This window comes from Arachis stenosperma, chromosome 8, assembly GCF_014773155.1.
Source record: "Arachis stenosperma cultivar V10309 chromosome 8, arast.V10309.gnm1.PFL2, whole genome shotgun sequence".
Lineage (NCBI taxonomy): Eukaryota > Viridiplantae > Streptophyta > Magnoliopsida > Fabales > Fabaceae > Arachis > Arachis stenosperma.
In genome coordinates this window covers 36,692,704-36,759,787 of record NC_080384.1, presented here as the reverse complement: position 1 = coordinate 36,759,787, position 67,084 = coordinate 36,692,704, and the positions used below count along the sequence as shown (strand labels likewise).

At 32.4% G+C, this 67,084-nt stretch overlaps 5 protein-coding genes and 3 pseudogenes across 5 annotated transcripts; 4 read left to right on the top strand and 4 right to left on the bottom strand.

Moving 5' to 3' along the window:
- The first annotated feature begins 21,063 nt into the window (after nucleotides 1-21,063).
- On the top strand, nucleotides 21,064-25,237 carry LOC130945910 (homeobox-leucine zipper protein ROC2-like). The gene is made up of 7 exons (XM_057874599.1): nucleotides 21,064-21,882; nucleotides 21,973-22,074; nucleotides 22,516-22,716; nucleotides 23,768-23,945; nucleotides 24,204-24,481; nucleotides 24,624-24,719; nucleotides 24,860-25,237. Exons 1-7 carry the CDS (start codon nucleotides 21,064-21,066, stop codon nucleotides 25,235-25,237), a joined length of 2,052 nt encoding a protein of 683 aa, XP_057730582.1.
- Nucleotides 25,238-25,809: 572 nt separating this feature from the next.
- LOC130945909 (UDP-glycosyltransferase 79B30-like) lies at nucleotides 25,810-26,452 on the bottom strand (annotated as a pseudogene).
- Nucleotides 26,453-31,301: 4,849 nt separating this feature from the next.
- Nucleotides 31,302-32,672, bottom strand: LOC130943436 (cyanidin 3-O-galactoside 2''-O-xylosyltransferase FGGT1-like). Its single transcript, XM_057871312.1, has one exon. It carries the CDS (start codon nucleotides 32,670-32,672, stop codon nucleotides 31,302-31,304), a length of 1,371 nt encoding a protein of 456 aa, XP_057727295.1.
- Nucleotides 32,673-34,140: 1,468 nt separating this feature from the next.
- On the top strand, nucleotides 34,141-34,857 carry LOC130945908 (protein C2-DOMAIN ABA-RELATED 7-like). Its single transcript, XM_057874598.1, has 3 exons — nucleotides 34,141-34,251; nucleotides 34,334-34,429; nucleotides 34,549-34,857. The coding sequence occupies exons 1-3, from the start codon at nucleotides 34,141-34,143 to the stop codon at nucleotides 34,855-34,857; spliced, it is 516 nt and encodes a 171-aa protein (XP_057730581.1).
- Nucleotides 34,858-48,047: 13,190 nt separating this feature from the next.
- Nucleotides 48,048-50,934, top strand: LOC130945200 (mannosyltransferase APTG1-like; annotated as a pseudogene).
- Nucleotides 50,935-51,656: 722 nt separating this feature from the next.
- On the bottom strand, nucleotides 51,657-53,197 carry LOC130945003 (cyanidin 3-O-galactoside 2''-O-xylosyltransferase FGGT1-like). Its single transcript, XM_057873638.1, has one exon. It carries the CDS (start codon nucleotides 53,140-53,142, stop codon nucleotides 51,769-51,771), a length of 1,374 nt encoding a protein of 457 aa, XP_057729621.1. The 5' UTR covers nucleotides 53,143-53,197; the 3' UTR covers nucleotides 51,657-51,768.
- A 3,050-nt stretch (nucleotides 53,198-56,247) lies between these two features.
- Nucleotides 56,248-57,709, bottom strand: LOC130946450 (cyanidin 3-O-galactoside 2''-O-xylosyltransferase FGGT1-like; annotated as a pseudogene).
- Nucleotides 57,710-62,435: 4,726 nt separating this feature from the next.
- Nucleotides 62,436-63,150, top strand: LOC130945906 (protein C2-DOMAIN ABA-RELATED 7-like). Its single transcript, XM_057874597.1, has 3 exons — nucleotides 62,436-62,552; nucleotides 62,655-62,750; nucleotides 62,845-63,150. Exons 1-3 carry the CDS (start codon nucleotides 62,436-62,438, stop codon nucleotides 63,148-63,150), a joined length of 519 nt encoding a protein of 172 aa, XP_057730580.1.
- Nucleotides 63,151-67,084: the final 3,934 nt, after the last annotated feature.

Sequence of the window (67,084 nt, the reverse complement as noted above, 5' to 3'; positions counted from 1 at the left end):
TCGTGTTCTTCTTTCTTCTTCTTCTTTACATTTCTCATTTTTCTTCGTCCTGTTCCTTCTTCTTTTTCTTCTTCGCGTGTGCTGAATTTTGAATTATGCAGAACACCGAAATTTCTTAACAAATACACATAAATTTTTTAGTTTTTACACCGAAATTACTTAATAATAATTGCGACACATACGCCAACTCAGTTCAAAAGTAAGTACACAAACAAGACTAATCATGAACAAAAATACATCCAATTAATTTTAGATCAGACGTCATTAATATGATAAAAATTCAACGATAACGATAATAATAACGACAATAACAATAAAAACTGACGATGATGAAGATGATGATATAATGATAACGATAATGATGATGGAAAAGGAAAAAAATAAAAACGAATAAAAATAATTGAAGAAATCAAATAAAAAAGGAAAGAAGAGAAGGAGAAGATAATAATAATGACCGTAACGACAATAATAAAAAAAAAAAAACAGCAATTGAGATATTAGTAAATTATAACAACTTAATTAAATTTATTTAAATATTTTACTTAAATATAGAGCTTTATTTATAATTATCAAGCAATAATGACTGCATACACAAATAATCGGATTCACTGTTAAGAAGTGGATTTCATGTCTTGTTAGGAGAGTCTTTAGCTATGATTAATACCTTGAGGATAGATTTAGCTTCTGGATCAGATAACCAAACACAATATATATATATATATATATATATATGTATAATGGTTTCAGTGGCTAAGAGAAGGGGGATTAAATCTTAGTCCTCTTTTTTTTATTACATTTTCTGGTATTTGAAGAGACTTTTCTGTTTTTGTCTCGTCTCTAGCCACGAGACTTCTTACTTTTGTCTCATCACTTGGCACGAGATATTTTTTATTTTAGCTCCTGTGCAGCAGAAACAGAAATGAAGAAGTAGAGAGAGAAAATTACACCCAAATATATCCTGGTTCAGCTGCTAAGTGCAATGCAGCCTACATCCAATCTCCATCACAACAATGATGGAATTTCACTATAATCATCCAGATTACAAATTGTAAAGTGCTAACCCAACTTACAAGAGAATTCCCACAGAATCATGAAACACAACATAGATAAACAAAGGAATTCTAAGACATCTATGGCTTTTTCTTTTAATTTTGCACTCTCTGTCTTTTTCCACTCTATGGCTTTTTCATACAAACTTCACTGTTTGCCTTTTTCCATGAGACTCAAGACATGACAAAATTAAACAGAAAATTACAAAACAGAATACATTGAAGGAGAAGAAAATCTGTAAGTTTAGGTAGCTATGAGACTTATGTGCCTTGCACTCTCACTTTCTTTCCTTGAATCACACCGTGACTGTTCACCCCTTTTATAGAGAAGTGAAGTCTTCACCGTTGAAACAAAACAAACCAAGCTTAACTTCTTCTCCATGCAAAACAGAACCGGTTCGACCAGAGAGAGAAGAGGTAACCCTTGTAAAAACCAACATGCAAATACCTCTAGTCCTTCCTTGGTCATCACTCTTCATCAATCCGAACACTCCATCCTTGACTTGCTCTCCAAGATGGATTTCTGGCCCTTGATGCTTCATGATGATGATGACTTCATCTGCTCAAATCTCTGTCTCTTCCATCACTTCGCCACTCTAGCTACTTCCTGTGGTGGTTGAGCAGAATCAGAGACAAGCCATGCCTCCAAGAATCTCCTCCTTGCTGGCCGAATCTCCTTATTTCTTTTTGAGTATGAAGGATCCGAGATTACCTCACCAAATATTACCACTTTTGGTGATAATCTCAGTCACAACATACTTTTATTTTGTTATGTTTTCTTGCCATCATCATGATGGTCTTGTAGAGTGTTCTTCATTCACTTCGGTAGCTCCATTTTGCTTTCATGGCTTCTTGGGCAATAACCGAAGTAAAAAAAGAAATGAGAGAGAAGAAAGTATGAAGAAAAGCAATCAAGTGTATCTGAGTAAATTAATTAAAGTGAATTGCTTTTACTTCCCTTAGGTGGAGTAGCGTGTAGCATTGCTAATCCCCATCAAATCAACTTGTCAAATTCTCTTTCATAGTTCACATGTAATAAATGGTAATTGAATGAATTTAAAATCCATCACATGGTTGGAATTGAGATCCGTTGGAAGGCATAGGCAAATATCAACATTTGCTTTCCTGGTGAAGTATATTTCGGATCATGCATCAGGAACAATTTTTGGGCTTGGAGCATTTAAACTCATTCTGGCCCAAGTAATTTATTTTCCATTCAGCCACAAGAAGCTAACTTCATATTTAATGCTGAATATTTTAATCATTGGGCTAGCAGCATTTTTATTTCGGCCCAATGGTTTCAGCCTATTATGATCATAATATTTTAATACCAAGGCTGAATTGGGTTTGCACCAGAATTTTATTTTTGGCCCAAATAAACCTGCATTGCAAATAATTAATTTAATCATTCAATCTAATATTAATAATTTTTGCAATTAATCATAGTAATAATGTTTGATAATCACTTAATTAGAAATAGAGTTTCCAAACTCATCAATATATATTTAATTTATTTTAATTTTAATTATAAATTCACTCATTCTTAAATTAATTATATTTTTATTTAATAATAATGATAAACTCACTTATTTTTTTATAATTATATAATATCTATTAATATTATTTTTTAATAAATACTTGTAGTATATAATAGTATAAAAGATATAAATTAATTAATAAATTATTAAAATTTAAAAATAATAGTTATTTTAATATAAAAATAAAATAAAAATATTTATGATAGAGTAAAAATAATAAAATATTTATTGTTCATGTTCTATATTGTTTTAAAATAACTTGATATTTTAAAATGTTAGTAAAAATATGTATTTTAAATTTTAATTTTAAACTTTTGACTATTCTTTATTTTTTATTTATATAGGACCGAGTCAATCGGTTTAACCAGTAACCCAGTGACCCAGTAATTTGACCGGTTCAATCACCGGTTCGGTTCTAACAACTATGATATATATATATATATATATATATATATATATATATATATATCAAGTCTTTTTGTTAATCAAATCTAATAAAGTTGGCCTAATTTAATAAAAATTAATAGTTTATTTAATTGTTCTTAATTCCCGAAATTCTAAATTTATTTAATTGTTCTTAATAGTTTATTTCTCATATATATTTTTTAGTCATTTCACATGCCATATATATATAGAGAGAGACTCAAAATTCTTAATCCTCATTTGTATAACCCTTCTTTAGTTCACAGATCTCTAAGGTCATCCATACTCTATCCAACCTCTCTATAGCTACCCCCTCGCAACTTTCCCGTCTCACCGCATTGTCACCCCTCACCGTTCCATCACCCTCATTATGTTGTTCTCTATATTCGTGACGTTCCTTTTCACAATTCTATCTTCGTATCTATTCTCTTCTCTGATGTCGTGACCTCACTTCTTCCACTGCTCTGTGCTCTGGCTCACCATGACGTCTTCTACTACGTTATTTTGAAAGTCACTATTTTGACATTTGAACTTTTTGTATAAAATTTTGCTATTTTGTATAGGAGGAATACTTTTAACTCTATTCCTATAAAAATTAATAATTAGTCAAAACTATTAGAGAGATAGGGAATGAGGTCTTCGCGGAGAATGAGGCCCTGTAAGAAATAGAGATGGAGAACAATATTTCTCATAACAGAAAATAGAGACGAAGATGAAAAGTAAATTTGGGGGTGGAAATAGAGAGTAGGAAGACATCTTCTGTTCCCGCTTGTGCTGTTGACATCAAACTCAATATGCATTTCAAATTTTCAATGTAATTTTGTTTGTGGGTCACAGGTCATGAGCAAGTAGTCAAGTTTTTATTTTTTGGGTAATGAAGTAATCAAGTTTTTGTTGCAACGAATAACCTTTAAATTAGTTAATTGGGCCAATCTAATATGGGCCTTATATACGTGCAGGCGGAAATAAATTAGTTTGTTATTGTGCATTACAGTTATTGAACATTATCTCAAGACAAGAAAAAAAAAAGAACATTATTATATAAATTTTAAAACATTTCAAATTAGTTTACCAAAAAAATTACAAATTAAAAGGTCTCGTCAAACTACATTTATTATCATGATAATAATTAGTTTTCATCTAAATTTCTTATTTATTAAATAAAATTTAAGTTATTATATTTTATATAATACTTTGAATTTGACTAAGAAAAAAGATGTTAAAGAATAAACAGGTTGTATTTAAAAAAAAAAAAGTAAATGATGTTTATTGAATGGAAAAGTCAAAACTCAAAAAGAAAATAAATGGTAACAGCTATGACCTTTCCATGTTATTTGTACTTAGTTTTCAATTATTTTAAACAGATGAAAATGAAAATGAAATGATAACTGCTAAGTGTATATTATTATTTTCTTTGGTCTAAAATAATTAAGTTTTGGAATAAATATTATATTGGTTCTTAAGATTTGAAGTTAAAATCGAAATCATATTTAACAATTTTTTGTTTAAAATAATCTCCAACGTTATATTTAGTATTAAAATAATTTTTTTAACAAATTTATTCTTTATAAAATTTGATAATTAAAATAAAATGACTCCCTATCTTCTTTCTTGCTATCACCACTGGCGACTTTCTTCGTATTCTTAGAATCACCTCCCGCACTTCCCTTTCTCTTTCTGTGTCTTTGTGTTGTTTCTTGCTGCCACCTCTATGAGACTCTATCGTAATTTTTTTATACATTACCGTCACTGTCTATCTTTATTGCCATCGTCATCATTGTCCACATTCACTGTCACACACCGTCACTATGCAGTTTCACTTTTGCTGTCATTAAAAGAAAATTAAGATTTAAGTTTCTAATTTTTTAAAAATAGAATTTAAAAATTTTAAATTAGGATCTTAAATATTTTTAAACGAAGAGTCAATGATTTCTGAAATTAAACTCTCTTTGTCTTTTATTGTTGATTGTTGATGTTGAATTTGAAAAAACAATTATGAGTTGTTAAATTTGAAGAATTTAAAATGTGGTATTGTTAGTAGTGGTGACTAATAACCATGGAGAGGAAAACAATGGTGTGGTGGTAATAAAAGGGTATTTATATCATTTGAAAAATTATTATGTTAAAAATAATAATTTTAATACTAAATGTAATGTTAGGACTATTTTAAATTAAAAAAAAATTAAGGACAATTTTAATTTTTAAAGACTAAAACAGTATTTATTCTTTAAATTTTTATTTTTAAAATTTGATTAAATCCAAAATAAGCAAATCGTATAGAAAAATTAGGCAAAAAATATTTCTAATCATTTTTCTTAATTTTTGTTTGTAATTAACTTTGGACACTTTTTGAAATCGGGTTGTATTTTTTAACACCCATGGGTTATGCCTCTCTCTTAAATTATATAGTAAATATTTTTACAATTCCTGATCATTTGTTAAAAAACAAAACAATTTTTTATAACTTAAAATTTTTTAATTTAACTCCAACCATTTAAATAATTAATCTAAAGTAGTTGAATGTTAAGAAAAAGGGATTAAGTACGATTTTGATTCTTAAGGTATATGTTAAAATTTTTTTTATCCTAAGTCTTTCTTACATATAAAATCGTTTCTAAAGTTTAATTTGATTTTAAAATCGTCCTTACCTTAGAGACCAAAATCGTACGGAAGTGGTGACAAAAGTTGAGGCATAGGTGGATCGTGTACAATTGCTTCTTCTTTTTTCCTTTCCCTTCTTCTTCTTCCCTTTCTCATTCGCAGAAGTAGAAACACTTTATTTCTCTTAATTTTTTAATTTTTATTTGATAATTTTTTTTGTTATGGATAATTTGGTCCCAATTTTAATATTTAAGTAAAAAAGACTATTTTAAAATTTTGTTTTAAACCTTAGAAACAATTTTTTATGCAAAAAAAAAATTGGAGACAAAAATTTTTTTGACCTATATTTTAGAGACCAAAATCGTATTTAACCCTTAAAAAAATATATAAATCTCAGTATATATCTCAAAATGGTATACAATGTCCTCTAACATAAACTAAATAGAATTCATCCCAAGTTAAATAATAATGATACTTAATAAATTTACATTTTAGGTTTTAAAGGATAAAATACTAATATGTGAACTATTTATTTATTTTTTTTGAAATAAGGAGCTCATACAAAAAGTGATGGAGCATAAAGACTAATAAAAAAACCTAAAAACACAAACAGAACTATATTAATAACCTTAATATGTAGTTATGTACGATATTACTATCAACAACCATAAAAGTGGCACCATACCAATTTTAGTAGGTTTTTACCAACCTAACTAGTGGCAGAGTTTAAATTTTTTTTTTGAAGAGATAAAAAATTTAACATAAAAATTACATAATAATATTTATATTAAAATAAAATTTATAAATATAATTATTTTTTAAATTTATTATTAATATGATAATAAATAAAAAATATAAAATAATTAACAATAGTACTCTTTAAATTTTGAGTGATTTAAATTTTTTAATAATTGAATTAGAACTAAATTTTTAACTATTTTATTTTTAATGTAAATACAATTTATTCTTCAATAATTGGAACTTTCAATAACTTTACAAAGATGGTGCAAAAAATATAATCACTTGGATTTAGAATTTAGCTTGAAAATAAATTAAAATTTTTAAATTATAATTTATAAATTCTTCTATCAATCTATAAAAATATAATGTTATTAATACTTATTAAATATTTTAATATTTTTATATAACATAAAAAATTAAATTAAATAAACAATAACATATAAAATAATATTAAACTAAATAAAGAAAAATATCTAATTCTAGCGTTTTTTATTTTTCAGTTGAGAAGTAATTTTTTTGAAAAGTCAAAAAAGTTATTTTCTAGTAACCGAATCTATTTAGGAGATTTGGTTTTATTTTTATTTTCTTATAGAACGTTAGAAGTTTGAGAAATCAAAGAAGTTAATGACTATTGAACACAGTAACTCTAATGACAAAGGAAAAAAATTATGCTATTTGAACTAATTTTTTTAATGAATAATTATTACTCATTTTTTATAAAAGATCTAGAGAACCATCGACAGAAGAGTTAGACTAAATTTTAGAAAAAAACAAAATTAATTTTATAATATAAAAGAGATTAAATTTAAATTAAAATTTTTATATAATTTATGAAAAAAATTGAGTTTTAGGGGGCTATTGGCCCCTCTTAACTCTTAAGTGAGGCTTCACCTCAGGGGCTATGATTCTCTTAAATATCTCTCATTTTTTTTTATCAAAATATTTTAGATGACAAAAAAAAATCAACTATCTCGTTTGCTCTTCCTTCTTTTCATGTACTTTCGTCCAATTACGTAATGTTGCTTAAGAATATCTACAACAGTGTATAAATTATTAGAGGCAAACACTTAGATATATCACACTGCTGAATAAACTCATAACTAAAAAATAAATAAAAAACATTCTCAACATCGTTTTTATTAACCTCTCCAAATAAAGTTAATCAAACTATAGCTTGTTATATTTTTTCAGTGTTTCTGCCGACAAAATTTATACACAAAAAAATTAGTAGTATAAATATTTTTTTAATTAAATTTTTATATAATTTGATCCTCTCTTTTCTATTAGAGTTAGTAAATTAATTCCAACTCTCTCATCCATTAAAAATTTTGTATCCACTTTAATTCATTTCAAATTCCACAATTATTTATAACAGATTTTTTTTCGTTTGAATCCTAAAAAAAATTAAAATGTATTTTTCAGAACATTACTTTACAATCAGATATTCTCCGATAATTCAATACTTCTTTCATCTCTTATTTTTATAGATAAATTTCTGATCATCTTCTCTCTCACATGTGTCTCTTTGTAAGGTATTAGTAGCTAAAAAAATCTAAGATCAATAGTGATGAGTTTGGAAAACTCTAATTTAATTTTTGATGATGAACAAACATTATTGAAATAATTAATTACAAAATTATTAATTTGATTTTTATTTAACATACGTTAATTAATAATTTTGTGATGCAGGATTGTTATTGGGCCGAAAAGAAAAGAAAAATATATCAAGCTCAATTGTATCAAAAATATTCAGCCTTGGTATTAAGACTTTGTGATAATGTTGGCTGAAATCATATTTGGGCTAGAAATTGTTACTTAAGCCCAATTGGTTAAATCAATTCAGCATTGATTCAAAAATATTCAATGATGTATGGCTGAATTGATCATTATAATGTTAGGCCAAATTTAAATGTGCAAGCCCAAATTTATTGTTGGTAAATGACCAACTTGCTTGGACCGAAATCAAAAGGAGATGGGGCACACAATATTGCTTTATCCTTTTAACAAATAAAACCCATTTCTTTAATTATGCTGCACATTCCCAACGGACTCCACTCATACCATGTGATGGAATTCAAATCTCTTTGAAGTGGAGTTAATAAATGCATGGGAACTATGAGAGAGAAAGTGTGATTGACATGATGGTGATCATCAATGCTACACGCTACTCAATCAAAGGGAAGTAAAAGCAATCCATTTTAATTAATTTATTCAAACACACTTTATTGCTTTTCTTCATCCTCTCTCTTCTCTCTCATCCCTTTCTCTCTTCTCTTCGGTCATGTCACAGCAACCATGGAAGCTACACTAAGCTACCAAAAAGAAAAAGAAGAAGTTGCATGCATCAAGGCCATCAAGTTAATGATGGCAAGAAAAAGAAAACTAAAAGTATGTTGTGGCTGAGATAATCACCAAATGTGGTAAGATTTGGTGAGGTAATCTCGGATCCTTCATACTCAAAAAGAAGGAAGGAGATTCGGCTAGCAAGGGAGATTCTTGAAGCATGGCTTGTCTTTGATTCTGCTCAACCACCACAGGAAATAGCTAGAGTGGCGAAGTGATGGAAGAGGCAGAGATTGAAGCAGATGAAGTCATCATCATCATGAAGCATCAAGGGCCAGAAATCCATCTTGGAGAGGAAGCCAAGGATGGAGCGCTCGGATTGATGAAGAGTGATGATCAAGAAAGGACTAGAGGTAATTGCATGTTGGGTTTTGCATGGTTATCTCTTCTCTCTCTATGTGGTCGAACCGGTTCTGTTTCATGAAGGAGGAAGAAGTTGGTTTGGGTGTTAGCTTCAAGTGTGGATGCTTCCCTCTTCTTTAAAAAGAGAGAACAGCCACTGTTTGGAGCAAGGAGACAGTGTGAGAGTGCAAGGCACAGGGTTCTCAGAGCTACCTGAGCTAACATATGTTCTTCTCCTTCAAATTTTCTGTTTTGTAAGTTTTCTGTTTAATTTTGTCATGTCTTGAGTCTCATGGAAAAAGACAAACAGTGAGGTTTGTATGAAAAAGTCATAGAGCGAAAAAAGGCAGAGAGTGCAAAATTAAAAGAAAAAGCCATAGATGTCTTAGAGTTCCTTTGTACATCTATGTTGTGTTTCATGATTCTGTGGGAATCCCCTTGTAAGTTGGGTTAGCACTTTACAATTTGTAATCTGGATGATTATAGTGAAATTCCATCATTGTTGTGATGGAGACTGGATGTAGGCTGCACTGCACTTAGCAGCTGAACCAGGATATATCTGGGTGTAATCTTCTCTCTCTTCCTACTTCAATTCTGTTTTTACTGTTCAAATGAAAAATAAAAAATGTCTCGTGTCAAGTGACGAGACAAAATGAAAATGTCTCGTGGCTAGGGACGAGCTAAAAACAGAAAAGTTTCCTCTAAGTCCAGCAAGTGTTAGCAAGCAAAAAAAGGGATAAGATTCAACCCCCCCTTCTCTTAGCCACTGAAACCATCAATTGGTATCAGAGCTTGGTCTCAAAGAGATCAAGCTTTGCAGCTTGGAGTAAAGATCCTCATGGCGGAAAACAGTGGCGCAAATGTGGTGTCCTATAATCTGACCGAAGGACAATCAAGCAACAGACCTCCTCTTTTCAATGGGAAAAATTATACCTATTGGAAGGAGAGGATGAAGATATTTCTACAAGCAGTAGATTACAGACTTTGGAAGATTATCCTGGAAGGACCTCAATTTCCAACTACCACAAATGCTGAAGGAGTGGTCACCCTCAAACCAGAAGCAAGATGGACCGAGGAAGATAGGAAGAAGGTAGAGTTAAATGCCAAGGCAGTAAACCTGCTCAACTGTGCTGTCAGCTTTGAGGAGTACCGACGGGTATCACGATGCACAACGACAAAGAAAATCTGGGACAAGCTACAAATCACTCATGAAGGAACCACCATTGTAAAGAAGACTCGGACAGACATGTTGAACAGAGAATATAAAATGTTTACAATGAAGGAAGGAGAGTCCATTGATGAACTGTTCGAACGGTTCAACACTATCATTGTTGGCTTAGAGGTTCTGGGAATTTCACATTCAGAATCTGTGCTAGTGAGAAGAGTGTTGAGGTGTCTTACAAAAGAGTGGGAAACAAAAGCTTTAATTATTTCTGAGAGTAGTAGCTTAGATTCCATGACACTTGATGATTTGAGAGGAAATCTTCTTGCTTTTGAAAACTCCTATTTGAAAAAGGATTCAAAAAAGAAAGGAATTGCCTTTTCTTCTGTGACTAACCCTCTGGATGATGAATCCAGTGATAACTCTTTTGAAAATGAGTTTGTGTTGTTTGCAAAAAAATTCAGGAAAATGATGAAACTCAAAGGCAAAGGCAGCAGTTCAAGGAGGATGAAGAAAGATCTTAGCAAAGTAATCTGTTACAATTGCAAGGAAATGGGGCATTTTAAATCTGATTGTCACAAGTTAAAGAAGGAAGAAAAGCCGAAAAAAGGAAAGAAGAAGGGACTGATGGCTTCATGGGAAGATTTGGAAAATGACTCAGATGATGATGATGAAGAATCTGAGACTAAGTCACAGCCTTGTCTCATGGCAAATGAGGTAGATCAGGTATTCTTTCAAAACCCTGAAACTGAAGACCTTCATCTCATGATAGATCACCTCTCTGAAAAAATAAGATGTTTTCTAACTGAGAATCAAGATCTTGAACAACAAAATTTCATTCTTAAAGGTGAAAATGATTTTCTCAAAGAAAAACTAAGAGAGGCCGAAACTGCTTGTGATCTTGTGGAAGAGAATAAGCAGTTAAAAGCCCAAGTTAGAAGCTGTGAAAGTGACTATTCTGTCCTTGCATATGTGAATTGTTTTAAGCAAAATGAAGAGTTGTTCAAAGAGGTTAAAAGACTTAAGGAAGACTTAGCCAAGTTCACCCAAAGTTCTGAAAATTTGAATCAAATCTTGGCTAGTCAAAAACTTCTTTATGATAAAGCTGGGTTGGAATTTTATAAATCTGAAAAATCACATTTTGAAAACATTGCTTCATCTTCAATGATACAAAGTATCAAGACCCAACCTACTTTAACAAAACAGCAACTCCAAGATTTTGTAGGCTATGCAATCGAAGTGGACACTTTCCTATTCAATGTTTCTTTGGTGAAAAAATGATTGGTGATAAAGTTTGTAAAGTTGTTTTTTATTACAATGATTTGAGACATAAGAGATGGTTTAACGTGAAAGGATCCAAGAAAATTTGGATACCTAAGGTCACTTGAGCTTATTGTGTAGGTATGCCTAGCATCCAAGAAGAAAGAAAATATGTGGTACATGGATAGCGGATGCTCTAGGCATATGACCGGAAAGACAACTTTCTTCATAAAGCTTGATGAATATGATGGAGGATTTGTCACTTTCGGTGATGATGCAAAAGGAAAAATAGTGGCTGTTGGAAAAGTGGGTAAAAATATCTCATCTTGTATAAATGATGTCCTTCTTGTACATGGCTTGAAACATAACTTACTTAGTGTTAGTCAATTGTATGATTTGGGTTTTGAAGTTATTTTTAAGAAGCTTGTTTGCTTAGTTGTTTGTGAGAAAATTGGGGATGTTCTATTTGAAGCTAAAAGATGCAATAATGTGTATGGATTAACTCTTGAGGATTTAAAGGAACAAAATGTAACATGCTTTACCTCTCTTGAATCTGAAAAATGGCTTTGGCATAGAAAGTTGGGTCATGCTAGCATGTACCAAATTTCTAAGCTAGTCAAAAAGAATTTGGTTAGAGGAATTTCAAACATCAAGTTTGATAAGGATCTTACTTGTGATGCTTGCCAATTGGGCAAATAAGTAAAATCCTTTTTTAAATTAAAAGATGGGATCTCAACCAAAAGGCCATTGGAGATGTTACATATTGATCTTTTTGGTCCTACTAGAACTCAAAGTTTGGGAGGTAAATATTATGGTCTTGTGGTGGTTGATGATTACTCTAGATTTGGTTGGGTACTTTTTCTTGCTCATAAGAATGATGCATTTTATGCCTTCTCTACCCTTTGCAAGAAAATTCAAAATGAAAAGGATTTGAAAATTGCCCATTTGAGAAGTGATCATAGAAGAGAATTTGAAAATCAAGACTTTGAAAATTTCTGTGATGACTTAGGGATTTCTCATAATTTTTCATGCCCTAGAACCCCCCAACAAAATGGGGTGGTTGAAAGAAGGAATCGAAGCCTTCAAGAAATGACTAGGGCCATGTTATGTGAGAATGAAATTCCCAAATTTTTATAGGCTGAAGCTGTGAACACAGCATGTTATATTTTAAATAGAACAATCATTAGAAAAGGGTTAAAGAAAACTCCTTATGAGCTATGGAAAGGAACCCCTCCAAATCTTAAGTACTTCCATATTTTTGGATGCAAATGCTTTGTTCTTAACAATAAGGAAAACCTTGGAAAATTTGATCCAAAATCATATGAAGGAATGTTTGTTGGATATTCCACCACAAGCAAGGCCTATAGAGTTTATCTCAAAGAATATAGAACCATAGAGGAATCCATACATGTTACTTTTTGTGATTCTAACTTAATTCCCAGTACTGTAAAGGATAATGATTCAGATTGTGAAGATGATGGAACATGTAAAGAAAATCCCAAATCTGTGCAAAATGAAGAATCTGTCAGCCCGGTTTTATCTCGTCAGATTGGAGGAGACATTTCCATTTTGTCTCCTGAGCAGGCACGAGCAACTGAAACAGTGAGACCACCAGAAGTTCATCAAAGTTCTACACCTGTCCGAAAGCCTAGAGAATGGAAGTCTATGAGGGGTTATCCTCATGACTTCATCATTGGTGATCCCTCTCAAGGTGTAACAACAAGATCCTCCACCAAAAGGCAAACCGAACCTAGCAACTTTGCTCTCTTGTCACAAATGGAGCCCAACAATGTCAAACAAGCTATTGAAGATCCATCATGGGTCAAGGCCATGCAAGAGGAGCTTGCTCAATTTGACAAGAATAAGGTTTGGACATTAGTACCTCATCCGGATGGTAAGAAGGTAACAGGTACTAAGTGGGTATTCAAAAATAAACTTGGTGAGGATGGACAAGTTGTTCGTAACAAGGCTAGATTAGTGGCCCAAGGTTACGATCAAGAAAAGGGAATAGATTTTGATGAGTCTTTTGCTCCGGTAGCTAGAATGGAAGCAATTAGGTTGCTTCTTGCCTATGCTGCCCATAAAGGTTTCAAAATGTTTCAAATGGATGTTAAATGTGTTTTCCTTAATGGCTTTATTGATAGAGAAGTGTATGTGGCTCAACCCCCCGGTTTTAAACATAAAGATTTTCCTAATCATGTCTTTAAACTTTCAAAGGCTCTTTATGGCCTTAGACAAGCTCCAAGAGCTTGGTATGAAAGGCTTAGTGCCTTCCTATTAGAAAATCATTTTCAAAGGGGAACCACCGACACTACTTTGTTCATTAAAGTTTCTAATGATGACATCCTTCTTGTTCAAGTTTATGTGGATGATATTGTGTTTGGATCAGCCAATGAATCCTTGTGTGAAGAGTTTGGAAAACTCATGACTAGTGAGTTTGAAATGAGTTTAATGGGATAGCTAACTTTCTTTCTTGGCCTCCAAATTAAACAAACTCCTAGTGGTACCTTTATTCACCAAGGCAAGTATGCAAAAGAATTGATAAAGAAATTTGGCTTAGAGAATTCCAAACCAATGAGAACACCAATGCATCCTAACACTAAACTTAAAAAGGATGATGATGGCCTAGATGTGGATGAGACACGGTATAGAGGAATGATTGGTTCACTAATGTATCTTACATCCTCTAGACCGGATATTGTTCAAAGTGTGGGTGTATGTTCAAGATTTCAATCTCACCCAAAAAAATCCCATTTATCGGCTGTTAAACGCATCATTAGGTACATTAAGGGAACATGTGATTATGGCTTGTGGTATCCAAAATCTGATGATTTTTGTGCAGTAGGGTTTTGTGATGCAGATTATGCGGGAGATCGAGTGGATAGAAGGAGCACCTCGGGCATGTGTTGCTTCCTTGGAAGCTCACTCAACATGTGGTCAAGCAAGAAACAAGCCACAATGGCTCTATCCACAGCTGAAGCTGAATATATATCCGCATCTGCTTGTTGTTCTCAATTAATTTGGTTAAAAACTCAATTGGAAGATTACAAATTAAAAATCAATAGCATACCCATATTTTGTGACAACATGAGTGCAATAAATATTTTCAAAAATCCTGTTTTGCACTCAAGAACAAAGCACATTGAAATCAAATATCATTTTATTAGAGAACATGTGCAAAAGGGTACTATTGATATTCAATTTGTAAAATCTGAAGAACAACTTGCTGATATTTTTACAAAACCCCTCTGTGAAGATAGATTCTGTTTGTTAAGGAAAAGCTTGGGAATGTTTGATTTAAATCATGTTGAAAATTTGTGAATTTCTGATTCTGTCCAGTTTTATCTCGTAGGAATGGACGAGATAAAAACAAGGCATGCTGGAGGAGCTATGATTAAGGGAGAGGCTGCGCAGACTTTGCTTCTAATGGGCCCCACAAAATCAAATTTGACCCATCATTGAGTTTTCATTGATTCCTTATTTTATGATGATCAAATCTTTTGATTGTCATTTCAAATCTCATTGGAAGTGGTTATTGTCAAATCAAATCCCTCTCTCCATCTAATCCCTTGATTCTAGGAACTATTTTCACTTGTCTTGAATTATTATGGACTGCATTATTTTTTCCTCACTTTTTTGCAGGGTCGCTCTTTTAAAAAAAAAGGAAGGCTGAATTGAAACTGTTATGTTGCACTGTTTTGCAGACCTGTTTTGCTCTATTTTATGCTCTGATCTGGCTCTGTTTTGAGCACTTTGTGTTAGTGGATTAATTTCGAGTTGAGCTTTGATTGTCATTTGCTCAAATGCATGTGTGCTTACTGGACCATTGTATTTTGGTGAAAAACAAATATTCTGCCTCTTGTATGTTGTTTTTATTTATTTTGCAGTGCCCCTTGATGCCAAAAGGGGAAAAAATGGTGCTGAAAATTGAAATTGAGAAATAGTGCTGAAAATTGAAATCATGAAAACAGGAACAGAAAATGAAATCCGTGTGAATTTATGATTATCCATGTTATAAATTATGATTTGCTGATTGCTGATTTTATTGATATAATGCTTGTGATACATTTATTTTTCCAATATGGCTGCTAGTTGTTAATATGCATGTTTGGAAGCAATTGATTTATATTGATGAATAAGTTTTTGATTAGGAACATACTTCTGATTCATCTTGGTAAACATGCTTACTGAATACATTATTTTTTTTGGCAGTTCTTTTAAGCATTAATATGGAAATAAAATCTTTGAAAGTTGCTGTGATTAAAATGATCATGCCATGTTTTTCTACCATAACTGTGTTGCTCTGATTTGTTGATTGGAAAATGTTTTTAAAACAGATTGAACAGCAACTTATTTTTCAAAGATATTTTGGTTGACTATTTTGTGAGATTGAGCAGAAAATCAGATTACTGATAACAAATGAGTTTTGTATATCATTCAAATCTGCTCATAAATCAAGCATTCAACATTTCAAAATTAATATGTTGAATAACATTGTTACTTCAAGCTTGATTTCAAAATTGTTACAGGTTAATGCTTCCCTTGGTAAAATAAGCATACATCAAGGGGGAGCCATGTGACAATTAGAAAGGGGGAGAAATTCAAAATTCAAAGGGAGTATTCTTTACTCAATCTTTAAATTTCTTTTCATTTCAATTTTAATAATGTTTGTCATCAAGGGGGAGATCGATGAGTTTGGAAAACTCTAATTTAATTTTTGATGATGAACAAACATTATTGAAATAATTAATTACAAAATTATTAATTTAATTTTTATTTAACATATGTTAATTAATAATTTTGTGATGCAGGATTGTTACTGGGCCGAAAAGAAAAGAAAAATATATCAAGCTCAATTGTATCAAAAATATTCAGCCTTGGTTTTAAGACTTTGTGATAATGTTGGCTGAAATCATATTTGGTCTAGAAATTGTTACTTAAGCCCAATTGGTTAAATCAATTCAGCATTGATTCAAAAATATTCAATGATGTATGGCTGAATTGATCATTATAATGTTGGACCAAATTTAAATGTGCAAGCCCAAATTTATTGTTGGTAAATGACCAACTTGCTTGGACCGAAATCAAAAGGAGATGGGGCACACAATATTGCTTTATCCTTTTAACAAATAAAACCCATTTCTTTAATTATGTTGCACATTCCCAACGGACTCCACTCATACCATGTGATGGAATTCAAATCTCTTTGAAGTGGAGTTAATAAATGCATGGAAACTATGAGAGAGAAAGTGTGATTGACATGATGATGATCATCAATGCTACACGCTACTCAATCAAAGGGAAGTAAAAGCAACAGATTTTAATTAATTTATTCAAACACACTTTATTGCTTTTCTTCATCCTCTCTCTTCTCTCTCATCTCTTTCTCTCTTCTCTTCGGTCATGTCACAGCAACCATGGAAGCTACACTAAGTTACCAAAAAGAAAAAGAAGAAGTTGCATGCATCAAGGCCATCAAGTTAATGATGGCAAGAAAAAGAAAACTAAAAGTATGTTGTGGCTGAGATAATCACCAAATGTGGTAAGATTTGGTGAGGTAATCTCGGATCCTTCATACTCAAAAAGAAGGAAGAAGATTCGGCCAGCAAGGGAGATTCTTGAAGCATGGCTTGTCTTTGATTCTGCTCAACCACCACAGGAAGTAGCTAGAGTGGCGAAGTGATGAAAGAGGCAGAGATTGAAGCAGATGAAGTCATCATCATCATGAAGCATCAAGGGCCAGAAATCCATCTTGGAGAGGAAGCCAAGGATAGAGCGCTCAGATTGATGAAGAGTGATGATCAAGAAAGAACTAGAGGTAATTGCATGTTGGATTTTGCATGGTTATCTCTTCTCTCTCTATGTGGCAGAAACGATTCTGTTTCTTGAAGGAGGAAGAAGTTGGTTTGGGTGTTAGCTTCAAGTGTGGAGGCTTCCCTCTTCTTTAAAAAGAGAGAACAACCACTGTTTGGAGCAAGGAGACAGTGTGAGAGTGCAAGGCACAGGGTTCTCAGAGCTACCTGAGCTAACATATGTTCTTCTCCTTCAAAGTTTTCTGTTTTGTAATTTTTCTGTTTAATTTTGTCATGTCTTGAGTCTCATGAAAAAATACAAACAGTGAGGTTTGTATGAAAAAGCCATAGAGCGGAAAAAGGCAGAGAGTGCAAAATTAAAAGAAAAAACCATAGATGTCTTAGAGTTCCTTTGTACATCTGTGTTGTGTTTCATGATTCTGTGGGAATCCCCTTGTAAGTTGGGTTAGCACTTTACAATTTGTAATCTGGATGATTATAGTGAAATTCCATCATTGTTGTGATGGAGACTGGATGTAGGCTGCACTGCACTTAGCAGCTGAACTAGGATATATCTGGGTGTAATCTTCTCTCTCTTCCTACTTCAATTCTGTTTTTACTGTTCAGATAAAAAATAAAAAATGTCTCGTGTCAAGTGACGAGACAAAATGAAAATGTCTCGTGGCTAGGGACGAGCTAAAAACAGAAAAGTTTCCTCTAAGTCCAGCAAGTGTTAGCAAGCAAAAAGGGGGCTAAGATTCAACCCCCCTTCTCTTAGCCACTGAAACCATCAAATAGAATTAGCTAGAAGAACAAAGAAAACAGAAGAAGCAGTGAAGTAGAGAGAACAATGTAAATTGATGAGTTAGAGAAAAAAATTAGATTATAGATAAATAGTTACAGAGTGCGGCATCAATGTACATATATACTGGGTGAGAGTGTGTGTATAAAATGTGATAATCAGAACTGTACAAGTTAGTTAGCAGTTTAACTAATTAGAGGTGAGCTGGCACAACTGACTGAGGGCATAACTACTTTCACTTATAGTAAGCTTCTAGAGATGAGTTTTTCACTAACACTTTTTAATATCTAATTGACAAATATCTTTTCACAAACTTCTCTTATAAATATATGACAGACTAAAAAATATTATATAACATATAATTTTTTTCATAACGTATTTTATTTTTCATATTCTCCTTATTCTACAAAAATCTCCTCTACAAAAATACTAATATTTGAACTATTTATCTTATATTACAAAACTCATAAATTTAATATTTTTATGTGATAGTTAAACTGTTAATGTATATATTTTATCACGAATGTTTTCTTTCAAAATCATGTACTCCATCTAGAATGAGATGTTCTATGTTTGGATGCTATGCCTAATGACAAGCCAACATCAACTTAACATTATTATTAGCCGCATCAATATATAACAGTCAGTTGAATTATTGTTGCCCACTTTTCCTAAGATACTCTAACTCTTAATTTAATTATTAAACATACCCTCTTTCTTCTTTCACAGACTCCTTTCACTCACTCACTCCATTTTTGGGATTTCTCTTTAAAAAAGAAAAAAAAAACATAAAATTGCTTATTTAGTCGTTCTCCTTAATTTTCCATCATCACCGTCCATATGTAATTATATACTCTAACTTGGTTTGTAAGAAGCTTAGGTTTTGAGATGAATAGGTATCATCCTATTTCAGATTAATTCTTACTATATTTGTTATATTTTTATTTGTTTAATTTTTTGTTCTTGTATATATAGTTTTGTCTTTGTAGGACATAGAAGTGTTGTGTAGCAATGGCTATGAATTATTAGACACGTTAAAATATATATACATAGTCTTCTTCACATTTGTTACTTTAAATTTTTTTGGTGACTATTTATTACTCTAAATTTAATCACAAATAGACTTGGATATATATAAAAAATGAAATGCAAATTAAAATTTCTTTAACAAATTGTAGTAGTAACATGAAAACTTTTTGATAAAGTATCATATTCAAAGTAAAAAAACATTATACAAAGTTCATACGAATAACATCAAAATGTGCAATTACAGGCTAATACACAGTGACACTATTATACAAGTTCACTCGGATTGTTGCACTAAAATACTCAATTCTTATTTAATTATTAAATAAACTTTTTTTTTTTCTTCGCGGACATATGGCTCACTTCCTTCGTTCTTTTGATTAATATTTTTCTTAAAAAAAGTAGCATAAAATTGTTCATTCACTCGTTTTCAGCTTAATTTTTATTGTATATGATATTTTTATTTTATTAGTGTTTGTTATAATTTTACCTTGCTAGGACCTAAAAGTGTTGTGAAGAAATGTTTATGAATTATTAGATACTAGGTAGGTTGAAATATATAATTTGTTGATTAATATAAATAATGCTAACTATATAATAACAGCGGAAAAAATTGCAGTTATAATATTATGATGATCATAAGAGGACGTGGAAGAATATTTCATTTAAATTATATTATTATAGAACACATCTTATTATGGTGATCAATCTTATTGTATATCTACCTGCAAAAATAGTATTAGAATTTAACGTGAAAATAGAGTCTTCATTTGCAATCACATATATCCACAAATGACCATGAATGATGACGAAATGATGTGGTAATTGAATAGAAATTTATTATCCATAGGAATTGTGCTAGATAATTAAATGGTAATTATTTTTCTTTTAATTTTTGAATTATTCACACAACAAACTCATTCAATGAGCTATGTTTTTTGATATAAATTTATATTGTGTTGTTGTAACAGAATCCTAAAATCAAGTTTGTTAGTTAAAAATTTTAATTTGAATTATAATTTTTCTTTTTTAATGATAGTTTAAAATTAGTCTGCATTATTATACTTTTGAGAATTATAGAGTACACCTTGTACCGTCTAAACTTTAATTTGAACCGAATCATATTTTACTTCAAATAAATATTTTAAATGTGGTTAATCCAACTTTACAACTATATATAGATTGAATTATAATTAGATAAGCTAAATTCATTTATCTATAAATTAAACTTCCAATAAAGGGTTTGATATTAGCAACTAGCAAGTAATTAATTTAAAATTTAGACTTATAATATAGACTATATATTAATATTAACCAATAAAAAATTAACTAGTTAGAGCATTTTATATTGTATCTCTCTTTAAACTTAGAATTTTTTAATTAAGGCAGGAGAGCATTATCTTAAATTTGATGTAATTTTTTAATAAAATATTTATTATAAATATTTAATTAAAATTATCATAAAATATAAATACTAAATATTATGTAATTATATTATGTCTATACACAAAATTAATTTTGTAAAAATTTTTGGTGAATGAGAATAATTGGCAGAGTTACAACAATACATGAGTAGAGAGTATATAGGTATTAATAAGTAATAAGTAGAGTATGTGTTTGAGTACTTTAATTTGCATTTTTATTTTGTTACTTTTTCTTTTTATTTTTATTTCTCTAGTTTATAATAGAAAAAAATTTAGGTGCAGTAGACTTCATATGAAATTAATAGTTAATAGTTGAAAGTTATTAGATAAAAATTTAGTCAAATTAGTTAAATAAAATCATCTAACATTCTTAATTATCAAATCAAATTGATTACACCTGAGTTTTCACTTTTATAATAAGATGTATTTTGACTGTGTTAGTTAAGTTTTTTCTAAAATAAAAAATTTCATTTTGAATATTCAAATTTCAAAATAAGTTACAGCGAGATTCAAGACTTTAAGGCTCTATGCACTTTTGCCAATTTTTTTTTTTTGTCATCATGGATTGTGAGAATGATTGTTCACGGAACATCAATGTAACTGAACTTCCAACAATAACACCGTGGAATCATTCTTCAGCAAATGCTCCTCCTCGTGATCAAGAATCATCACATCCAATCTTTTCGAATAGAGGCATGGATAACAGCAAAATTTCCTCCGGCGGCTGTGGCAGATTTAATGGAGACCTTTATTGTTCTTCAATAAATCCTCTTCCCATTCATGAATCAGATCCAAGTTTCCCAAACAGAGGCACGAACAACATGGATGGATTCAATGGAGCAAGTTATGACCTTCATTCTTTTTCTGCAAATGCTCCTCTTCCTCGTCAAGAATCAGATCCAATTTTCCCAACGGGAGGCATGATGAACAGCAACATGTGTGGCGGCGGCGGATTCAACAGAGCAAGTGACCTTCTCTTGGTGGTGTCAATGTACGCAGAGCCAACAAAGTCAGAAATCATAGCCCTTGCTGAGTCCGCGATGGATGAATTGTCGAAAATAGCCATGGAAGGGCAGCCTTTGTGGGTGCCGCAGAAGGACAAGAAGTTCGAAACGCTTAACGATATCGAGTACTTGAGGCAGTTCGGTGAGGTTCAAGAAATTGAATCGATGAAGGAGATTATGAAGCTTGTTGAGGTTGGACAAGAAGAGTCTTCTTCTTCCCAGTACTTGTTGCCAACCGTTGACTCGTTTGGAAGGGAGCTTGTTCCGTTATCTCTCAGTGGAGTTCCCAAGGAAGCTCTTCAAACTGAAGCTTCACGTGATATGGGGTACCTCGATATCAGTTCCACCAAACTTCTTCACTTGCTTATGGACGTGGTAACGTTATTATTTCTTCATTTTCCCCTACAAAAAACAATGAATTGACACACATACACTCACTCGTGTTATCTAATTTTATTTCATCAGAATCAATGGTCCAAAGCATTCGACAATATTGTCACCAGGGCAGCGGTGCTAGGAACCTTATCAAATGGAGCGGAAGAAAGTTATGATGGAAAAGTGCAAGTGGTAAGTTAAGCGTGTTAGTCTATTCTTAATTGTTAGTTCTCTAAGTATGTAATATCTTGTTAGTTTATTAATTCATTACCCCATGAACCTTTGAGTTAGTTACTATGTGAATTTTGCATGCCATAAAGTTTGCATGAAAAGGTTAAACATTTATATAACGAGATTCACTATTCTCAAATCTATTTGAATTTGCAAAAGATTTCTTCATTTTTTGGAGTAAACTATATAAATCTCCTTTGAACGAAATCTTTAATATATGAATTGCATTAATGTTAAAAGAGCAAGTATCTATTCTCCATTAAATTAAAATGACAATTATTGTGAACCAAAAAGAGTAGGTGTCAATGAATTATAGATCTAGTCCAGGAAATTTCCAAAATCAACAATGTAGTAAAGCTTGTTATATTCTAATTTTTTGTGTCCCATGTTTTGTTGTGGTAGATGTTCGCAGAATATCATTTGCCTACACCATTTGTGCCATCAAGGGAGTGCTATTTTGCAAGGTACTGCAAGCAGTTACCTTATGAAATGTGGGGTGTTGTTGATGTGTCCCTTGAGAAGCATTTTCCATCTCTAGCAACCAATTTCAGAAGAAGACCATCAGGCTGCTTGATTAGGCCAATGCCAGATGGATTCTCTAAGGTTTTCATTTTATTTTATTTCTTGTCCTCACTTTTGTTTCATATATTAAATTAAAACTTGTTTTTCATAATTAGATGGAATAGGAAATTGACATGGTACAAATTTCTTATTCTATCCAATGACAAGCTTAGTAGTGTATGCATTCTGATCATTTATTACTTTATTTATTACCATAAATGGTTGCATTGTATAGGAACTTAAAAAAGTTATTATGGACATATACTATTCATAAAACACTTCATTTATTCTAAAATATACTAATTTCATTATATTTAACATCTTATTCTATAATATAATTATTTATCTCTATTCATAATAGTGCGTTAGCTTAATTAAGTAATTCAGTATATAAAGTAAAATAAAGATATTATACGTCTTTCATTTAATATGAAAATTCATGATGTGTTGGAAATGTTGAAAATAAATTTATTTCAATGATTTTTTTGTATAATTGTTTTCTAAAATAATCAATTATGTGCAATTGATTTATGTTTGGATATTTTAGCTAAAATGTCATTTTAAGATAATTTATTGAGCTTGAAATATATAAAGAAAGCTTCTTTTTAAGGGTACAATTACAAAAATAGATATAAAATCCTTTTTAGATTTTTTAATATTTAAGATCAATTTGATAAAATCATTATAATTATAAAAGAATAAACTTTTGTTTAAAATTATAAGCTTCAAAATATGGCCTTTTCTTATAAACTCATTTTTAGCTTATAATTATTAGTTTTGATTATAAATCGAGTTCTAGTTTTAACGGAAACTTGTTAGCGGAATTTATTATTTTTGAAGAGTAATTAGCCAATAATATTTAAAAGTGTAAACTAAAAATATGTTATTAAGTTAATAGACTAAAAAATTGAACTGATGGTTAAAATTATCAAAAAAAAAAATCTAATCTGTTGGCCTTTAAACTTTACAAGATTTGGAAACATGGCCTTAGTCATGACTCATGAAATTAATTTTTCTTCTTCATAGTTGATTATGTAAAGCAAAAGGTTTGTGCAATTTTGATTTGTTTTAAACTATAATTTGATGATGTTAGGTTATATGGGTGGAGCATGTGGAAGCAGACCATAGCCAACTGAGCAACCATTTCCGGCCACTAGTAACAACGGGTTTGGGTTTTGGTGCAACTCGTTGGATTAATTCTATAATTAAGCACACTGAATCATCTAAAATTATGGAGGCTAAATCAGCTCCAATTTATGTGGATTATGGAGGTAAACATCTACTGCACTTAACTTTTTTTTCCAAATCATTCTTAATTAAGATACAAGTATATATAGATAAATTATTTAATATATTTGACTAAATTTTTATTTAATAATTTTTAGTTATCAATTTTATATGAAAATAACTGTATTGATAGTGTATATATATATGTGATTTTAATTAATAGTTTAAACTTTAGATACTGTTTTTACTTAAACTATGTATGTTTATCTTTTGTTTTTTTGATGAAATAAACATATACACAGTTATAATACCACAAGCTGGAAGGACAAGTTTCCTTAACCTGGCAGACAGACTTGTGAGAACCTTTTGTGGTGATATCAATGCTTCAATGACGAATCAATGGATGCCATTAATATCTTCAGAATCTGATTCTTCAGATGTGAGGGTGATGATCAGGAATAACATTGAGGATCCTGGGAAACCTATTGCTACAACTGTGGTGTTTAGCACTTGTCTTTGGCTTAAAGTCTCACCATCACGGTTGTTCAATTTCTTGCGTCACGAGGATTCAAGAAACAAGGTATAGATCCTCAACTATATATATTAACCAAAATTCTAATTGCAATCATTTCAGAAGCCAAAAAATTTATATAAATCTTGATATAGTAAAATATAATTTCTAACATCTTTCACATTTCCTGCTTTTGTTGAACAATTATTAGTGGGATATACTTTCACGTAATCTTACAATTCGGGAATTTGCATATATGAACAAAGGCACAAATCCAGGGAATCGTGTTTCTTTAATGCGAGCAATGGTAATAACCAATTCTTTTTTCTTTTTGTTGTTCAAATTAATTTTACATTAACATCTAATCAAGTGTTGCCACTTGTAGTAAAGTAAATGTGAGTTTAGTTGTTATTATTAATTTTAATTGCACTTGTTATTATGAATCAGAAATCTGAAGACAAGATTGAGATCTTTTACATTCAAGAGAGCTACATAGACACAACAGGGTCCTATATTGTTTATGCTCCACTAGACGAATTTGCTTTGTCATCTCTTGCAAATGGAGCAAACCCTAACAAGGTAATGGTCCTTCCATCAGGATTTTCTATCCTTCCTTGTGGGTTCCCTAGTGATTATATTGATGAAAAGGGTGAAGGTGGAAGCATTTTAACTATTGCGTTTCATACAATTGAGAGTCACAACATTAAACAATTTTTTTCTCTTGAATCAGTTATTGTCATGAAAAATATTATTTCAGACACTGTCACCAGTATAAAAGATGCCGTGTTGTATAATAATTACACTAACAATTGGCAGTATAATTGATGATTCAGGTAGACTGTGTTTGCATTAAATAACCGTTGGGATCATTGTTTGTATTGTACTATTTAGTTTAATATTTAATGGAATTGTTGTGGTTTTTTAGGCATATATTTTCATTTTTAAGATGAATATTGATATGTATGATTGCAAAGGAAGCCTTGAAACAATAATCGACTTGTTTTTTTTATAACTTTAAAATTACGAGTTCAAACACTAAAAATTAGATGGAAATACATTAAATTGTAAATACATTTCATATGTGCCAAAAAAAATTAATATGATCAATATTCAATTAGATGGAATAAAATATATGACGTGTATATTTGTCTGATCAAGCTCCAATGAAATTACATGCAATGGTTGTTCTGAACGAGCTACAAAAGATAAAGCTGGCAGTGGACTTTTCTTTTTGTTGTATTATTTATTGGGACTCACATTTGACAGTGGCATCTCATGCATGCAAGTGTGTCACTTAATGCTACATATTAAAATTTGATATATACCGTTGCGTTTACTTAATGTTTTGGGGAAATTTAATAGACTTAATACACTATTCATAAACAACTACTCCAATTTCAAAGCAAACACTGAAGCCCACAAAAAAAACCATCAACACAAGAAGACTCAACCATTGCTTAAAAAGAGATTCTTTATTTTGCTATGATTTTCTCTCACCTGTCTTCCAACTTGATTCTGATCATTCATTACAATCTCAACAGTTTTGCACACACTCTCTTTGCTAAACAAACCATCCTCTTCACCCTTCTCAACTTCAATTCCAACCTTCAACCTACTCTTCCAATTCCTCGCAGAAATTGCATGATCACTATAAGGCCCAGGCAATAACACGAGCTGCCACGGGTTCACGAGCGCTTCGGTTACAGAAGCTGCTCCACAATGTGTTATGAAGCACCCAATAGAAGGGTTCCCCAAAAGCAATTGATTGCTGCTGCACCCAACCACCATACACAAATCCTCTTCCTTCAACTCTTTCTTTAAATCCTTCCGATAATGCTTGCGCGCAGCAAGAAACGGAAAACCTGTTAGTTCAAGACCGAGAACTAATTCTTGCAATTGAGATTTGTTTAAAGGACATTCACTTCCCAATGCACAGTAAATTACATGTTTAGCATTGAAGCCTGAGAGCCATGATTCCCATTTTTTCTCCAAAGTAGAGTTGGTTGGTTCTCGTAAAAGAGGACCCGAAAGCAGAGTTGACCATTAACCCATTAAGCCCGTATTTCTTCTTCTCCGCAACACCCCTCCTCTTTGTTAAGAAACCTTTTCTTAGCGTTGTTCACTGTGTAAATCAGACGGTAACATACATCACCATCAGTATATTAATTTAAATTAAAACTATTAAAAAAAACGATGAATTACAACTTAATTTAACAAAGTTAGCATTTAATTAATAATTTTTTTTCAAATAAAACACTACATCTTAGATAGTGTTCTTTGTATTTATGATAAATTAAACATACACTACATCCAGTGTGTTGATTTCGTTGATTAAATTTAAAAAATGAGAAAAGTACATGTCCTATGTGTGTTTTGTAGTTGATGTTAGAAACAAGACACTAAACTGGAGAAAGAATTTGTGTATTATTGAGTGTATTCAAGTCGTCTATTTAAATTGTGTAGAAGGATATAATATAAAAGAATATTTATAGGTACTAAGAGAATCGTAATAATAAATATTCAAATATACTAAATAATACTAATTGATCCTAATTATATTCTATCATCCCCTCAAACTCAAGTTCACTTGAGTTTGAAACTTATTTAAAAATTAATACAAGGAAATAAAAAAAATATATAAACTAATAGGACGGATGCAGACGAAACTGTTGGAAGAAAGCGCAGACGGAACTGCCCCTATTGGAAGGAAGCGCAGATGGAACTGTGGGTAAAGGAAGCGCAGATTAAACTGTCGCTGTCTGAAGGAACGAGGAAGCGCAGACAGACAGAACTGCCGCTTGTCGGAAGGAAGCACAGATGGAACTGCCACGAGAGAACACAAACGGAACTGCTACGAGAGAACACAGACGAAACTGCCACAAGAGAAAGCAGACGGAACTATCGAAAGAGAGCGAAAACTATATGATTTTTTTCATGAGAATAGATAAGTAGCGGATGACAATGGTGTTTGGTCGTACGACTCAAAAAAAACACAAGACAGAGAAAAATAGGCTAGTCTGTGATGTGAAAAAGCATCAAAGGAGTGACAAAAGAGAAAGAAGATTGACATAGAAAAAAATGCAAAAACTACGATGATTTCACCGCAAGAAAAACAACCTATCCTCTTCAAAGAGGATACCATAGTTCTGATACCATATTAAAAACAAGACACTTAACTGGAGAAAGGATGTTATATTATTGAGTGTATTCAAGTCGTCTATTTAAATTGTGTAGAATGATACAATATAAAAGGATATTTATAGGTACCAAGAGAATCGTAATAATAAAGCCGTAATCTCCTATTATAAATATTTAGATATACTAAATAATACTAATTGATCATAATTATATTCTAACATCTGGCAAAGTTACAAATTTCAAATTTCACGTTTTTATAATACTTTTTAAAATTGTTCATTTTTGTAGTAAAATTTTTCTTTTCGTTTACATATATGAATTGGCAATCATGGAAGATTTTTAATTTGTTACAACTAAATAGAGTATATATATATATATCAGCAATGTACACAAAATAAAAATTATTATAGAGTCAAACTCAAAAATCGAAAACAAAGTTATTTTCATGTTATAATCATGTGATAATCAAATATGTTCCAAAATCATATTACATAATCTAGTTAAAATTAAACGTGTTCAAATTAGTAATCAAATTCCAAATTGTGACGAGGGCATAACTATATATTATGATGACTTTGTTGTTAAATTTGTACATATTAAAATTATTAGTCTTAAAAATTATCATGCTATACTAAGTTTAATTATTATGTTGAGTAAATTTGATTATACTCAGATTTTAAAGAAGAGTGTTAGGGGGTTAGTAACTTTTGTAATTTATAGTAATTAAGTAGTCATTAATAATATTTTTAATAGTGTGAAATTTTATCCAATCGTGTGAGATTATTTATTTTTCTTTTGCTAGTTACATACTGGCCAGAATTTAATAAAATTGCTGGACCCGACGCCTAAATTTTTCCTTATCAATATATAATCTTCTATCTCCTAAAGTCTATTTCCTATAGAAAAGGTCCAATGGCAACAACTTCCAATACTAGCCTCTTGAGACTTGAGAATGAAGTCAAAATAATATCATCACCCTCAATCAAACTAGATTCTCATTACTGTTAAAAACAAGTTGAAAGGTGTTTGATTATTTACAGTAGTTTCAGGATGAAAAATCAAAAACCTTATAATTAACAAATTAAAAACACTTAAAATCAAATTAGGAATCATTCGAACTTGTAGATTTTATTGAATTCTAAATTTGAATTCAAATTTTATTTCAATAAATAGCAACTTTTTTAATTTGGTCAACAAAAATAGAATCAAAACCTTAAGATAAGAAGAACCAAAATAAATCAATATAATGCATTCAAAATAATTTATTGACAAAAAGAGAAAAGTAAACGGCATGGCACTCAAAAGAGAAGAGTGAAGTGTTGCACGGAGAAGAAAAAAAAGTGAGGAATGAAGAGTAGTGGCATGATCGAAGAAGAAGAGAGTGAAGCGTTGCACGGAGAAGAGAAGAAAATGAGGAGTGAGGAGCATGTTGGAAAATAAAAGAACAATGCATACACACATACTCACGAAGAATATAAAATAAAGAGGAATGTATTGAATATATTTGTGTGTTGTTTTTTATGAAATAATTACATATGTATTTATACTTTTCTTTAACGTCTAAACTTAATACATCCTAATAAACAAATGGTTTAAATTAAAACTAAATATAGACAACTTATTCAAAATGTGGTTTCTATTCATTCTTCTTCTTCCACAACCTCGAGAAAAATTTTGATTTCTTTTCTCTTGAGAATAATTTTTCTCATCTCTTCCTCTTCGGTAACCACGTCCTCGTCCTCGTCCACGGCCTCGACCACGGCCTCGACCTCGTCCTTGTCTTCCACTTTCGTTGGTTTCTCCTCTAACATTCCACGAAAGTTTTGCCTGCAAGACATGCTCCACATGTTCTTCCTTGCCTTTATCCATTCCTTCTTTATGGGCCCGTAAGGAACCATTCAATTGATTAATGGATATCGTATCTAAATCTTTGGACTTCTCAATGGCTACCACCACATGGTAAAATTTTGAGTTGAGAGAACAAAGGATTTTCTCAACAATACGAACATCTTCTAATTTTTCTCCAAGCCTTTTCATTTGGTGCACTACCGTCAAAACTTTGGTAAAATAATCTGAAATGGATTCAGTCTCCTTCATCATTAGAGACTCAAACTCAGCCCTTAGAGTTTGAAGACGAACCTTCTTCAATTCACATTTTCAACTCCTATAACGAAATTTTGAAGAGTATCCCAAACTTTCTTTGCATTGGTTATATCAGCAATTTTCTCAAACATATCATCATCCAAGCCTTGATGAATGATAGTAAGGCACATTGATCTTTCTTTTTTTTATTTTCTAATTCTTCCTTCTGAGCTTCTGTTAGCTTGTCCACATTCTCTGGTTCTACATAGCCTTTCTTAATCATCTTTCACACTCATTGAGCACCGAGAATTGCTTTCATTTGGGCAGTCCAATATCATAGTTGAGCTTAAATAATTGGAAAATAAAAGAATAAGACACACACACTCACGAAGAATATAAAATAAAGAGGAATGTATTAAATGTATTTATGTGTTGTTTTTTATGAAATAATTACATATGTATTTATATTTTTCTTTGACGTCTAAACTTAATACGTCCTAATAAACAAATGATTTAAATTAAAACTAAATATAGATAATTTATTCAAGATGTGGTTACTATTAATTTTTAAATTCTATCCATCAAGTTTATTTTTAACAGATCAGTAACGCAATTGGAGAAGAGGATAGGAAAAGGTTGCGCAAAAGAATAAATCGTGCAATAAAAAAAAGGAGAACAGTGGCGCAATAAAAAAAATGGGTGGATTCTATTTTGGCGTTTCATCTATTTACCATATCCGTATATACTATTTTATCGTATTTATATATAGCAACCGGAATTAGTCACTAAAATTATGTATAAATAGTGTTTTTGTACAAAAATATTATATATACCTAAAAAATTAACTATTAAATCAACTATTATATATATAGTTTAATTTATTTTTAATATGTATATATTTTATATTTTAATGTATATTTTATATCTATGTGAAATTTTAGGTAAAGTCGACTTGACGTGAAGTTGATAGTTGAGAGCCGTTAGATGAAAATTTAGTCAAATCAGTCAAATCATTTAACAACTCTCAATTATCAACTTCACTTAAAATTGACTGCACCTGAGTTTTCATCTAGTTAATTTTAGTAGCTAAATTTTTGGCGTAAACTTAGCATGCTCGGAAATAATATGACGTGTAAATTCGTCTGACCAAGCTCCAACGAAATTACATGCAGTTAGCAAGAGGAAACAACGTGGTGTATGCTTGTTCTGAACGATTCCAATGAAATTACATGCATGGACCGTGTTTGTTTTGTTTTATTATATATTGAGACTCAGTTGACAGTGGCATCTCCTATGTATACCTGTCACTTGATGATAGTGCTACTGAAATTTGATATATAAAGTTGCATCCACTTAATATTTTGGCGAAATTTCAATTGAATTTGAAAACTATCATATCCTCTTTTTCCATGGCTTCGTTCCCCTCTCTAGATAGCTAGATAAAATAATTCATTGAATGAGTTGAAATAAAAGTATCTCACAAATAAAAGCTAGTAGTGTTCAGTTAAATAGTATATAATAATCAAGATGTTTTAATTTATTTGATTTTCATATATGATATAAACTATATAGAATGAAAGAGAGTTGGCCAAAGTTAATCAATACACTATCAGTTCAGGAGATCAAGAAATTAAACATGATATATTATTCATAAACAACGATTTCAAATTCAAAGCAAAGACTGAAGCTCACCAACAAAACCATCAATACAAGACGACTCAAAATCATTGCTTAACAAAAGATTCCTAATTTTGCTATGATTTTCTCTTATTTCTTTTCCAACTTGATTCTCATCATCCATCGCAGTCTTAACAGCTATGCACACATTCTCTTTGCTGAACAAACCATCCTCTTCACCTTTTTCAACTTCAATCCCAACCTTCAACCTACTCCCCAAATTCCTCGCAGCAATTGCATGATCACTATAAGGCCCAGGCAGCAACACGAGCTGACACGAACTCACAAGCGCTTCGGTTATGGAAGCCGCTCCACAATGTGTTATGAAGCACCCAACAGAAGGGTGCTCCAAAATCAATTGTTGCTGAACCCATCCATCATACACAACTCCGCTTCCTTCAACTCTTTCTTTAAACCCTTCCGGTAACACCTGTTCAATCGAATCAAACTCAACCGGTGGCTTAAGCGCCGCAAGAAACGGAAAACCGGTTAGTTCAAGACCGAGCACTAATTCTTGTAATTGAGACTTGTTTAAAGAACATTCACTTCCCAATGCGCAGTAAATTACATGTTTAGTATTGAAGCCTGAGAGCCATGAATCCCATTTTTCGTCCAAGGTTGAGTTGGTTGGTTCTGGTAAAAGAGGACCCGAAAGCATAATTGGTTTCCTCTCGAGCTGGGATTTCATGTAGTTTATATAATCACCGTCGATTTCTTTGCAACCTTTGTACGCCATTGCGTCCGCGAATTTTGTACCAGTGTTGAAACGATCATAGAGAGTGATACCACTACCAAATTCAAACTTGCTGGCGGTTACAACGCGTTGAGCTTCATGTGCACGAAGCCTGATAGATGAATCTGGAAACCCCTGAGGCGGTTTCATAAGGTTTTCTGCACTAAAATGAATTCCTCTTGTGTGGCCTGAAAGGTATGCAAAAGTGGCTGGGTTACCGATTTGGTATTGGACACTCTTAATGCCGAGGCTTCGCGCCAAGTTTGGAAGCCAATGTTGGAAATCGAAGAGAACAATTTGCGGCTTTAGATTCTGGAGGAGAAGCTCTATGTCTTTCTCAGTATGGTCCATGGCGGTGGCGATGTGTTTGTAGGAAGAGAAAGGAACGTCTGAAGTGGTCTCTGCATGGAGGGGAAGGGTGTCCACGTGAGGAACAGTGATGGGGATGAAGGTGATGAGGTGGGGGTGAAGGTTTAGGTGTTGAAGCTTTGACTGTGTTCTTTTGGGGGTGAAGAAGGAGATTCTGTGGCCTCTCTTTGCAAGCTTGTTGGAGAGGTGAAGATATGGGATTAGGTGCCCCATTGCAAACCATGGAAACATTGCTATGTGCAGAGGAGAAGAAGCATCCATGGCGGAGTTTTGTGATATTAGTTGTGCTGTGCTTTCTGGTTATGAAATATGAGCTATGATCTTTTAACGTTATTTCTCCCTCCTCTCTCATTTATCTATGATTTGTATACGGAGCTTACACTAAAAAATGTCAACACGTTATGACATTAGGTGGCGCTGCTGGTGGAGGACGCTTGTTCCCTCTGTTTTTGTCCTTCATGAAATTAGGCCAGAGCCCCTTATTTTCTCTGGACTTCATTATTGGATCTACGGGGAAGCTTTTTGTTGCAGAGTGTTTTATTTTTAGCATTGAAACTTGAAAGTCCGTTCTTCTTTGTTTGAGTTTCATGGTAATTTCCAAAAAGGCTTGTTTTTTGAATCATGCTAATCCGCATTTAAATGTGGAGAAAAACATAACAAATTGAAAAGAAAAAAAAAAAAAAGTCAAGCGAAACACATTTAAAGGAAAATAAATATGTGACCATGTTAATTACCCAAAAAATATATATATATGTGACCATGTTTAAGTAGTTATCAAATACTGAGCTGTTAAAAGGTTATTCTAAATTTATTGGTGAGAAAGTCTACACAAAAGAAAAGTAAGTAATCCTATATCATTAGATGTAATTTTATATCATTAAAAATATTAATAATAGTTGATTGATGACTACAAATCACAAAATTTGCTGACTTTTTAGTACTCTTTTTTTATTCATAGACAGAAGGTAAATGATTCATTTCGATAAATGAAGAAGAATAGGTTAAAAATAAAAAGGATATATTTTAGTAGGATATATATTAAAATAGACAGTAACAAATGATGATTTTAGTAGAATATATTTCAGGGATACTAATTTATTAAAATATATGTTAAGAAAATTCTTGACTCACTCATTACTAAAAAAGAATATTCAAAAATACTATATAGTACAAATACCAAACTGCAATGCACATTGTTGGGGAAAAAAAAAAAAACTAACTATGAGCAGTATTCCATTGTGTGTGAAGCCGCACGGTGACCAGAATAACCATTTGTGGATAACGATGGACCCATCTTAACTCATCTCTAGAACGAAGCTTTTAAGTTAAATGACAAAGGATATATATCAATTTTACATCGGTAAAAAAAGTGGGACAAGCAACAACATTGTATATACTTGACACTAATTACATATTCTTTTAGTTCGGTCCAGTTGTTATTTTGTATTTTGATATTCTTTTGCTGAATTGTCATTTCTGTTTTATATAGATAGGAAGTTATAACTGTACAACATATTTTTGTTGAGTAGTTTTTGGTTATCTTATCTAATTATCACATTTATCTTCAGTTTAATTTTAATATATATTAGAGATAGATATACGTCAAATTCAAATTATCTCTTGCTAGACAACAAGAGTATCATCAACATCAACATCATCATCAAGATCTTAATCATTGTCCCTCTGTTGATTTTAAGTATCAGTGTCAACAACAAGAAGGAATATTTTAATGGAAACTATACTTGGTTTTATCAAACTTAGGATTAATAGAGGCATTAATCTTGCAAAACGCGATGCTTATTCAAGCGACCCTTATGTTGTTGTCAAAATGGGTGAACAGGTTAGACATCATCAATTATATTTGCAATTGTTTATTTTCTTCGCATTGGATATACATTAATTGAAAATATTTGATAACTCAGAAGCTGAAAACTGCGTTCATACGTAAAAATATTAATCCGGTGTGGAATGAAGAATTGACGCTATACGTTAAGGATGTTGCAACTCCAATATATCTGGTATGTGTTACATTCCATAAAATTAGTGTAGAAGCTTTTATTTTTGTGGTTTATATATATGATGAAGAAGAATAGTATAATGATGAATGATCCTTGTTTATATATGTTTGGGCATGCAGCAAGTTTTTGACAAAGACACATTCACTAAGGACGATGAAATGGGTGATGCAGTTATAGATTTAAGGCCGTATATTGAGTGTCATTTGATTGGAATGGAGAGTATGCCAGATGGATGTGTGGTGAAGAGAATTCAACCAAATAGAACTAACTGTCTTGCTGAAGAGAGCACATGCTTTTGGCGCAATGGGAGTATAGTCCAACGTATGATGCTAAGATTGAAAAATGTTGAGTGTGGCGAAATAGAGTGTGAAATTGAGTGGCGTGATATTCCTGGCTGTAATGGTTTAGCAGAGCTAACAAAATCTTGAATCAATTCATTGTTAGGAAAGGTGTATTGTTTTATGAAATCAAGATTGTATATATACATGTAAATATGTGTCATGTGCGTGTAGTGTACATTTTGTAATTGAGGAAATTGTATAAATTGTCAAATAAATCTAATGTAAAATTTATTAAAAATGAATTTTTATTAAATTTTAATTCAATTTTTTTTAGTTCTATCATAATCAATTAACCTTTAATTAAATGTTTTAATTTTTTAATTTTTAATTATATATATTAAGATTTATTTGGGTGTTTTTAATATTATAAATAAAAAATATTTTTATATTATTATATTAAACATAATTATTAAATAAAAAATATTTTAACATTAAATATTTAAATATAAAATTATTTTTATATTTTAAATTTCTTTTTAAAAAAATTACTTAAAAATATTTTCATAGAAGTTAACGTAAATAATACATCCAATATTTTTTTTGGTTCATGAAAATGAGTCTAGTTTTCAAAACATTAAGTATAGCACATGTGGAAATGGATCCAGATATCCATGTGAAATTGGAGTTTGTAGCGCACCATAACATGCACGCATGAGATGGTAAAAACTAATAGCTGCTTCACTACCAAGCATTAGCATAGCATAGGATTTTCAACTTTCTCTCTCTTTTTTTTGTTGGCTCTCCTATCCCTAATTTTAGGAGCTTTATTTAAAAATGAGTCCGACTAGAAAGATAATAAAGTATCTATACAATATATACAATGAACTGTTTATTTGATCCAATATGTATTAATAATATAAATTAAACATCATTATCCCTAATTTTTAGTTACTTTTTGTGATATCTACCTTAATTTACGCCAAATGCTTTCACATTAACCTTCATCACCCATCATTACCTACCTTTCAAAAAATCTCATTGTTTGTTCTGCAAAAAAATCTCTCTTTCTCCGCCATCCCGCCGTGTGCGCAGCAACCTGCGTTCTACTGCTCTGTTTCTATGCGACGTGTAGCCTTCGTTCTTGCCGACTGAATTGTGGCGCTTCACCTCCTCGCGCCAACGCCCTCGTCGGAAGAACGTCCGTCACTCCTCACGCGGCCGAGCATTCGTGACCTGCAACTGTCAGTGTTCCCGACGTGAGTTGCAGCCCCGAATCCCGCGCTCGCATCATCCCAGCGCTGCTGTCTGGGTCTTGTTGAATTATTCAAAGAATAAACATCTAAAATCATACAAAAACAAACATCCAATGTGAACGTGTATAGATCATAACCAGCAATCATCGTCTACAACTAAACACCCAATAATAACCATCCATGCAGTGGCAGAGCCACGTTATGAGCAAGGGGGGCAATGGCCCCCCCCAAACTAATAAGATGTATGTATAAGTTTTTAATTTTTTAGTTTAACCCCTTTTTAATTTTTAATTTTTCTTTCTTCTTAACTTATATTTTTCATGTTAGCCCCTCCCAAAATAATTTCTAGCTCCGCCCCTGCATCCATGTTCACAGAGAAAGTGAACATCCAACGACAGGAAGAAGGTACAAACCGGTTGCGATGGAGACGCTGGACGTATAGGTCGCTACCGTGCTGCGAGCTCGACTCACACAATAATATGCGCAACCTCCCTACGTACGGTGGCCTGTGCGGATGACGGCGCCAGTTGGAAGAGTGTCGGCACGATATCCGATGGCGACTGATAACTCTGGCAGCATTGTACTGGCTTTTGCTTCGAGGAGAGGGTGAGAGAAGAATTTACACCGTATTAAGAGAGGGAGATAATCCTAATTTGATTCTGACGGGAATCATAATTTGATTCAAATTTTAAATGGAAACTACTCAAAATTAATTAATTGCCATCACTAACGGAATCATGATTTAATTCAAATTTTAAATTGAAAACTATTTAAAATTAATTAATTATCTCTAATTTAATTCTAATTTCAATTTAACCCCATTATACACATTGTATAAAACATACATTGACTCCTCATACTTTTCCTTTAAAAATTTAACATTAACTAATAAGTTATATATATATATATATATAAGGTAAAATTTGAATTCTTCAGTGCTTACTTAAAAAAATAATAAATTAATTATTAGTCCAATTTAATTTGATTATTTTTATTTTTCTTTTTAATATCTCATGTGATGTTTTTTATTTTGTGCTATTTTATTATCCTTTTATAAATGATGTGCGTATTTTAATTTTGAAGAATACACTAAAGTTCAGTTTTTTTATAGAAATATCTTTAGATTAGAAGAAGATTTAATATTAAACAATTTTTTTTTTAATATTACATCATTTTTTGTGTTAATTTAAAATTTATAGAAATTTAGATCCGTCTATATTTTTATATTTTAAAATTCTTTGAAATCGATGTTTGGACTTTTAGTTTATAATTTAAAATAGAATATATCTAATTATTTTCTCTAGATTTAGATATAATCTATTTCTATTATCTGTAAGTAGTGCCGTATGACTTTTTCTATCAATAAAATATTTTTTCCGTAAAAAAGGCATACAAAAGATGGGCAGGTGTCCAAAAATATATAAGTTCAGTTTGAAAGATAAAGAAAAAAAGGGGTCTTATCTATTGTCCATTCACCAATTTTATGGGGGTATGGTTCTCTGTCTCAGCACTCTTGTGAGTGTTTTTGTGGAGAATTTTAATTGTTGGATTTTACTAACGGTTTTGGTTTGCTTCATGTAACTCTGACTAATTTTTTTTAGGTATATTCTATAGTGTCTATATATATTTATCTAATTTATTAAAAAAAATAAAAATTAATATTTAAATTAAAAAATATAAAAATAAATAATTTTTTTAATATTTAAATCTTACTATAAAAAATAAGTTTAACAAATTCAACACTAAAATTATAGATACCACAGAATTCGCTATTTTTCTATTCGCGTATCAAATTTTCTTTCTACAGATTATTCACGTGGAAAAAAGATTGAGTTTGACGCTATATTCTTAAGATGCGATTATGTTGAGAAAAAAGATTTAAATTTATTGATGTTAAGATTTTTTTTTAGTGTCTTGAGAAAAAAAAGAAAAAAAACAGAAAAAAAAGAGAAAAAAAAGAAAGAAAGAACTAAAGCCTAAAGATAGCTAGTAGTAGCAAGCTTTCTAATAATGAATTCTTTAAATTTCTTTTAAGGTGTTGTGAGAACATGATTCTGATTTATTGTTAGCCTTCTCTTTGTTATAATGTTTGTTATTTTATTTATTTATTTTTTTTGAATTAGTATTAAATTTGCCTTTCAACTCTAATGTATGATATCATAAATTTTTTGAATCAAGAAGTGTTTAACTCCACATTTTTTCTCTATTTTGCTTAAGAGTGTAAATTTTCACACAATTAGTTTTACATATGATATCTCTATGATCAACATACTAAGTAAGAGCAAAACTTTTTCAAATGGCAAATAATTTTTTATAAAAAATACTATTACTAGTTAAAATTCTCATGCAGTCTCATCGTTGTCAATTACCACTCTAATTCCTGTTCACACAAGTAAAATTAATTTTGTCTCCACTACTATAAAAATTAGCATCATAATTAATCTTATACATACAATGAGAATGCAATATCTAACTATAATAGAAGGGAACAAAGAAATATGATTCATCTAAAAAAAGACCTAAGTTTCTGTGCTGAAATTAGAGCCAAACCTATAATTTTATTCGGTGACCATGGTATATCCAGATTGAAAATATTATTATTCTTTACTCGTCAAATCCACCAAAAACCCACAAAAAATTTAAAAGCTTGCTTCTTATTATTTTCCAAGAACCTAAAATACATATCTTGAGGCTGAAGATCAATTTGTAAATTTTGCCAAATAATCTGAACTTTCACACAATCTTTAACACAATGTAAGACAGTTTTTGGGAAGGCAAGACACCCATGGACAAAGATTAGAATTTTTCATACCTCTCTTGTACCTATATGTAGTAGTGAGAAGAGCATCTCTGAAATAGAGGCAAGCCAATAACTTATGCTTTTCAGGAACCTGCTGACGTCAAAGCCACAACCAAATTTTCCTAATCTTGCCGATCAAACCTCCTTTTAATCAACCACAAATAACCATTACTAGCACTGTACACCTTAAATTCTACCTTAAACTGAAATCAACCTGCCTCTAAACCAGATTGAGTCGTTGGATTATAAGAGAGGATGTTAGAATACCATCAAAATTTTAATTTTCATTAAACTATAAATCTGAAATGCAAAGGTTCGAGTAAGCGATATGGCCATAATCCATCTCTGTAGATAAGCTTCATTCCCTCCTCTAATGATCAAACTAGAAATTCTGATCAAGCAACCCAATACACTAATCAAAACCCTCTTTTAAATAGTCAAAGACTTTGCATAAATCCTTCCAAATATGGGAGCCTTTAACGTAATTAAAACTACACTGATTTCTGTAAGAAGAGATGTACTTCACTATCAACATTCTGACCCAGACTTTATCAGGTTATTTAATAAATTGCCACACTAATTTTTTCGTTAAGGAGATGTTAGCACAAGATGCATCTCTTGTGTCAAGTCCTCCATATTTTTTTAGAGTAACCAAAATCTTTCGGCTAGTAAGATTTAAACCCTTGCTATCTGCTTGACTTTTTCAGAAAAAATTCTTCATCATAGAAGAAATTTTATCAGTTATTTCTTTGGAAAAAAGAGAGATCTGCATACAGTAAGAGAGAATAGACACAACCACCGAATTAATAAGACAGAGTCTTCCCGTCCTGTTAAGCATCTTACCCTTTCAATTGGCTAATCTTTCACGAATTTTGTTAAAGACGTCATGAAAAAATGCTTGAGTCACCCGTGAATGACTGAGATTAACTCCCGAATACTTGTCTAAGTCATGAACAAACATAATGGAAGAAACTCCCATGAAAATATATTCCATCTAGCAGAAATATTTTTTGAGCAAAGCACTTTAAATTTAATAACATTAATTTTCATACATGAAACTTTGCAAAACTTAGTCATAACCTCCATTATCATTTGCACCCGACTCTTCCTAATTTTGCAAAAAAATAATAAGTCATCAGCGAACATTAAGTGAGAAATTTTAATAACTTTTTTGGAGACAGCAACCGGCTCCCAACTATCCTTATCTACTTGGTAATTGATATAACATACTAGTCAGCGATGAATCCAAAAAATTATAATAGTGGAGACAAAAATAATATATAAAAATGATAAAAAAATAATATATGATATTTAAACTTTGGAGTATGTTAGTTAGTCAAATTTTTAATAAATATAATTAATACATTAAAAAATATATTAATTTATATTAGAAGTATTTTTTTATTTCAATGTTTTGGCATTATTTCGTGATATATTTATTATTAATACTAATGTCTTGTTAAATATTTTATATCTGTTAAATTATATTGTTATTAATTATTTTTTATATAATACAACAAAAAATTATAATTCAATAATTAAAGAATATAACTCGAATTAACTAATTTTGAATTTTTATGAAAATTGTGTGAGAGACAAAAAATTATAAGAAAAATAAAACTTTATATTATGCAAATATTCAAATAGTATGTTAGCATTTAATTGCAAAATTTATATTTTTTAATATTTATGGTAAAAAATTTTCAAAAAAATAATTATATGTAAGATTAAAACTAAATTAAATAAAATAATAAAATATAAATAAGTAATTAATATATATTATATTAAAAAAACTACTAAATACTAATAATCTTATTTATATTTAAAAAACTATATTTAATTTTAGGTAACTAGCTAATTGAATTATTATTAATTTTGTTATTATTTGTTTTAAATATATATGATATAACAATTTTTATTGTTATATTGATATTTAATAACAATTTTTTTACACACATTCTGGGACGGATGTACGTGTATAAGTGTGGGGCAAACGCCCCCACTACAATTTGAAATTTTTTTGAGTAGTATATGATAATAAAACTTATTTGCCCCCACTAAATTATTAAATTTGATCTCATAATAAATTTTTATTAAATTTTTGGTACTTCATAGTCAATTTAAGAATTTTATATTAGATATTATTAGAATGATCAATTCTCAATTTAAATAAAATTTATATATTTTTTTTAGAAATCGACTCGAAAGACTATTATTTATCCTTTTTATATTAATTTTAATTTTTTTGTAATAACGGCATTAATTGAAAAACTTTTTCAACTATGAATTTTAGTAAAAATTTGCTTCTAATTATACTACACATTTAAAAGTAATACTACACATTTAAGTCTTTTTATAAACTAAGTATAATCAAGCTAAACAATAAGACTTTGAATAATGTTAGTCATAACTGATTTTTGTTATCTTAGACTAATTTGGTTGGACTTAATTAACAAAAAACTTGAATATATAGTATTATTCTACATACAAAGAGAGATATTTCGATTGTATTATTAAGAAAAAGATTATTCAATTTTTTTTAAAATATAAAACCTAAAAATAAAATTCTAAAGGGTAAAGTATATTTTTTGTCCCTGAAATTTGACAAAAATTTCAAAAATATCTTTAAGTTTTATTTTGTTTCAATTTTGTTCCAAAAATTTTCCATTTACATCAAATATATACCCCCTAATAGCTCATTTTTCAAAAAATTTAAGACTAATTCAACAACAATTTTATAAGAATAACTCTCAACACAAGCAAATCAAGCATAATTTTCATGCATTATTGTTAGATTAATCTTATTTTTTTTGAAAATTTAGCCGTCAAATGTATATTTCATGCAAATAAAAATTTTTTGGGTCAAAATTGAAACAAAATAAAATTTAAGGTTATTTTTAAAACTTTTGCCAAACTTCAAAAATAAAAAATATACTTTACCCAATTTTAAATTATATGTTATCATTTAAATTATTATTTTAGTGTTTTAATTTGTAAATTATATATGTTAAAGACTAATCATATTATATGTACATAAAAAAAAATCATATGTATACATATTAAAATAAAAAATACAAATTAAGAATAAATTAAAAATACATATATTTATATATAAATATCTAACGATTAATGAATAATTTGATAATTGATTTTTATGCACACATAATATTTTTATTATAAAATTTTTTATTATATTATATATATTTTGCCCCATTATCAAAATTTTCTGAAACCGTCACTGCATACATCTGTTTTTTTTAGATGTGGAAGACAGATAAATTATAATTATGGAACAATTATCTATTTTCAAGATCTATTTTAAAAGTTAGAATACATTTTTTTCATTTAATATGCTTCATGAAATAAAAAATTTCTTGTGCAATAATACTATTATTGGAGATCCTCTCCCTAAAATAAAATCACCTTAAAACAAGCTAACAATATCAACAAAAAAAAATCCGTTAACAAAAACTTTTGTGATAATTTATATACCACATTATAAAAGCTGATAAACCTAAAATCATTTATCGAAGATGACACTTCTATCTTAAGAATAAGAACAATTAAGGTTTCCATCATAAAATTTTGAATCAATTCATTATTACGGAAGGTGTATTGTTTTATGAAATCAAGATTGTATATATACATGTAAAGATGTGTCATGTGCGCGTACATTTAATTGAATAAATTGTTAAATAAATCTAATGTAAAATTTATTAAAAATGAATTTTTATTAAATATTAATTCAATTTTTTTTAGTTCTATCATAATCAATTAACCTTTAATTAAATGTTTTAATTTTTTAATTTTTAATTCTATATATTAAGATTTATTTGGGTGTTATTAATATTATAAATAAAAAATATTTTTATATTATTATATTAAACATAATTATTAAGTAAAAAATTTTAATATTAAATATTTAAATATAAAATAATTTTTATATTTTAAATTTCTTTTTAAAAAAATCATTAAAAAGTATTTTCATAGAAGTTAACGTAAATAATAAATCCAATATTTTTTTTTGGTTCATGAAAATGAGTCTAGTCACATGTGAAAATGGATCCAGATATCTATGTGAAATTGAAGTTTGTAGCCCACCATAACATGCACGCATGAGATGCTAAAAACTAATAGATTTTCAACTCTCTCTTTTTTTTTTTCTTTTTTTCCTTGTTTGTTGCCTCTCTTCTCCCTAATTTTTAGAGCTTTGTTTAAAAATTTATTATTGACTAATGAATTATTACTTATTACATATATAAGACAAGATTCGAATTTTCCAATACTTACTTAAGCGTAAATTAATTACTAGACCAATTTAATTTGGTTGTTTTTATTTATTTATTTTTTTGAAAGAAGAAGCTCAACACAAAAGTGAAACAGAACTAGACAAAAAAAAAAAACAAATAACTCCTACGTCATTTCCGATATAGCCATCAACAACATGAGTTATTTATCACACTACTCTATAGCACATGAAAATGTTTGAGCCACACAATCTACAACCCTTGTTGTCTTGTTCTGAAGAATGACATCATTCCGTCGTAGCCAAATGTTCCATATAGCTGAAAAGAACCCAACAAGCCAATATTTGCGCATTTCCTTTCTCACCGGCATGAACCTCCAACTCTCAAAGTGCTCTTTCAAATTACCGGGTGCAGTCCACTTCTGTCCAAACTCCGAGATCTAGGCACATCACACCTGCCAAGAGTACTCACAAGTAACAAATAAATGTTGTATATTTTCTACCTCTTTATTACACAACATGCACAAGTTATCATTCTATTGTAAGATTTCCAGTCTGCTAAGTTGATCCTTTGTATTAATCCGGCCTACCATTACAAACCAAGTGAACAACTCTACTCGAGGAGGCACGAGCCCCTTCCAAATTTCTTTGTGAATCTGTACCTCAGAAACTCCTCATCCAAAATTTGTTATTGCAGAACCTGCACAAATGATTTAGTAGAATAAACACATTCCTTATCAAATTTCCACACTACTCTATCCTGCACTTTTGCTAACAATCTAACAGATTGCAAGACCTGGAGCATCTGGTCTAAGGTATCTATTTTTCACTGACGTAGTTCCCTCCTCTATTGGAATTGCCATACCCACTCTATCCCATCCCAAAATTCACAGTCCCCTATTGCTGATCCTTTTTGGTTTGAAATCAAGAAGAGTCTCAGAAAGGAGTCTTTCAGCTTTCCCACTTGGAGCCACGTATCCTTCCAAAATCTGGTGGATCTACCATCCCCTACTTCCATAGCAAGACTATCAATCATCTTCTGTCTTACATGTTGCTCTTTTATTTGCACTTGACATATGTCTCTCCACGGGCCACCCCTTTCTGGTAATTTCTGAGTTGACAGCAAGTGATTTGGGTTCAAATTATTACAAGAACACACTATCTTCTTCCATAGAGGACAGTCCTCTTTTGATAACCGCCACCACCATTTAAACAGTAAAACAATATTATGGACCACTGCATCACCCACCCCAGCCCTCCTAGCTTTTTTGGTGCCTGGATCATCTCCCACTTCACAAGCGCCATACCTGGTCATCCATCATCTTTCTCCCAAAAGAATCTCCTCTACAGTGAGATAATTTTTCATGCAACCCCTTTTGGCATCTTATACAAACTCAGATAATAAATTGACAGGCTATTGATTACTGACTTAATGAGTACCAACTTACCAACCTTACTAAGGACTTTCGTTTTCTACAAGATTAGTTTCTCTTCCACCTTATCTATAATCGGCTTCCAAGTTTTTACCAAACACGAATTTTCTCCTAAGCTAATGCTCAGTTACCTCACCAGAAAGGCTGCCTCCTGATAACCCAGTAGCTGACACATCCGTCCCACCCACTCTTGACTGTAGTTCATTGGTATCAAGTTGGACTTCTCAAAGTTAATGCTCAACCCAGACATCATTTCAAAGCACCTCAGCAGCTTCTTATAGTTCATGACTATCTCCTCCTCTGGCGGACAGAACAATATAGTGTCATTAGCAAATTGTAAGTGTGATAACTCTATATTATTCCAACCAACTAAGAGTAGAGATATGCGACTGTTCCTTACCGCCTCCCCTATAATCCTGTTAAGCACATCCACCACCAACATAAACAAAAACGAAGATAATGGATCTCCTTGATGAAGCCCCCTCTCCATTTGGAAAGGTTTGGATGGTGACCCATTCACTAGAACAAAGATAGTAGTCGATCTGACACACTCCCTAATCCATGACCTCTATGTTCTACCGAACCCCATCATTTCTAACACGGTATCAATAAAGCCCTATTTAACTCTATCATAGGCTTTTTGAAAGTCCAGCTTGATGATCACTGATGCCTTCTTTTTCACTTTCAACCATTGTACAGTTTCACATGCAATTAAAGCTCCATCGTGTATCTTTCTCCCCTTCACAAAAGCACTCTACGATTCTCCAACTAAACCTGGCATTACACTCCTCATCCTTCGTGTCAACAACTTAGAGATAACTTTATAAACACACCCAACCATACTGATAGGTCTGAGATCTTTTATCTCATTCGCCCCAACGAATTTCGGAGCCAACGCTACCCATGTGATATTAGAGTCCTCTAGTAATTTTGCTGTCTCAAGAAAGCTTATCACAGCTGCAGTGAATTTTGTTCCAAACTCATTCCAGCACTTTTTTATAAAATTCATGTTGTACCCGTCACTCCCTGAAGCCTTAGAAGATTCACAATCCCAGACTGCTTCTTTCACTTCCTCCACTAACGGTAACACCTCTAGGGCTTCAGCTTCTCCCCTCTCTAGCCAATTAACCAATCCATCCCTGAAGGTCACTCTTGGAGAGTCTTCCTAGTGGTACAAACGCTTATAAAAGTCCCGAACCGCAACCTTGATTCTTACTTGATTCCTCACTAGCCTCCCATGGATTACCAAAGACTCAATCCTGTTATTCCTTCTTATCACCGAGGCTATATTATGGTAGCACCTTGTGTTCCTATCCATCTCATTAGCATGCCGAGATCTGAACATTTGGTTCCAGTGAATATCTTGTCTCACATACCACTTTTCACAGCACCTGACTAATGCCCTCCTCCTTGCCTCCATTGTACCATCATACCGTCCACTACTAACCATATCATCTACCTTCTTGATTTCTTTCTCAAACCTCTTTATTCTCTCAATTATATCCCCAAAATGCTGCTTGTGCCATCTACGTAGTAGTGACAGATCTTTCATCCTTTTTAAGAAATGAACATCACTTAACTCCATCCATTCTTCCTTTACCATTCTCAAAAATCCTTATTGAGTGAACCAGGAGTCCAAGCTATGGAATAGTCTTGGGCCTTCAAATCTTCTACTGTCTTCCATAATCTAGGAATAGTGGTCTGATAAATCTCTTGGACCTCCCCTTAGACGCATTTTCGGGTATACATCAAGCCACCCCAATGTAACCAGGCTCCTATCAATACGACTGCACGAATGTCCCCTAAATAATGTATACTTACGATCATTTAGTGCCAAATTAAATAATTCCATATTATTTATCCATGCTCTAAAATCTTCTGTAGATGCTAACAACCTTGTCACTCTTTTTCTTTCTTCCAGATGCACAACTTCATTAAAGTCTCCTAAAAAATAGAACGTCACCTAACACAGCCCTGCAATATAACTCAGTTCTTCCTAAACGGAGACCTTCTCAGCTTTCTCATGCGGTCCATACATCAAACAGATAGCACAATAAAAATTATCTTTTACTACAACCCCTTTTACACACAGCCATCTATTCCCTTTATAGCAGTTAGTTAATTTAAAAACCACTTCATCCCATATTAACAACAACCCTTCAGACGCCCCGATTGAGCTTACAAACTACCAGCAAGCATTGTCACTACCCCAGATACGAGCTACATCAAATTTAGTCACAATCTCCTTCTTCGTTTCTATCAACCCCAACATTTCCAACCTAAACTTCCTTTTATAGTTATTTAGCATACTAACTTTTTCAGTACCTTCCAACCCCTAATATTCCAGGAACTTAAAATCATTTCATAATATTTTTACACACCTATTTTTGAGTTTTTGGCCGGCTTCTTTGAACTTTTTCTTTTTGCTTTGCCAGCCATCGCTTGAAAGCAATTGCTTCATTCTGCTCCTACAAAATAGCCATGATATCCTCCTCATCACTGCATTGGGCACTTGACTCTACAACTAGTTTTCAAGCCTCTTTATTCTCTGCCATTTCCTCTTCTCAACTCGGTCTTTGTTCTTCACTGTGAACTTCACTACCACCATCCTGTCAGCCCCCAGCTCTAATCTTGCTTGTGTGGAATCGTCGTGTTCATCCTCTTGTCCCCTGCCATTATCCTGAACCAAGTCATCTGTTATGTTTTCTCCCTCCTCCAGTCTCAATCCGATTGCGCGTCTTAGATTTAAGTCCTCCTCTGATTGCACCTTGTTATAATGCCGTTGACATTGCCAAGGTCCACATCGCCAACCACTCGCATTCTCTTTTTAGAGTTGCAGGAGATTAGGGGTGGCAAACGGGCCTAAATCTATTGGGCCGGCCCGCATAACCCGCCAAAAAAGGTGGGCTGGACTGGAAAATTGAAATCGCCAAATAGTAAAAGTCTGTCTAACCCGCACCACTTAAATCGCAGGTTTTGGCGGGACGGGGCGGGCTTTTTCGCTAGGCTTAGAATTTTTTTAGCAATGAGTATTTTTACAATTTTTTTACCAAAACTCAACTTACAAGAGAATGAAGATGAAAATTGAGTATTTTGGATTATATTTATTTTGTTTTAGAGACAATATTTATAATTATATTTTGGTTTATATTTATTTTGTTTTGGGAACAATATTTATAATTATGTTTTGGATGAAAACATTGTTTATAATTATATTTATTAGATATTTATAATTACAAAGATTTTAATGTTTGTGAATATAAAAATTATAATTTGTTTATATTTTTAGAAATTATAATAGTTAAACATAAAAAAATAGGAGAGATTTTTTATACCTTTATATATTATTTAATAGTTAAAAGTAAAAAAAAAAAGATTATTTGGTGGGTTTAGTCCGCCAGCTCGTCAGCCCACCGGCCCGTCAGCCCACGAAATGGATTAGGATTCTAGAACTACCTCAGTAGGCGAGACGGAGTAGACTTCTGGCGGGGCGGGGCGAAGCGGGCTTCCCCACTTGCCACCCCTACAGGAGACCATTCGTTCTTGGCTTGGTTCTCCGTTTGTGCTCCTAACCACCCCCCCCCCCCCCCCCCCCCCCCAATTTGCGTTCTTCTCCCCCGTCATTCTTGGCTTCCCCAGTGAACTTCTTCCTACCCACACACCTTGCTGTCGCCGTCTCCAGTGTGACCTCCTCTTGCATGAGCGGCTGGCCACATCTTTCCTCTATTTCCTATCGCGACCCAGTCTCCGCGCACCTCCTAGATCCAGGTTTTGCACCCTCCACATCCACGATAATTGGCTTTTCTTTTGATATAGTACCTGCATCTTAGACAGTCTAACTCAATTTCTCCTGCATCAGATCTCATGTTGCTATTGAGGAGCATGTGAAAGAAGCAACAAGGCTTTTCACCGTGTCTACAATGGATGCTGCTCGGTCTGGAATACACCAACAAATCAGTCTCACACTAGAAATAGAAAATGAAATAGAGGTTTGGCTTGTGTTTAATCCTTTTTCTCTCCCTTAATCTAGATTCATATCCTGACGGGTTGTGTCTGCACAAATGAGCAGCAAGCAGAAATTCAGATAAAGAGAAGAATTGGGATTGAAAACCACATATCAGAAAGAAGGCTTATTGATGACCTCAACAGAATTCGAATGAACGAATCCATTGTACGTAACCACTTAATTGTTAAGAGATAGTCTCATAACTTACAAATCAAATTTTGAGGTCACCATGTAATTCAAAACTTCAAAAGACGCATGTTTCTAACACTGTCATGTTATATAAACTCTTTATCAAAGGAAACATTTTAAGCTTTTTATTTATTATGTGCTTGACAGTTTTATGTTTAATTATTAGTATAATGTCTAATTATTTTGTATGCTTAACAGTTTAGTGTTTATTGATATGCAGTCATGCCAAGGGGCAAACGTATAAAAAAATCCATTGAAGTTTGTAGATGAAAGAGAAAAGTTTTATCTGATCCTAGCGCCGGTGAATTAGTTACCCGATTCCTATACTCAGATAGGACAATTTGTTTGAAACTGCTTATTGCTCTGTTGAGAAAGCAATCAGTTACAATAATTTAATCTTCCTTTTGTTTTTGCTATAAATTATGCTTGCTTACTCCAAATTTTAATTTTTCATACATAATAAGAGTTCAGTTGTGAGTTGTGACAGGATCTTATTCCAACAATATATTCCAGGGAACTTATTTTGTTGCATTGGCTGCAGTCACATTAATCTAACATTTCAGCTTTCAAATATCAATCACAAATGTCTGATTTAGGGCGAATTATTTTTATTATTTTGTATCAGGATGCTGGTGCTCGGACTTACCTGCTTATTAGATCGTATCATGTATGGCACATGGATTCTAGTACCAGTTAATTTTCTAAAATTCAATTTTCTTTCTTCGGGTGGAGACTATTATAGAACTCATAAGTGGCACTGATACTTCACTCAGGGATTTCCAGTGATGATCTTCTCTTTCTTACCATTTTGCATAGTTGGTATCATTTATTCAAAACAGTGGAGATACGCTTGTCTTCTTGCTTGGGTTCTGGGTTTACACAGTGTACTAGGTCACAAGGAGTTCATGTACTTCAATCAAAATTATTCATGCATATATAAGAGTGTATACATGGTCTGCTGGTTTTAATTAGTTTATGATAATAATTACTATGAAGTACAGGTTTGTGTTGCCCATTCTTCCCATAGCTGTGATCTTCTTTGGTTTTTGTTTGGCTATGATAGAAGATCCTGGTTTGCCCGGTTATAAAGGAAAATAATCTTTAAAGAAGCGTACCAATTGTTCTCTGAAGATGGTACTTGCTGTCATATTTTTGCTTGCTACCAATATTCCAATGTCTCTGTATATGAGTTTGGTTCATCAGGTATTGTCATTATTCTTCATTCTTACCATTGAGGGGTTTATCTTAATGATTTTTTGTGAACATCTATGAAAAATAAATTATATATTCTTTACTTTCAAAACAGAGGGGACCTGAGGATGTTATAAACCACCTTGCCAGAGAAGCTAGTCATGGGAAAGTGAAAAATATCCTATTCCTAACTCCCTGCTATGCCACCCCGTACTATTTCGTACTACATCGCGACCTGCCAATGCGATTGCTAGACTGCACACCAAGGTTTGGAATTCACAATTCTGGGGAGTGGCTTGTTGTAATCTTCATTGGGACTGAAATAAGATAATAATTCTTTTTAATTTTATTGTGTTCTGCAGCAAAGAGAGAGAAATTCTTGATGAGTCTGACCATTTTCTGATGGATCCTGTTTCATTTTTATCTCAATATGCAAAAAATATGTCCCTACCGAACCACATTGTTTTATTTGATTTGGAAGAACAAAAATTGAAGAACTTATTAAATTCATATGATTATAGAGAGGTAATAATAAGAATATTGTAAAGAAATTGCTACTTAGTTTTTTTGTTATTTATTATTATTGAGGGTAATTTTTAATCATTTGTTTATATTAGGATTTTAATAATAGGAAAGAAGATTTTTTAATGCTCACTTCAAGGTGGATCGCGAACTTCAAGTATCGATTATTGTCTACGTCTATACAAGGCAGTGAATGATTATTCGCCATGCATAGTTTTGGACTCGCTATCCACAGTTGAAGGTGTCATTTCTTCAGGTTTCTCTTGAAAATTTTGGTGATTTAAAAACTGTGTACAACTGTATTTTTTGCCTCCAAAATTTGCACTAGATAGTTTATAAATTCCTTCCTAACACAGTTAGAGATGATCGACAGTTTTGTATGAAAATGAGCCGTATCAAGAGCAAGAACTTGAACAATTATTTGATTCCAATAATGAGTATATCTAATTAGCTATCAATTTATTAGATAGCGATGCTATTGAAGATAATGTAGCTACTAACTTGGCAAGAGATATGTTTGAATAAAAATTTGTACAAAATTTTACAAAGATAACATTTTAAGCTTTTTATTTATTATGTCTTATATTGAGGAATTGTGTTATAAAAGATTTAATTTTTAAATTTTGATATTAAAAAATAAATTTTTAATTTGAAAATATGTAAATGAAATGAAATTAATGAATGATTTGAAATTAAAAATAAATAATTACATAATTTGTAGAAATTTAAAAATCTCACAAAATAATTAATTTGTTTTAAATTAAAAAATTAATTTATGAAAATTTTAAACTGCCACAAAAGTGATTTAAAACTGTCATAAAAGTTTAATATAAAACCCCCACTAAAGTAAACACACACAAAACACTCCACAACAGACCTCATGACACCTCAAATTTCAAGGTTTTAGAAACCTCCCACAAATTATTTGGTAGGGATTATAAACCTCCACAAATAAAAAAAATTGTTACAAATAAATAAAAACCTTGTAGTGTGTTGACATGCATCTTTGACAATGACAATGACGACGCAACAAAAAAAAGAGTTAACGATGATACGACAACGCAACAGAAAAAATGAGTATACATTTGGAAATTGAAAGACTGCTGTAAAAAAAAAGTTACAGTTTGATGCGAGTTAGAGTTTTTTTTTATGATTATTGAATCTGAAACGCGAGATATTGTTGTTATTTACATAAATTATGCAAACTCTAAATAATACATACACAAATTTATATAAAAAAAATAAAAATAAATATACACATAAATTTAAACACTTTTTTATAAATATCAAACTATATATACGCTAACATCAACTATTAATATAAAATAAATATTAAATTATAAAATATATATTAAAAATAAATTAAACAACAAATATATTCATAGACATGCATTTCTAATAGCTAAACATTAGCCCTGTTAAAGCACATCCTGAAGCTGACGAATGAAACCATCAACACAAGAAGATTCAAAATGTGGAGCTAACAAGAGATTCCTAATTTTGCTATGATTTTCTCTCACATCTCTTCCAACTTGATTCTCATCATCCATGACAGTGTTAACAGCTTTGCACACACTTTCTTTGCTAAAGAAGCCATCTTCTTGGCCTTTTTCGACTTCAACCCCAACCCTCAACTTCCTTCCCAGAATTCTTGCATTTATCACATGATCTCCGTACGGCCCTGGCAACAACACAAGCTGGCACTTATTCACAAGTGCCTCCGTCACAGAACCCGCCCCGCAGTGTGTTATGAAGCATCCAACATTAGAGTGCCCCAATATCAATTGTTGCGGCACCCATCCTCCGTATACAACACTTCTTTCTTTTGTCCTTTCTTTGAATCCTTCTGGTAACACTTCTTCAATGGAATCATATCCCATAGGGGGTTTAATTACCGCAAGAAACGGAAAACCTGTTAGTTCAAGTCCAAGTAACAATTCTTGCACTTGGTTTTTCTCCATAGGGCTTTCAGTTCCAAGTGCACAGTAAATAACTGAACCGGATTTGAATTTACTAAGCCATGATTCCCATTTTTCATCCAAGGCAGTGTTTGGTTGTTCAGGTAAAAGAGGACCCGATAGAATAACGGGTTTTTTGTATTGCGATTTAAGATAATCCACGTAAGGACCTTCAATTTCTCTGCAACATTTGAACGCAACCGCATCTGATAAAGCCGAACCAGTGCCGAGCCTATCGTAAAAGAGAACGCCGCTTCCGAATTCCAGTTTTCTAAATGCAGCCGATCTTCGAAGTTCGTGAGCACGAAGCTCGATTGAAGAAGTATCAGGGAAATCTGGAGATGGCGGTTTCTTGAGATCTGATTCGGTTCCTTGGCCCAATCTTGCTGGGGATGCAAAGTAAGCTACGGTAGCTGGGTTAACTATGAGGTATTGGATACACTTGATGCCATGGTTTCTTGCAATGTTTGGAAGCCAGTGCTGGAAATCAAAGAGAACGATTTGTGGTTTTAGATCCTTGAGGAGAAGGTCTATGTCATTGTGTGTGAGGTCCATGGCGGTTGCCAAGTGTGTGATTGAGGAGGGGGGAACATCTGCAGTGGTTTCAGCTTCATGTGGAAGGCCATGGACGTGAGGAACAGTGATAGGGATGAAGGTGATGAGGTGTGGGTGGAGGTTTAGGTGTTGAAGCTTTGAGATCGTTCTTTTTGGAATGAAGAAAGAGATTGTGTGTCCTCTGTTTGCAAGCTTGTTGGAGAGGTGAAGAAATGGGGTGAGGTGCCCCATGGCAAGCCATGGACACATTGCTATGTGCAGGAAAGAAGCTTCAGCCATGGCAGACGAGAAGTTATGCAATAGCGCTGGTTGATTATTTGTTTTTTTTTTTGGTGACTTGCTTGATTATTTGTTTGAGTTTGAAGTCTTGCACTCTCTATAAAAAAGAAGTATAATAATGGTTTCTAATTTTCACGCGGGACTGGTTTTAAAAAAAGAATAATGTGACTTTATTATATAGTATTACATTAGACACCGACCCCCTCCCTAATCCTTATCAAGTAGCAACCAGCAACGTCCAAATTTGCGGGCTCTTTCCCCACCAAACACTAAACATGAACAAAACTCCAGGGAAATTATTATTATTATTATTATTATTATTATAAAAGAGCCTAGTAACGGAAACGACACAAATGTCCAACACAAGAATAATATGGCAGCAACTATAACAAGCAAATATAGCAAGTAAAGTAATAACAAGGACACACCGAGATTTTAACGTGGAAAACCCTCTCGATGTGAGAGGTAAAAATCACGGGTCATCCAGACCAATAAAATAGCTCCACTATAATAAAATGAGATACAAGAGAGTCTCAAATAAAGTACAAAAACGTGCATATAACCAGCCAAAACATCAAAGTACTAAAGCTTTTAAATGAGAAACAAGAAGATGAAATATACCCCAAAAATAGAGCTGCTATCGAAGCCAATTTCTCCCTCTACATACTTTCAATTAAAATCTCCACCGTCCAAAATAAAGAACAAAATGTGAAGAATATACAGTTTAAATTTCACGTCGATCTAACGGTGAAATAATGAGAAACTGTCGTTCCAAGATTGTTGCTCTGTGTAAAAACGAAAAACCTAATTTCTCTCTTGCGAAGCCAATTTCTCCTACTGCAAACCTCCAATCAACATCTCTACCGACCAGAATGAAGAACAAGATGATAGGAACACACAGTTTAAATTTCAAACCGATCAAACAACGAACAATTGAGAAACTGTTATTTGAAATTTACTGTTTTGGACAAAAACGAGAATTTTGTTTTCTCCCTTCTTTTTTTTTTTTTAGTGGCTACTCTCTTTCTCTTAGAAAACCTCAAAAACTGAATTAAGATTGTGGCACTAGGGTGCAAGAATATACTCTAAAAAAGTTGGACTTAGACCTCACAAAAAAAGAAAAATCCAACAAATTATTATTATTATTATTATTATTATTATTATTTGGTCGACTTGTCTTTGTCGTTGTTGTTTCTCTTTAAGCAACAAGGTGAAAAAAAAAAAGAAAAGGTATTGAACAATAATAATAAAAAATAATTGAAAATTTAATTTATTTTTTAATTATTTTTTTAATTTTTAAATAAAATTTATGCAATTTTTTATTTTTAAATATTTTAAAAAAATATATATTTACACTTTTATTTAAATATTAAAAATAATTAAAAGAATAAATTAGAATTTCCAATCTTTACTAAAAAATTGTTATAGAAGTGGCAAAGTCATCAGATTATGGATATCCTTCGTGATGTAACGATGATAACAAATCTTCTAACCACCAAATAACTCGCTTCTTTTTTTTTATTCCTCGTATTATTATAAGCATAAATGCAAAACGTATGAAGGATATTCAAAATAACTTATTTTTCAGAAAACAAGGTCGTACCTACTTTTACATTTTTATTTGTCTATACATATAAAATAAAAAAAATTTAGCTACCAGCATTTTTATTAAAATTTAATTAGTATTTAATTAATAAAAAAATAATTTTATATTATTAAATATAATTTTATATCATTTAAATATTAATAATAAATAATTAATAATTATAAATCATAAAATTTATTATCCTTAACACTCCTCTATTTATAAATAAACTATTAAATAGATAGGTGTCTGATTTGATTATTTTACTTTATATTTTTCTATCTTATGTTACCCACCTATCTAGTGAGAGTGTTAGTCAGACATTATTGCTGTTATTATTCAATTTCTTATTTTAAAAATAATGCTTTTGTCATAAGTACTGTACGTGTTTATTATACTAAACTTAGTTATTATACTAAACTTAGTCAGGATTATTTTTTTTTGAAGAATGACCTTTCTTTTTCGACAATAAGCCGAGACAATAAGCAACAATAATGCAACACGATAGTACACTAACAATGTCTAACGAAGAAAACCAATTTAAATTCAGAAATATTTGATAATAAAATAAAATTAATTAAAAATAATTATAATTTATTTTTATTTAGTATTTATTAATTATTACAATAATTAATAAATGTTAAATAAGATAAGTTTTGATTATTTTTTTTATTTTTCTAGTATTACTGTTTAAATTGATATACAGATTAGAAAAAATATGAAAATAATGAGGGAGATAAACAATGTAAACAATGTAATAAAAAAGAAAAATAAAATAAAATTTTTTATTAATTAATTATTAATTATTTTAAATTTTAAAATTTAAAAAATAAAAATTTTAAATTAAACCAAATCAGATACACCCATTATCATACTAACCTCCCTACTCTATTTATAAATTTCGGTCTGCAGAATAATTCAGCCACTGTTTTACTTTTTCAATTTCCTGTCAAATGCCACCTAGATTCTAGTCGATGCCGCCCAGCCCTCAGCCGACGTCGTCCAACCTCTCCGCGAACATTCGATCGCGCCGCACAAATTTTGGACAGCCTCTTTTGTGCTGTCCAACCGCCACCGGCCGTGCAGCCTCCCCTTCAGTCCACTGCTGCCCAGACCCCAACCGCCGCCGCCCATCCTTTAACCGACAGTGTCACACCTCTCCACGAACATGCGATCGTGCCGCACAAGTCTCAGACAATTTCTTTCGCGCTGCCTACTCGCTGCCGGTCGTCCATCCTTCCCTGCAGTCCACTGTCGCCCAGATACCAGCCGCCGCCACCCATCCTTCAGCCGACAACGTCATCTTCCACAACAAATCCGAACAAAATATATTGTTATACGCGGCTGCATTTTAGTACGTTCATCACCCCTTATGTAAATATTTATATTTATATTTTTTAAAATTTATAAATATAAATTAATAAAATAATAATTTAATATTTATACTGATTTAATAACCAAAAATATTAAAAGTTGTGTCTGAAAGTTTCTTTATCTAAACATTATTGACGTAAATAAATGCTTACACCATTATGGACAAGCATACCTCCATACACAATTTTAAAGCATATCATGATTCATGAAGGCGAAGGATGAAATCATCAACACAAGAAGATTCAAAATGTGAAGCTAACAAGAGATTCCTAATTTTGCTATGATTTTCTCTCACATCTCTTCCAACTTGATTCTCATCATCCATAACAGTTTTAACAGCTTTGCACACACTTTCTTTGCTAAAGAAGCCATCTTCTTGGCCTTTTTCGACTTCAACCCCAACCCTCAACTTCCTTCCCAGAATTCTTGCATTTATCACATGATCTCCGTACGGCCCTGGCAACAACACAAGCTGGCACTCATTCACAAGTGCCTCCGTCACGAACCTGCCCCGCAGTGTGTTATGAAGCACCCAACATTAGGATGCCCCAATATCAACTGCTGAGGCACCCATCCACCGTGTACAATACTTTTTTCTTTATTCCTTTCTTCGAAACCTTTCGGTAACGCTTCTTCAATGGAATTAAACCCAGCAGGGGGTTTAATTGCTGCCAGAAACGGAAAACCTGTTAGTTCAAGTCCAAGTAACAATTCTTGGACTTGGTTTCTTTCCATAGGGCTTTCGGTTCCCAGTGCACAGTAAATAACTGAACCTGATTTGAATTTACTAAGCCATGATTCCCATTTTTCATCCAAGGCAGTGTTTGGTTGTTCAGGTAAAAGAGGACCCGCTAGAATAACGGGTTTTTTGTATTGCGATTTAAGATAATCCACGTAAGGACCTTCAATTTCTCTGCAACCTTTGAACGCAACTGCATCTGATAAAGCCGAACCAGTGCCGAGCCTATCAAAGAAGAGAACACCGCTTCCGAATTCCAGTTTTCTGAATGCAACCATGTTTCGAAGCTCGTGGGCACGAAGATCGATTATCGAAGCTTCAGGGAAATCTGGAGATGGCGGTTTCTTGAGATCCGATTCGGTTATGTTTCTTCCTTGGCGCATTCTAGCTGGGGATGCAAGGTAAGCTATAGTTGCAGGGTTAACTACGAAGTATTGGACACACTTGATGCCATGACTTCTTGCAATGTTTGGAAGCCAGTGTTGGAAATCAAAGATAACGATTTGTGGGTTTAGATCCTTGAGGAGAAGCTCTATGTCATTGTATGTGAGGTCCATGGCAGTAGCGATGTGTGTGATTGAGGAGAAGGGGACATCTGAAGTGGTTTCAGCTTCATGGGGGAGGCCAGGGACATGAGGAACAATGATGGGAATGAAGGTGATGAGGTGTGGGTGACGGTTTAGGTGCTGAAGCTTTGATATTGTTCTTTTGGGTATGAAGAAGGAGATTCTATGGCCTCTGTTTGCAAGCTTGTTGGAGAGGTGAAGAAATGGGGTGAGGTGCCCCATGGCAAGCCATGGATACATTGCTATGTGTAGAGAAGAAGCTCCATCCATGGCAGCAGAAAAATGAATTGATTATTTGTTGAGTTTGTGGTTCTAATTTGCACGAGTGATGTCAAACTTAAAACGACATTTGTTTAAAAGAAAAAGAAAAAAATCTTTTGTTCTTATTTTTATTTTAACCCTTCATTTACTGGGATAAAAGACGCTTTTTATTTTCTATATGGAGCCCTCGAATGAGTTGAACAACGTTATGGAGGAGGGGAGGAGCTTTACTTCTTTGTGGTGTCAGTGAATGTAGAAATCAGACCCAGCGAGTGGAGGAGGGGAACTCGGACCCTCCGAGTTGCATGCACTGAGGCGGACAGTCCGATTTGTGCATAGGGAGGCCACGCGTCGCTGAATGCTTGCTCCCTACAAACGGTGCCGCTTTATCCCAACCAAACCCACTGCATGCATACCAAACGAGTTCAGATTCATTTCCTCCCCCACCAACACACTTAAACTCCATCTTCTTCCTCCTTCAGCATTCTGGGCAGCAGCTTTGTGAAGAACCGAAGCAAAAAATGTCAAGAAAAATTAAAGTTAGAAATGTTCCTCCATTAGTGTAAATTAAAAAACAAAATTTCCTCAACCACAAAAGGACCCAACGATTACTTTGACAAACCAAATACATTTCACACAAAAAAATCGAACCCACCGTTTTGCTGGGGTCATATCGCACGGTTCGATTTTTCCATTGTTCAAGTGCAAAACGGACCCTCCGATTTGCTTACAAAATTTCCAAAACATAGAAATCGGAAGGTCCGATTACTTCCTTTCCATATCTGACCAAAATCTGTCCCACATTCCAGTGAAGCACCCGCTCAATCCATATTCCAGCACAACACCAATTCCTCCTCCATAACCAAAAAAATGACCCGATAAAAGAAGAATATTAGGAGGCAATTAAAATTTATTATTTTTTATTATTAGTTAATCATTAATATTTAAAAACATGATATAAAATATATTATTAGATTTATAAATTAAAAAATTAAACTAAAAAAAATTAAATTAATGTCTCAGTGATAACTAAAATAAATAAATTCTGGTTCTTAACATTTAAAAATAATGTTTTTTTTTGTTTTCAGTGTTGTATTTGTTAGAGTTAAGTTTCAAAGTGGTTTTTGAAGTTGCACTCGAGTCTCATAATAGTTCCTGAACTTAAAAATTACTCATATTCATCTCTAAAGTTGCACTCCAGGACTCAGACTCGTCCTTCCGGCACATTCCGTCCATCTGGCGCTACCGGAAAGCTGAGTTGGCCTTTTTCGTGACACGATGGCAAAGAAACGGCTAACTAACGTGGCAGAGAAATTTTTCTGATTCAATTTGGTCCCTCAATTCAAGTTAAAAACTCTAATCCCTAATTTTGAAGAACCATCTCCACAGTGCTCACATTCTTCTCTTCTCTTCGGTTTTCTTCTCATGTCTTCTCCAACTTTAAAGCCAGACGGTTATGGCCAACGCGAACAACGCAGCTGGAAGCTCGAACAACCCACGATGGACACCCCATGCTTAATAGCTGCCTCTCAAAATAACCAAACAGCACACATCTATTTCATAATCTGGAACTTTATTTTGTCTCTGTGAAAGATCATAATCATTTGATTGAGAGCATTCATTAATAAATAGAATGGCATCCAATAAATTCTCTTTTACTAACCCAAGCATGTCATAAGCTTGTGCTCTTCTCCAAAGGCTTTTGGCATGACGGTTGAGAGGTTTATGAAAGCATAGTGCACGGGTAGCATTACTGATGGTAGCAAAAGGTTGCTGCAGCAAAAGATGGCATTGAGCTCGATTACTATATAGAACAACTCTCTCCTTTTTGGATTTTATTGGACACAATGACAATACTTCTGAGTATTTTGGTGCAGCTCCATAAATATTTTCAGATGAGAACAGAGAATTTTCTTCAAGTTTGACCACCAGAGTTTCAGCCTGCTTAATATGTAGATCTTTCTTGGATTTCTTTTCCTATTTTAATCTTTGCTTTAAATTTAATAGGTCCTCAATTTGTTCACTAGTGCGTCCACTAATTGAGCTTCTTCCTAACCCCTGTGACTGGATGCATTCCTGAAGAACACCAACAATGAAATCACCAAGCTTTTTGTGGTCGCCAAGAGTTGTAATTTCGGCAAAGTCAACTAATGCAAGAACCACTTTATTAATCACTTATATAATACACGGAAAATTTTTAAATCCAATATGAAAATCCACTTCTAATACTCAAATTACATAAACAAATAAATGGTGCTTGAATAAATAAAAGCATTGTAATAGTGATAGGTTTTAGTCTGAAGGTGCACCATGGGTCAACTGTAGTATAATGATTATTAAAAACTGGAGTTTCATAGATATTACAAAGCACAGATATTTTCATTTGGTATGTTTAATCTAAAAACAGCACAAGGAGAGCAGTATAAGAAAGCATATGCAGCAATGTATCTTAAGGATACTAATCTAAACGTGAAAGATTTATTTAGGAAAATCTATGATGACAACAGAATAAAAATATGGTTATTGAAACCTATGTGACAAAACTTATATGATGCACCTACTGTATACGCAAATCGTATCATAGTGGAGGCATGTTGTATACTTCACTTGCTGGAAAAATCAGAGAGTTCAGTTGATCCAGAGCAAGAGCTCAAGATTAACATTGACAAGCTTGTGAGGGTGTACCAAGATATGCTTATCTTGGACAACTAAATTTCTTTCCAATCACTCAGGCTCTTGTGTCAGGATGAAGCCAGGCTTGAAAAATGCCTCTGCAACTTTCTTCAAGTTCATGGTATTCATATTGAGACAACACCCAAGCTTTCGAGAAAGAAAAGAGAGAATGAAGAAGTGAAGGTAGCAGTGGATGGAGATGATGATGAAGAAGAGCAAGAAGATCCTGTCCATCTTCTAGATTATCTGCGGAAGGCCCTCTTGATGAGAGACCAACCCACATTCTACACAGATATCAACAATAACAAGATCAAGAGGAGATCCTTACACCTCAGAAAGTATAGGATTGGGACCATCCAAGAACTCAATGCAGTCGGGATTCGTGTGAGAAAAAATTTCCACAACAACTTGGTGTACTCCAGCTTCAAAAATGGGATGCTGCAGCTTTTTAAACTCATTGTGGATTATTCGCGCTGGCCATAACAGTCTGGCTTTAAAGATGGAGAAAACAAGAGAAGAGAACCGAAGAGAAGAAAAGAGTATGAGCACTATGAAGATGGTTCTTCAAAATTAGGGATCAGGATTTTTAACTTGAATTGAGGGACCAAATTGAATCAGAAAAGTTTCTCTGTCACGTCAGCTAGCCGTTTTTTTACTAACGTGTTATGAAGAAGGCCAACTCAAGCTTTCCAGTAGCGCCAGATGGATGGAATGTGCCGGAAGGACGAGTCTGAGTCTCGAAGTGCAACTTTAGGGATGAATATGAGTAACTTTTAAGTTCATAGACTATTATAAGACTCGAGTGCAACTTCAGAAATTACTTTAACACTTAACTCTATTTGTTGTTATATTAAACTTAATTATTCAAAGGCCAAAACAATAAACTATGATAACATGCGCACCAGTTCATAGGGCTCTATTTCTTTTTGGCTGGTTGGACTGCTCGTATTAAAAGGGTAATTAATGTTTCAAATGTTTTTTTAAAAAATGATGTTGACTAATTAAATTTTTAATAAATTTTAATTAATAAATTAATTTTTTATTTTTTATTTTGTTAAATATATTATTTTTTATATCCAATTTTTAAAAAATGTTAGACAATCAATTTTGTCATTATTATTTAATAGAAGATATAATAATTTTTTTTTAAAAAATTAATCTCTTAATATAAACGAATAATTTTATAATAAAATTTATTTATTTAATAACATAAAATTTATAAATTAATTTAGTGATTAAATTTATTAAAAACTAAAATTTCTCACTAAATTTGTTAAGTAATGACTTAAAGTATTACTCATTATTTATATAAAAAATAGCTAATAGACAAGTCGCCGATCACACTAGTCATTATTGGATATTATCTTTCTTCACGTCGTAGTATTACCATGGCTCCATCTAATTCATTGTGAGGTCAGTGGAGCAACGTCCACGGTCCACTTTCTCATTAATTAAAGAGGTTAAAATAGATGATGATTTTTCCAGAATATAGATCTTAATTATCTATTAGCACTTTTTTAATTTATTTAGGAATATTCTTGCGGTCACTAACTAAATGAGTGTTCAACAATATACATTACAAATTAAATAGTAAAAAAGAATGCACATTGTCGCATAAGCTAACTATGATCAGTATTCCATTGTGTGAAAGGCACGACCAGAATAACCATTTGTGAAACGACGGACCCATTTTGGCTCACCTCTATAACGAAACTTTTAAAGTTAATATTTTAGATCAGTAAAAATCGGACAAGCAAAAACATTGTATGCACATACACGACACTAATTAGTAACTACATATTCTTTTAGTTGGGTTCAGTTGTTAATGTTTGTATTTTGAGATTCTTTTGCTGAACTGTCAATTCTATTTAAAAGATTATAATGTGTAACTGTGCAACATATTCTTGTTTATTAGTTTGTGGTTATCACTTTCTTTTTTATTTTAATTAATGTTAATATATATTAGAGATAGCTATACGTCAAATTCAAATTATCTCTTGGTAGATAAACAATAGCATTATCAACATCATCATCAAGAACGTAATTATTACCCCTCTGGTGATTTTAAGTGTCGGTGTCTACGACAACAAGGAATATGTCAGTGGAACATATACTTGGTGCTATCAAACTTAGGATTAAAAGAGGCATTAATCTCGCAATACGCGATACTTATTCTAGTGACCCTTATGTTGTTGTCAAAATGGAAGAACAGGTCAAAAATCTTTTTTTTTTTTTCTCATTGAATATAAATGCTTAAATAATACAATATTGTAGCGATGCAATAAACTGATTATTTAATTTGATACATATGCAGAAGTTGAAAACCGCGTACATACGGAAAAATATTAATCCAGTATGGAATGAAGAATTGACTCTTTATGTTAAGGATGTTGCAACTCCAATAACTATGGTACGTGTTATACATTCAAGAAAATTAGTGCAGAAGCTTTTCCATTTTTGTGATTTACATTTATGATGATGGTTATATATGTTTGACTATGCAGCAAGTTTTCGACAAAGACATATTCACTGCAGACGATGAAATGGGCGATGCATTTATAGACATAAGGCCGTATATTGGGTGCCATTTGATGGGATTAAAGAGTTTGCCAGATGGATGTGTGGTGAAGAAAATTCAACCAAATAGGACTAACTGTCTTGCTGAAGAGAGCATATGCTTTTGGCGCAATGGGAGTATAGTCCAACCTATGATTTTAAGACTGAAAAATGTTGAGTGCGGCGAAATAGAATGTGAAATTGAGTGGCGTAATATTCCCGGTTGTAAGGGGTTATCAGGACTAAGATCTTGAATCAACTCATTATTATAAAAGGTGTATTATTGTATGGAAAAGTATATGAAATCAAGATTACAGTACACACAGTCACACACACATATATGTGAAAATAGTGACGTTCGTCCATTTGAATAAATGTTTGCGATTTACTCTTTTATTTGGACAAAAATATTCTACACACTTCTTATTAAATAAAGTTTTTGTTATGTGTCTAGTAGTGAAGAAAATAAAGATTCTCTTTTGATATATATATATAGTTATTAGATAGTTATTTAGTTAAATATATTATTTTGTTTTTATTAATTTTTAAGATAGATTATGCACTCTTTTTTTTAACACAAATTAAAGGCCTTTTCATTATAGAATTGGTCAAAAAATTAAATAGTAAAACAGGTGCATTGTTTGGAAATTTTTTTCTATGGATTTATAGATTCGTAAAGAATAAAAAGTACTAAATAATTTTTTGAGAAAATTTTGCAGTTGATTTATATGTTTCAACAAGGAAAAATATATTAAAGACGACCTTGAAAATTTGTAATATTAGATTTATAGGTCTATGACAAAATAACAAATTATAATTTTTTAAAATTTTATAAATTTTTTAACAATAATATTAGATGTACACTGAAATTAACTATTAAAATTAATTATCAGTGTAAAATATATATTAAAATACAAAATATATATAAAAATAAATTAAATTATATATGTATTCAATACAAATAATTTATTTTTATGATTAATTTTAGTATGTAAATAATATTTTTTATTTTTAAATTTTTCATAAACTTATTTGATGCTTTTATTTTTCTCGTAAACCTATAGATTTATCTTACATTTTTTTGGAGCCTACTTATTTTATTAATAAAAGAGAATAATCTTAATGTATTGATGAATTGAATATTTTTTATTATATATATATATATATATATATATATATATATATATATATATATATATATATATATATATATATTTGCTCACACACTAACACACTCGGTCACTTACACACACATATAATATATGGCTCTTCAATCATCCCCAGTCCCCAGACCCCAGCTAGGTTCGAGCCTGGTGTGACATATTAGAAAACAAACACGCCAAATTGAATATTTTATTTTTTTAAATGAATTGAATATTTTATTTAAAAAAATATAGAGAATAGTACTTTTATTAAAATTTGGTCAATATTTAACTAACAAAAAAATGAATAATCATACACTATTAAATATAATTTTATACTATTAAAAAATATTAATAATAATTAATTAATAACTATAAATCCCAATTTTAGCACTCGAGTCACTCCTCTTTTATTTTATTTTATTTTATTTTATTTATTTTTTTTTTTTTGGACAAACCCTTGGGTCAGAAAAACAGACCCGGCAGAGACAAACAAACACACACTACCCCCAAGACCCAACCCGGTTCAGGAGGCACCCTAAGGATGAAAATTCAACGCCATCTTCAGTGATGCTCTGTTAGCACGTTGCCAGTGTCCATAGAGGTTCCATCAAAAGGCTGGGAATTTCTTGCATGGATCTGAACCCGATTTCGTTCATTGTCATTGAAACCATCAGCCCGAAATCGGAAGCTTGCCTTTTGAAATGTTCCATTGTCACCGGAAGCTCTGATACAGCTTGAAGACCTTGATGCATGGATCTGAAGTCCGCGGCGTTCGATTGCGGTCGTTAATGTCGACCTGAATGAGCCCGAAATCACTCTGGAAAATCCGATACCGCTACCCGTCGCCGACCCCAAAATTTAATGCCCCTGGTGGTGAATCCGCCGTGAGTGGGTCTTGCCAGTTCCTAGTCTCGCAGACAGTGAGTTCTCTTTTGCCAAGGTACCCGGTTAGTTACTCCTCCTGCTCTGACCTCTATTTTCCATTCGATTCGTCTGTTTTGCGTGGAGACCGCGATTGACTAAATTTGGAAATAAAAACAATCACAGCCAGAGGAGCGAAGAACAGGACATAAGGCCTACAACAGTCCTGCCATTGAGCAAAGCACCAACTCCAATCCAGTATCTAACAGAAAAAGGAAGCAGCATGCATGCTGTTTTATCCCCTCCCGCGAAGGAAGGTGCCAGCCTCTGCTATTAACAAACCCTGGAAGTTTCAACCTGCAATCAAAGTAAGCCTCTATCTAATAAAACTGAAATTCAACTGATCCAAAAGAAACTAGCATATTCATGATCTGCTTGCCCAATGCAGCGACAAACAGCGCTCTTCATTCAAGATGTTCATGACGGACTGTGGCTTACAGTTGGGCCAATTCTGCCCAAGAGAGTCATGAGCTGTAAGCTTAGCAACCTCATGGGCTAGGGCATTCCCTTCTCTAGGCACCCAAGTAAACCCAAAACTTGAAATATTCCGCACTAAATCCAAAATGTCATCCAAGATAACTTGAATTTCTGCAATTGATGCCTTTGATTTGAGGGCTTGGATGAGTTTCAAACTGTCTGATTCAAAAATAACTCGTTGCAATTGAAAGTTGTGAACTAACATTACTGCTTCTCTAACTGCTAAAGCTTCCGCAGCTAAAGGCGAGGAAGCCGCAATTCTAGAGTTTGAGGCTGCGAGAAGGTTTCCACCATGGTCTCTTAACACCGCCGCTGTTGCTCCTCCAGAGAACTCTCCTAGGAACGCTGCATCAACATTGCACTTAATCCATCCCGGCAGAGGCGGCCTCCAGGTAACCCTTCTAACTGTCCTCCTAGTATCCGTAGAAGTTATAGGTGGTACTGCTGCGGAATCTGCAAATTCTGTTTCCATTTGTTTAGCCTTGTTAATCACAAGGAAAGGGTTAGGTTTGGATCTGTGATGCACTGCTAGATTTCTCGCTTTCCACACTTCCCATGCCAAAAAACCTACTCTGCTACTACACAATTCATAATCAGTACCTGTGCACACCTTCATTTTTTCAAAAAGATCCATTATCCATTTTCCAAAAGATGTAACTGTATGGGCCGTAGGACAGCACTGAATTTGGGCTCCAAACCACGCAGCCCTTGTCCAAGGGCAGAGCAGCAGCGCATGCTCCGTGGACTCTGGTTCCTGCAAACAAATAGGGCAAATAGGAGTGTTGGAAATTTTTTTATTATGAAGATTCTGCAAGACCGGTAAAATGTTATGCGAGGCCCGCCATAGGAAGGTTCTGATCTTTTGAGGCACTTTCAGTTTCCAAATGTCCCTCCATAGGTCGTTAAAGTCATCACTAGTTGATGGAACACTGTTATCATTGATATGCTGCTCTTTCCTGGCAACATGGTATCCCGTTTTGACAGTGTACTTTCCATCTTCTTTGAGAGGCCAACTGAATTTATCTTCCCTACCAATAACACTCACAGGGGTCCTAATGATCTTTCCTATGGTATCCCCATCAAAATGTTTCCTTAACTCACTTACGTTCCACCCCTGTCCTACACTAATTAGCTCCTTCACAAAGGTGACATCATTACTCATAATAACAGGTCTCTTATTCATGTTCAATATCCAATTATCTTCCAAAATCCTCACCTTATCTCCGTTTCCAATCAACCATCTACCATTTCTCAACAGAAAGTCCTTACCATGCACAATACTTTTCCAGATCCAAGATGCTCCCTTCCCAGCCTTAGACACTTTGAAGTCGTCATTCGGAAAGTACACAGCCTTAAGCACCTGCACCCATACCGCATTAGGATATTCGAAAACCCGCCAAGCTTGCTTTGCCAAGTGAGCTAAATTTTGGCTATAAAAATCCTTAAAACCAATTCCTCCATCCCTCTTGCTCGCGCAAATTTTATCCCAACTCCTCCAATGAATACCCCTATCCTTACCAGTAGATGCCCACCAAAATTTGGCAACTTTTTGACACAGACGGTGACAAAACCCTTTAGGAAAGAGAACAACATTCATAGCATAAGCCGGCATCGCTTGAATAACGGATTTGATGAGAACCTCCCT

Coding starts and splice junctions, on each gene's coding strand:
- LOC130943436 (XM_057871312.1), bottom strand. CDS start 32,672: ATGGATGCTTCTTCTCCTCTGCACATAGCAATGTTTCCATGGTTTGCA.
- LOC130945003 (XM_057873638.1), bottom strand. CDS start 53,142: ATGGCTGAAGCTTCTTTCCTGCACATAGCAATGTGTCCATGGCTTGCC.
- LOC130945906 (XM_057874597.1), top strand. CDS start 62,436: ATGTCAGTGGAACATATACTTGGTGCTATCAAACTTAGGATTAAAAGA. Junction 62,553..62,654: donor TTGTCAAAATGGAAGAACAG/GTCAAAAATCTT, acceptor ATACATATGCAG/AAGTTGAAAACCGCGTACAT. Junction 62,751..62,844: donor TTGCAACTCCAATAACTATG/GTACGTGTTATA, acceptor TTGACTATGCAG/CAAGTTTTCGACAAAGACAT.
- LOC130945908 (XM_057874598.1), top strand. CDS start 34,141: ATGGAAACTATACTTGGTTTTATCAAACTTAGGATTAATAGAGGCATT. Junction 34,252..34,333: donor TTGTCAAAATGGGTGAACAG/GTTAGACATCAT, acceptor TTGATAACTCAG/AAGCTGAAAACTGCGTTCAT. Junction 34,430..34,548: donor TTGCAACTCCAATATATCTG/GTATGTGTTACA, acceptor TTGGGCATGCAG/CAAGTTTTTGACAAAGACAC.
- LOC130945910 (XM_057874599.1), top strand. CDS start 21,064: ATGGATTGTGAGAATGATTGTTCACGGAACATCAATGTAACTGAACTT. Junction 22,075..22,515: donor ATGATGGAAAAGTGCAAGTG/GTAAGTTAAGCG, acceptor TTGTTGTGGTAG/ATGTTCGCAGAATATCATTT. Junction 23,946..24,203: donor AATTTATGTGGATTATGGAG/GTAAACATCTAC, acceptor ACATATACACAG/TTATAATACCACAAGCTGGA.